Here is a 72,089-nt window from a genome sequence, read left to right as displayed (position 1 = left end):
TAAACATTATGAGCCTGTATTTCTACACTGATCTACATGCTTTATTTGTAAAAACAAATGGATTGTGACTCTCTCTCACTGCTGTCAAAGAATGCATGGCTATCCTACAGGTGGTCCAGAAATTAACTAAGACTGTGAGAAATCACTGAATCTTATCGGGGGAGTATTTTCTCAAGGTCGAGAAATAAGAGCAAATTCTGTGTTCTTATATCAACTATACAAGGATTATAATAAAGGCTGAGTTTATGGTTTATGGTCACAAGGAAGTATGTTCTGACTGAAGATGGAATGATGGCACCATAGTAGATTTTTCTCCCAGCCGTCTGCTTGTTTGAGCATCTGTTATATCTGATCTGAGCTATGGTGTAACAGAGTTTGCTGCAGTGTAACAGGGATGACAGCAGTGTAACAGAGACGGCTGTATTTATATGCATCCAACCCTGCAACAAAGGAAACTCCTGGATAGGGACAGCGAGGATGTTGGATAAACACACCACCCCAAACTGCAGGCCTCCAGTGTGCCGCAGTACAGAGACAGCTATTCTCTAGAACAATAGCACATGGGTAGATGGGGGATTAAGAGCCTCATTGTGTTCTTGGATCAACAACATATCCTTGACTGCTTCCTGTCCTTTCAGAGAGAGTTTTTGATGAATACAAAGGCAGAGCAGTGGATTATAAGTGGCTGTTGAGCAACCCAGAGCAACACGCTCCGCAGAGGAACTGCCAGTTGGACTTGTCCTCTGAATGTCATTAAAGATTCTGTACCACACACTCACATCACCACTATTACATGACCTCCGTCCATTTACTGTGTCCCAAACGGCACCCAATTTCTGGTAATAGTGCACTTAAATAGAGTGGGGGAGGGGGGGGGTAATCTTAGAGGTAAATTGAACCCTTAAAGATCTGCCTGCGGAGAAGTCTGAGCTCGAGACACACTGCCCTCCTGTGGACAGAGTGAAAAAAACTGAATGCCAGAAGATGCACTTTAGGACCTAACCTACTTAAAGATAAATTAACTAAGAAATGAACTAAGACACTTGACTTGGTTCACTCAGAAGTGAAGCAATGCAAGTGTGTGTGTGTGTGGTCGTGGGGGTGTAGTTTAAATATTGAACCCTAACCCAAAAAAAATATTTTCAGCCTAGTAAGTTTTAGTTTAACATTAGAACTAACATATATTAAACATGAAATGTTCACACAAAATCAGAAACACACCGAAATAAATTACCAAGCACCAATCAAGCTTTTAATGCATAGAGATTTCTAGAAACCTACAGAAGAAGTGTACATGCTAAATCACAGAGCTGTAATGAATCCCACTTCATGCAAACTGAACAACTAAACTTGCGTTTTGGATGTGACGTCCACACTAAAGGCTGAAACAGCGTCCGGGAAGAGATGACCACTGCTGTGGCTGCTGGTGTCCTCCCTTTCTCCTCCAACCCTCCGGTTCTCCTGCTCCTCCCTGCGTGGCACCGACCTGCCTCTCACTCACTCCCAGCAGGAAATGTTTTTTCCAACACATTTTTATGGTCCAGCTCTGCTGATGGGGACACTCAGGGGTCCAACTGCAGTGTGTCACCCTCCACGGCCCAGCTCACCTCAGTGTCTCAATAGCAACAGACACCACAGTATGTTGATAACAACAGACACCTCCGTGGGTCAATAACAGGAGGACCAGTGGTGTGTTGATAACAACAGACACCTCAGTGTGTCAAAACAGAATAACCAGTGGTGTGTTGATAAAAACAGACACCTCAGTGTGTCAAAACAGAATAACCAGTGGTGTGTTGATAAAAACAGACACCTCAGTGTGTCAAAACAGAATAACCGGTGGTGTGTTGATAAAAACAGACACCTCAGTGTGTCAAAACAGAATAACCGGTGGTGTGTTGAAAACAGACACCTCAGTGTGTCAATAACAGAAGACACCTCTGTGAGATCATAACAGACACAGACACACAAGTGTGTTATCAAAGTGACCATAACCTCAGCATAACTTCTGAACCTGACCCTTAACGCCTACATTCAACCCAAATTCCAAGGGTAATTCTAACCCTAAATCTAAATGTAACCCCAAATCTGATAAAATTGAGGATTTTCAAAGTGAGGATCAGTGAAATGTCATCACTTGCAATGAGTTTCCTTGTTTTACCTCACTAAGATAGTAAAACAGGATCACACACACACAGAAAACACATGGAAACCCCTGACTGGGCAGAAAATGTTGTGTTGTATTTGAAGGAAGAACTTTTATCAGGAAGAGACAGAGGGGGGTTACTCAGTGCAGGAAGAGACCTGTGTGTGTGTGTGTGTGGGGGGGGGGGGGGGTATGGGGGACTCCCAGGATTTTGGTTAGTGCTACATGTAGTCACCCTACTCAGTGCAAGAAGATATGTATGTGTTTGGGGGGGAAGGTAGGAGGTGGGAGGGGACTCCCAGGATGGTCAATATTACATGTTGACCTCTGTCCAGGTATAAGAGAACCAGTAAAACCAAGTTGAAATGTTGAACCACTAGTAGCCAGTTAACAGGTTTTAGTTTTATACTAGGAGTGGCTTAAGGGAAATTCCGGCATTATGGAAATGACATTTTCTCACAAAATGTAAAAAATAATTGCCTCAACAGAAATGAATTATCAAGCATGACTGAATATTTGAAAGTATTTATTTGTAGAACCCTACAGAAGAAGTGTGGACAAAATGACAAATTATTGGTAATCCAACTTTTTGTTAAAGGAAAAACAAACTTAGGGATGAGACAGAAATTGGCAGGCATTTTTGGGAGAGCACAAACATTGGCAAACCTCTATGAATGTTAAATTGTTTAGGTTAAATATTAATTGTCACTTTAAAAGAAATGCTTGGCTGTACAGAAATACAACAATTTGAAAATCAAGCATTACGGATGATATGTTATGCATGCGACTCTGTGCAAAAGTATGTGTTTCATATATGATAGATTTATTAACCAAATGTTCTTATAATACTTACATTGTCATTGGAAAATGCAGTTAACCTCAAAGAAAACATTGTCACAGATGCGTCAAATAAATGTAATTCATTGAAAAATTTAAATATCATGCTCAGTTTGATCTTACTACAGAATTCCCCTTAACCAGTGTTGTTTTAATAAAGTATTTCACTACAGGAAGCACTCACACATCTTGGAGGTCAGGGGTCAGAGAAAGATCCATCAGATTATTTGTGTTATTGTATTGGAGAAGTGATTCAGATTATCAGAACATGTTGCATTGTCTACTGCCCAGTCTTATCTCAGTCTAATCAGGCTGTGCTATAACAGTACAATCTGCTATAACAATAGAATCTGAAGCTACTCAGCAAAGCCTGGTCACAGGACGTGCTTTTTGATTATTAGGTGACCTACTAAAGGATACAACACACATCTGCTATGGGTACAGTACAGTATCATTTTTGTCAAAAGGGAAGCAACATCACACAGTGAAGCCAGAGGCATAGACCATCACACTAATCAGAAAGGATGAGATGAAACATCATCACACAGTGGAGAATTTAGGCTTGGAAAAGCACACTACTCAAGAAAGATGAGATGAAACATTATCACACAGTGGAGCTACAGGCTTGGAACATCACACTAATCACAAAGGATGAGATGAAACATCATCACATAGTGGAGCTACAGGCTTGGCCATTCACACTACTCAGGAAGGATGGGATGAATCATCATCACACAGTGGAGCTACAGGCTTGGAACATCACACTAATCACAAAGGATGAGATGAAACATCATCACATAGTGGAGCTACAGGCTTGGACCTTCACACTACTCAGGAAAGATGAGATGAAACATCATCACACAGTGGAGCCAGAGGCGTGGACCATCACACTACTCAGTAAGGATGAGATAAAATATCATCACACAGTGGAGCTACAGGCTTGGAACATCCCTCTTATCAGAAGGATGAGATGAAACATCATCACATAGTGGAGCTACAGGCTTGGACCTTCACACTACTCAGGAAGGATGAGATAAAACATCATCACACAGTGGAGCCAGAGGCGTGGACCATCACACTGCTCAGGATGGATTAGATAAAACATCATCACACAGTGGAGCTACAGGCTGGAGCTCACAACCCTGGCTTGGCAAGCACCATGCTCTTACCTAGAGCTCTACAGGGGAGTATGTTAAGTATTTTTGCCAGACCACACCTGGGTAAAAATGTCCATCAGATGAATTTACCACACATTGATCGAAGTGCATAGGATGCATCTGAGTTCAATTTGGATTATCGGGAATTCTTGTATGTGAAATATTTCTTACTAATTTTCAAAAAATGATGGGGTATTGTGTGTGGGATTTAATCAATTATGAATTAACTCCATAAATTCTGAAAAAGTGAAGGGTTCTGAATAGTCTATTGAGTGCCAGCCAGAAGGATTGGCACCCTACAACTGGTAAATGGGGAATAGAAAACAAAAATGGGGAAATATATATATTTTTTATCACCTTCCTATTACATCAAAAAAGAATATGAATGTAACTTCTAATTCAGTGATTCACCAAGAAGTAAATGTTTTATTGGAAGGCACTGTGTATATCGTTCCTATACATACTGTGTGTGTGGGGGATCTTTCATCCATAATGAGACTGTAGATCATCCAGAATAGTAAGTGATGACCCAGCATAAAGACAACCAATTTCCATAGTTCAGAGGATCAACTACAAGGACAGACGTCCCCTTTAAAGCGAATATTTTGTTACTTTGAAGTAGGAACTTAATCCACACATTAATATCAAAAATGTTTTTCTTTTTTTTAAAGGAACAATACATGGTTCACCCAATAGTTATTCCTTTATTAAAATTAATGTAATGTATTTACATTGACAATATGGAAAGTTTCGTCTACATAATATGATTTAAGAATGATTCAAGATATGTGAATACCTCTTAGAAAATATTTTTGCATTACTTTGGTTACCAGTGTTACATAGTTATAAGCTCAGACCAATGACAAATGAAATCAGAATTACGTGTATATATTTTACTAAAGTGGTAATTGATGACAATTCTGATTTCAGTTATTGGCTTGTGCATAGAACTATGCAGATACACAGTCTATCTACAAAGTTTTAAATTGCGTTACAAAGAGGGATTGAAATTGTGAGTATTTCTATCATACAAAATAGCTATGTACGCTCATGTCAGGACATACAATAATTGCACAGCCTCCTTTGGAAAGAGTGAAGGCTTAAGAGGCTCAGATGAACGTGTTCTTACCTTCAGCAAACCGGTTTACTGTTATTCCCAACTTTTTTACATCGTCTTTGGCCGTTGACATGATGTAGGATCAGATTTCCTTCAAGTTAACGGAACAACTTAAATTATTTTCTCTCCTAATGTTGATTTAGCGGTGTGGTGATAAAGTGCTCCGGTGTCCAACAGGTGTTGATGACCGCAACATTAACTGGCTAAATAGTTAACCTTAAATCACGAGGCACCTCCCCTCGAACCAATCATAATGCGTTTCTCCTTTTCCCCCGAAGAGAGGGCAACTGAAAAAGAGGCTGACACATTTCTTCACATTAATCCTCACTTCATTTTGATTCCCATTGACTGAATTTGTCGTCGATTTTGTTTTATTTTTGTTCGTACAGAAGAAAATGGGACTAAGTCGAGTGTACGTTTGTCAGCGCGCGGTAGTGTCCGTTTGTTAGCGCGTGGTGGTTGAGGTCTTCGAACGTGAACGATGCTGAACGCTGAATTGCTGTTCTTCATCTAATTAACTTCGACATCGCCTATGTTGTCAGCAGCCTGTTCATTCACTTTTGTCACTTTCTTATAAAAGCATGTAACGTGGACATGATTTCGCATTTTGCATCACCTGTGCATTTTGGTCATTTTACAGCTTTGGCCTTATCTGGTGTGGGACCTGGTTGACACTTGTCCGAGGTTTTAATGTAATACTGGATACTAACACTGTCAAGTGTAGTTTTTGAACCTTCATCTTGTATGTGTAGGCCATACCTCAGTTGAACCAGGCAGGATCCTTGTGCCACAGGGTTCCCTAACACAGTCCCCCTCTCAAACCAGGGTGTGCCACAGGAATCCCCCCACTGTACCAGCTGTGACTGGATGCCAAGCAGCTGTCTGCTCCAGATGGCACTACAGAGGAAGGCTCGATTTGGGGAGGGTGGCTGTCAAACACCTATCCCTGTCCAGCAGATTCTGGTCCAACCCGATCCTCTTTCACCCAGTGGTGTAGTCTATATTTTTGTAGTTAGTATACTGAGATTTCCCCTCCCAGCCTCATACTCGCCTGTCCCAGAGCAACACCCCATACACTAAGCACTGTGACGTTTATACAAACTAGTATACATGGACAACTGCTTCAGTATTTATGGCGTTTATTGAAAGCCCTGGAAAAACACTTAAAGTTGAGAACAGATGAGACATATTTAACTTTTTGAAAAATGCAACTGAACCTGAACACCACAGGACATCACACACTAAGAAAACCAGCCATGCTCTTCCCTTAGAGATTATCCATCCATAACAGGTTCAAGGTATCAACAGGCCACTCATTAACGAATATCTCAAGTTTAAGGCGAGTTAATATAACAGTTATATTTACTATTACGTAAGGACAATGTTGAATGCAGGACTTGTAACTGACAAGTAATTTGTAACTCTACAACACTGTTTTTTCTACTTTCACTGCAATACACGATCTTCCACCTCTGTAAATCACCAACAACAGTTGTGCATGAATACCTGCAGCTGTATACCTGCAACTGAATACCTGCAGCATGAATACCTGCAGCATGAATACCTGCAACTGAAAACATATAGCTCAGGTCAGCGTTTACTTTCACCCGCATCAGATGGCGGGCTGGCTGTGTACAGAAACATGTACAGTATCCCTCTGGTTAAAGGAGAAGTCTATACAGTAAGTTAATACATCCATACACTGCTGTGTACAATCTGTTATGGTGCCCTATTGCCCACAAATCATGTTATGTTTGGCTAGTGCCTGCATGTCTCTGGTCACAGGCAGTGCACTAGATAAAAGGGAATAGGGTGTAGTTTGGGACACAGTTATGTATTCCGTGTTGAAGTGAGCCCTTTCCGAAGTATTGCCCTCTACAACCTTGTCCCCTGACGTCAGCACCCAACTGTCTGGTGAATCTCACCCCTGTGCCAATTACCCACTCATCCACGCACACACACACAAATATACATACACACACATAAACACTCCCTAAACTCCAGATGGGGCTTGCTCCATTGGCTGCACTTAGCTGTTTGTAGTATTTTTAGGCTTGTTATTCCGGGGGTCTAGTCCTGGCAGCCTGATACAGAGTATATAAGCCCCTATAACGGGGGCAGCTCAGTCAGCTCGTCAGATAGAACGGCTCTGCTGCTCACACAGAGACTTAGTCTACATGAGGTAAGAAATCTGCTGCTAATTCACAAATACACTGGAAATGTCAGCTGTGTTCTGTGTTGTGGTTGTATTAGCTGGTCACATATCTAAGGTCTTGTGGACATAAATTGTTACAGATTTTACAGTAGAAATGTAAATGTGATTTTTGGAGTTGAGCCGACCGCTGAATGCTTGTTGTGCAGGTTGGGTATAGTCTGACATTAGGATGGTATCAAGTAGCTGTTGCCATGGTAACAAAGACAAAGTCACAAATCACTAATTACACTTTATTATGTCGGTGGACTGCTCCTTCCAGGGATTGATGCTATGCCTCCACAATAATGTCTGAAGTGGCCACCCAGAAGTTCTCTCTGGCCTTCTCTTGCACCTCCCCGCTAGTTCAACCAGTCACACCGCCCTGCAGCCACGAGGAGGGACAAGACCCTCCACCTCAGCCCCAAAATGAAAGACCAGTCCTCAGGATGAAGAATGTCATCACAGATCGGACTTGGGATCAAACCCAAGAGAAGCCCGAGCCGACAGCCAGGGGACCGCTTAAGCCTGCAGGGGAACATACCAATCCCCCGGGGGTGGACAAAGGCCCGGGGGCTGGGCTACCCAGAAAAGCGGTGTTTGAGAAGTTCTCTGTGAAGGAGAGGTCGGCAGTGACGATGTTGTCTGTGAAAGAGGAGGGAGAGGAGCAGCGTCCTGGCACCAAAAGACAGCTGTCCTCTGAGAGTGCTAACAGGACCGTGGCCATGGTGAAGAAGAGGGAAGTGCGGAGAGAACCAGACAAACCCAAGCCCTTGCTGGGACAGAGGGAAACCCCGCGCCCGGGCCAAGCTGTGTTCATCAAGAGGAAGCTTCGTAAAGACCTGTTTTCCAGCTCGGAGGTGTTCCGCAGGGTTGATACAGACGCCATCAAAGCAGGAAAGCAGGTGGGGCCAGAAACTACTCATACCTCACCACCTCACAGCCCCCCAGAACAAATACAACACAGGGAAGTGGCTATAAGAAAGTAAGACAAAATAACCGACATTAGCAATACAGAGTCAACAACAGTTTTAGCCATAACACTGCAGTCTGTGTGTTCTGGTGGAAAATTAGGGAGGACCAATAACATGCTGCTGAAACCATAAAACTCAGCCAGGCTACCCTTCCTGCTGTACACACTGACCTCAAGCCTCAACAGACATAAACATGTAACATATTGTTATACTTATTTTTTTTATTATTATTATCATAATTATTATTGCCACTGTTAATATTATTATGTTGAATGCAAAACCTTAACTCTAACTGACCTTGGGGTAGAAGGAAAAGATTCTGCTGAGTCAGTCCAGGATATCTCCTGAATACTGTCTGCGTGTTGCGCTTTAGGAAACAGACTCTGTTGGGAGGGTGTTTATTGCTCAGTGTGTGTTTAGCGTGCATGGTGTTCATATATTGGTGTCGTTTGTGTGTACGTGTGTGTTTCAGCTGAAGGAGAAATGTGTTTTTGACATCCAGACCATTGCTCAGAGAGTCACGCAGGGAGCCAAAACAGAGCTGGAGAGACTTAGAGCCATCTGGGTCTGGCTTTGTCACAACATCGGTCAGTCATTTTGGTTCACAAACACAAACCGTTAAACGCAACCATTACACAGCACAACCAATAAACACCACCAGTCTGTCAAAATGTACCTTCCAGTCACATGATGTTGAACATTTTAGTAGAACTGTAGTATTTCAAAACAATAATCATTACGTTTTACTGTGGAATTCCAATACAGTAATACTCCTTGGCCAGAGTAAGAAGCTGTGATGTCTGTCTGTGTCCTCTAGACTATGATGTAACTGGGTACCTGGGCCAGAGTAAGAAGCTGTGTTCTCCTGAAGAAGTGATTGCTGCTGGCAGAGGACTCTGCAGTGGGTACTCCAGTCTCTGTACTGAGATGTGCAGGTAGCAACACAGGAGCACCTCGGCTATAACCGCAGGTCCTACACCACCACCTCTACCATCCCTACCTGATATACAATGCTGCATTAACCCCTGTGTCTGCAGGTCGGTGGGCATCGAGTGCCTTGAGGTGCCCGGCCACAGTAAAGGCATCGGTCACTTGCGGGGCAGGAGTCTCCAGGGGGTGAAGTCGGACCACCTGTGGAACGCTGTCTGGCTTGGGAGGCAGTGGTACCTGCTGGATGCATGCTGGGGGGCAGGGAGGGTAGACATGGACACCAAGACCTTTATCAACAGGTGAGATCATTGAGGTGACTAAATTTCAGTAGTGGATGTCTGTTGAAGTAGGATTTGTATTGACTTTTTTTGTTACATATTTTTTATTAATTACAGGTGACTCCAAAAGTATTTGGACAGTGACACGTGTTTTTTGGCTCTATTCTAATTTGTTAAATTAGACAATGATGACGGGTTTAAGGAACCACTAGGCTACCCTGTCGGCCCATATGATTTTAACTATTTTTATCTATTACAGCACGTTTTGTACATAGTCCCCACATTTTAGGGTGACAAAATATGTATGCATATACATTATACACTGATGAGCCAAAACATTACGACCACTCACAGGTGAAGCTAATAACGTTGATCATCTCCTAACAAGGGCACATTGTCAAGGTCTGGGTACATCAGTTCTTGTAGTCAATGTGTTGGCTGCAGGAGAAATGGGGAGGATTAAAGACCTGAGCAACTTTGATAAGGGGCCAAATTGTTAAAGCCAGACGAATCTCTGAAACAGCAAGGCTTGTGGGGTGCTCCCGGTCAGCAGTGGTGAGTACCTACCAACAGTGGAGGAAGGACAAACAAGAAACCGGCGACAGGCGCCCAAGTCTCATCGATGCGCGAGGGAAACGAAGGCTATCAAGTCTGCTCCGAACGGACAGATGGTCTACTTGGGCACAGAAAATCTGAATGATGGTTACGGGAGGAATGTGTCACAACACACAGTGCATCGGACCCTGCTGCATATGGGGCTGCGTAGACACAAACCGATCAGAGGGCCCATGATGACCCCTGTCCAGCACCTACACGCAAGCATCCGAACTGGACCTTGGAGAAGTGAAAGAAAGTCGCCTGATAGGTCCCGTTTTCTTTGACATCACGTGAACGTTGTGTACGTGTGTGCTGTTCACCTGGGGAGGTGACGGCTCCAGGATGCACTGTGGGAAGACGACAAGCCAGTGGAGGGAGTGCAATACTCTGAAATATTCTGCTGGGAGGCCCTGGATCCGGGGATTCATGTGGATGTCAGTTTGATATGTGCCACCTACCTAAACATCGTTGCAGACCAGGTAGACCCCTTCATGGCAATGGTATTCCCTGATGGCAGGTGCCTCTTACAGCAGGATAATGTGCCCTGCAGGTCGGCACTGTTCTGGTGGCACACAGAGGACCAACAGCATATTAGGCGGGTGGTCATTATGTTTTGGCTCGTCAGTGTAAATGCAAGATTTACCCCTGTCTGTATAAGGCCCCAGACTTTCCATGAAGTCCAAGGAATTCTCATGCCGTGAATGTCACATGCTGTGAAAGATGTTAGAAAAGTAGATCCTTACATAATAGTGCGTTTGAAAGTAGCCCACTCCTGTCTGTAGGTTTGATGATTTCTACTTCCTGACGGAGCCAGAGGACTTCATTGACTCCCACTTTCCTGATCAGGAGGAATGGCAGCTCCTGGCCACACCCATCACTCTGGAGGAGTTTGAGAGGCGTGTCTTCAAGACTTCAGCCTTCTACACCCTTGGACTCACCCTGCTGCAACCCAAACACTGGAGCGTAGTCACAGGTGGGAGGGCTATCCCAAACACTGGAGCGTAGTCACAGGTGGGAGGGCTATCCCAAACACTGGAGCGTAGTCACAGGTGGGAGGGCTATCCCAAACACTGGAGCGTAGTCACAGGTGGGAGGGCTATCCCAAACACTGGAGCGTAGTCACAGGTGGGAGGGCTATCCCAAACACTGGAGCGTAGTCACAGGTGGGAGGGCTATCCCAAACACTGGAGCGTAGTCACAGGTGGGAGGACTAATCCAAAAACAGAATTTGAGATACATATCACTTAAGTTTGCATCAAGAATTAAATGTATTTATAGATATCTTAGTCCTCTGATTGATATATAGTCATGAGAATCACCCATTGATTCTGAATGATTTTTCCACAGAGGATGGAGAGGCTGTCGTGTCTCTGGGATTGTCCAGATCAGTGGCTTTCACCTACGAGATCACCAGACTAGGTGTCCCGCAGCCAGACCACCCCGGCGGAGCTCCAGACTCCTCTGGCTTGCTCACAGTCTCCCATCGGGGGATGAAGCTCAAGCTGATCCCTCCTGCCAGGGGCTCTTACGACATTAAGCTGTTCGCTCGGCCTGACAAGGCCACCACCCCATTTAGCTGGGTGTGTTCCTTCACCTTGGAGTGTCAAACCCCCAGGGCTTCAGAGGAGATGCCCCAGAACCCCTTCCTCTCCTGGGGCCTGCAGGCTGGGGCGCGGGGTCTGGGAGTGGTGGGGACCAGCCTGGGGAATGGGAGCCAGGTTATGGAGGTGGATGCTGGGATGTTGGAGCTGGTGCTGCAGACCTCCAGATCGCTGATGGTTCTGTGTGATCTGGTGCATCCTGGTCTAGACTCGGCTCTGTCCAAACGCTGCCTGGCCACTCAGATAGAAACTCACCGTCTCACTGTCCATGTCCTCTGTCCCCTCAGGGGATTCTACCGCCTCTCTGTGTTCGTACGGGACTATGAGACGCCAGCCGTCAAGTTCCAGAACGCCGGGAACTTCCTGCTCCACTGCAGAGAGCGTCCGGTCAGCCTTACCAATCTGTTTCCACCCGGCCTGGGGTCATCCTGTGGACCGGGTACACGCGCCGCGGATGCCGGTCTCTCCAAATTCAGCCACACAGGGGCGCTGGTCAGCACGACACAAGGCAAAGTCAACATCACTTTTCACACCCCACGGGACCTGGATCTGCATGTCACACTGTCTAGGGAGGAGACCAGTCCACATGCGACGCTGTCTGGACAGGAACCGGAGACACGCCAGGACAGCCAGCAATCCTCGGCGCCTTCACTCGCTCGCCATGTCTTCCTAACCTATACGGACAGCAAGGTGACAGTGAGCGCCAGCCTGCCTGACATGGGGGTCTACCGGCTGGGTCTGTACGGCAGGACCTCCCCTGGGGGGGACTTCAACCCGCTCTGTGACTACATCCTGAGGAACAGCTGTGAGCAGCGCCAGCCTCCCTTCCCCACCACCTACTCAGCCTGGACCCACAACAGGGGCAGTGTTCTGTTTGAGCCCCGGGCAGGCCTGCTGGGGGCTGAGTCCTGGGTCCGCTTCAGGGTGAGGGTTCCGGGGGCTCGCAGGGTGGTGGTGGTGGTTGGGGACACCAGGACGGAGCTGAAGACCAATAAGAGCCGGGTCTGGGAGGGGGAGGTGTTTAGCGGGACAGGGGCGGGGCATACACAGATCAAATTGGCCGCAGTCACAGGAGAGTCAGCTGACATGGCCGTCATGATGACCTATGACCTTCAGGGTCTGGACAAAGAAGAGTAAGAAAAGGGATGGGACTACATAGATCTTGGGCTGTACAGTAGAGACTGACTGGGTTATAGAGATATGATACTGAGTGGGTTATAGAGATATGATACTGAGTGGGTTATAGAAATATGATACTGACTGGGTTATAGAAATATGATACTGACTGGGTTCTAGACATTTGAAACTGACAGGGTTATGGAGATATGGGTCTGTGGGGATGAAGTGAGAGGAGAAACAAGGGAGGATGACTCAGTGATAGAAAACTGTTATTTTCTTAATGTCCATGTGAATGTGGTTTTAACATCAGAGGTAACAGTCTGCTAAATAATCAACTGAAAATGTCAAATGTAGAAATCCAATGTACTATAGATGTTTGTGTACTGTACAATGGATGAAGAGATTGAAATAAAGATATCTGCGGATTATGCACATTGTAGATGTAACCTGTAATAGCTAACCCTGGAGAGCTAACCCCGGGAAAACTAACCCTAGGAAACTAACCCCGGGGCAACTAACTCCAGGGAACTAACGCTAGGAAACTAACCCCGGGGCAACTAACTCCAGGGAACTAACGCTAGAAAACTAACCCTGGGGCAACTAACTCCAGGGAACTAACACTAGGAAACTAACCCTGGGGCAACTAACTCTAGGAAACTAACCCCTGACAAATAACCCTAGGAAACAAACCTGGGAAACTAACCCCAGGACAACTAACTCTAGGAAACTAACCCCGGGACAACTAACTCTAGGAAACTAACCCTGGGACAACTAACTCTAGGAAACTAACTACAGGACAACTAAGCCTGGGACATCTCTACCTCTATGAAAACTAATGCTGGGACAATAAACCCTAGAACAACCCGGGACGTTCAACCCCAGTAGCGTCTGGCTGAAGCCCAGTGGGCTGTGATGTTAGTTGTAAGGTCTGCGGGCCCATGTGGAGAGAGTGATAAGTGTATACATGTTGCTCGTAATAGCATCACTAAAATAGACTCCACTTCTGCTTCAGTAAAAATATAACAATAGCAGGCTGGGGATGGGGGTGAGAGACAGAACGTGTGTGTGTGATTGGTTTGGGGGGGGGGGGTAACAGGGCCTCTGAGTCACTAGGGAGGATCTGGCGACACTGAGGTGGCCCAGGAGAAAAGCAAGGAAGACTGATGTCAGAGGTTAAACATGTAGGGTATTGTATCAAGTTGGCACTGCAACAAAGATATACACACACAGAGACATGCACACACAGTCAGGAAAGGGAGGTCTACAGTGGCCTGGGCTGACTGGTGGTTCAACAGAACTAGATTCCTCTGATTCTTCTACATCTCTGAGGCTACTTTAGTGCTCCGGCATGGGCTCACCAAAACGCACTCTCCAGCTATTCCACCTTTCATTCTGCTGTGTGGTATGTTAGAACAGATACACTGTAGGTTCGGGGCTGTGTAGTATAGAATAGATACACTATAGGGTCAGTGATGTGTGGTTTAGAACAGATACACTGTAGAGTCAGTGATGTGTGGTTTAGAACAGATACACTGTAGAGTCAGTGATGTGTGGTTTAGAACAGATACACTGTAGGGTCAGTGCTGTGTGGTTTAGAACAGATACACTGTAGGGTCAGTGATGTGGGGTTTAGAACAGATACACTGTAGAGTCAGTGCTGATTATTATGTTAGAACAGATACACTATAAGGTCAGTGCTGTTTAGTATGTTATAACAGGCACTGTAGATTTGAAGCTGTATAGTATGTTAGAAAGGATACGCTGTAGGGTCAGTGCTGATTTATATGTTAGAACAGATACACTATAGGGTCAGTGCGGTACAGTATGTTAGAACAGATACACTGTAGGGGCAGTGCTGATTTATATGTTTGAACAGATACAGTGTGGGGTCAGTGTGGTACAGTATGTTGGAACAGATACACTGTAGACAGTGCTGATTTGTATGTTGGAACAGATACACTGTAGGGGCAGTGCTGATTTGTATGTTAGAACAGATACAGTGTAGGGTCTGTGCTGATTTGTATGTTAGAACAGATACAGTGTAGGGTCAGTGCTGATACAGGGCTTGGGAGCAACCAAGAAAATCCATGTCATCACACCATGTGACAAATCCAATGCAATGTTGAGCATCTATTTTGAATTGGCTGAATACTGTGGGACAGGCACAGTCACACTCGGCCACAGTACTGTGGTCTAGCGGCAGCTGTCACGGGAGTAGACGACAGTTAGTAAACCAACAATGTCTACAAACGTCCCTCAGCCTCTACAGACCTTAATACACATGGAGACTTCCGTTGATTAAGGTAATATCACACATGTATTAATGAAGGTGATATCATCCATTCATAAGTGAAGGTAATATCAACCATTTGTAAAGATCATATCAACCATTCATAAATGAAGGTAATATCCACCATTAGGTAATGAATGTAATATCAACCATTCATTAATGAAGGTAATAACAACCGGTAATGAAGGTAATATCAACCATTCATTAATGAAGGTAATAACAACTGGTAATGAAGATAATATCAACCATTCATTAATGAAGGTAATATCAACCCTTACTGGAAAACCGCTGCAGTCAGAAAGGATTAAGTGATTAACATCTATAGATAAGTTCCTTGACCTACTGCCAGTTCACAATAGGGGGCAGCTGATATTTGGTTCATACCTAAACTCAAAATCTAAACTCTTTAAGCCTCTCATTCTGGCACTAGAGATAGTAGATTCAAAATGGACTATGAAGAGGAAACATTCATGATCATATTTTGTTCAACTGTTTTTTGTGAGCCTTTACAATGACATGAGACATATTTTGTTTGCTAACGTCATTGATGCCAATTCCGAAGTGTTCTGGATACTGAACAGAGGTTTGAGACATTTCTCAGAAAAAACATTTTGCATGACAAGGTATAAATTTAACTCTTTTACAAATAGATAATTATACATTTAATTGTTGAATTCATCCTATTATTTTTCACATTTTTGTTTTGTGTATGTGATGTTGTTAAACAGTAAGGAACCTGTTGGGGTATGAGACAAATAAATATGTATCAATCAAACCATTTCTGATTTATATTAAACACAAGGAGAGACTAATCAACCATATAAATATATTTTAATGGGTTACTTGGTGCAATAAATACCACAATAATATTATAAAAGCATCAGTCACAGGAAAAAACAAAAGTTACAGTAGTTTTGTGCAAATGTGATTCAATTAACTTCACATACTTTCTGTGAACATCACCAGCAGAAAGAAAAGATCAAAATACAATATTTTGGCACTTTTCCAATTCACATCACCAAATTCCTTTTTCAGTATATCAGATTCCAGAAAAAATAATTTGCTTAATCAATATATTAATTATACTAATATAGTTAGAGATCATCCTTATAGATGAGCCTATGTTAATGTTATAACATGGGTATAGAGGTGAACAGATAAGCCCTTTGTTTTGATCTAGTTTGACCACATTCATGCCTCAACATGTCTGCTGAATATATCAACAAACAAACGTAGTTTTCTCATAGAATAGTATACCAATCGGGAAATTAGCCTGATTAGGGTTCCAGACCCCTAATCTATATTGAACTCTCAGCCTTGGTTATGTAAGCAACAAGGCATGAGGGGGTGTGGTATATGGCCATACCTGGATACAATCCGATATACCACAGCTTTCAGCCAATCAGCATTCAGGGATGGAACAACCCAGATTATGGGATATAGTCCACTGTTACAGGTGTAGTAACCTGACATATACGCTTCCTATACCTGAGTTATTACTCTCAATGAATCTGTTGTTTCCCTTTAACATCAAAAGGAGAGACCGGCAAGACAGTTGAGGTCTGGGTACTAGAGAATACCGGAGGCCTGAGAGATATTTGGTCTAGGAAAAATCACGTTGACTACAGGTGACATCATTTCTGTATTACAAAACATCAAAATAATTAAAATATCAGTTATCATCAAAAGTGCATTCAGACATTGGTTCTTTGGAACCTTGCAGCCAATCTTCAAAACCAAAACTAAACAAATGTGCTCCAATTCCTCCGATTTAAAACTGGTGAACACCAAAACTTTGTTTTTGTCCTATAACTTCAGCTACAAACTGCTAGACTTCACATAGACAATGAAGACAGCATAGCCAGAGGGTTGAGTAACAGCTCAAACAGAACCATCAGTTATGCCCTGAGGTACAAGAGAAGTCCTCTGGAGGGCTTCTGTTCAGAAGAGGAATAAGGTGGCCTTTCAAAACAATCTGAACAGTATCCTAGCTGGTACTAGAAAACCATTAGCTGACTAGTATCTTTAATGGAAAGGGTCAGCTACTCTATTAAAATCACTACCATTTTCTTTGTTTTGGACTTTGGCCTTTAACCAGAGTCACATTGGTATGTGGTTTCCATTCCCAATATATTTTGGTTTGTTAAATGCATTTCCTTGCTGAATGTGAGCCCTCAAGTGGCCTCTCCTGGGCTTACTGCCCCCTCTGGCTCAGTAACACATTGTTCAAAGAACAATATCACATGGATTAATTCCTTTCACCAACACTGTTAAAGGTAGCCCGGTAACAGCTGTTTTTACTATCATGTCGTGACAAAGAGTGACAGCACAGACTGGTACCAGGCTTTTTCAGGGCGGTTCCTTACACCAATAGCGTTTGAGGACGGTTCCTTTCACCAATTGCGCTTGAGGACGGTTGCCCAGCTCTACCCACCTCATGTACAATAGCAGTACTAGTGGAGAATCACAGGTGGGTGAGCCTTGAACAGCTCTTTCTTAGCCGTACATCAACGGACTAAGGCACGGCTAGACCAGAGAAACAACCAATCAGTTTCTCTGCTTTGATTTCTATATTACTAAACTCAATCTGTTACTTGATTAAATGGTACGAGAAAAACATTTCGTAATTTTTTGCATTTTCACCGTATAGTTCACAGCATTACAAAAATACTCTGGTGTGGTGTCTGAGGTAAATTCAATTCTCACCAGATATATAAAATAAATGTGATTATTTTCTCTTGGTTGTACCAGTTTGGTGAAAGACAATAGTATCAGAATATATCATATATAATAAAATGTAACCTAACACATGCAGATAGTGTTACCATATGTGCTACTAAGCATTGTTAATATCACAAACGTTCTATCAAATGAATAACCCTCTAAAACCCTTTAAGGACTACTAGCTGTAGACCGATAAGTGTGTCTGTTTCTAATTCCAATGTGGAGTAGACCAATCAGTGTGTCTGTTTCTAATTCCACTGTGGAGTAGACATATCAGTGTGTGTTTCTAATTCCACTGTGGAGTAGACCAATAAGTGTGCCTGTTTTTCGCTCCACTGTAAACCAATCAGTGGTTCAGTTGCCTAACATAGCTCCTGAAGGCCTCTATGGCATCTTTGTATCTCACTGTAGACTATCAATCAGCGTCAGCTCTGTGTTTGTGTGTGTCTGTCTGAACTAAGGTCTCTGTGGTATTGTCTAACTTCAGAAGTACAAACAACAGCAGGACTGCAATCATTTGAAGACAGACAAGCTGACAGACGGAGCTTAGGTTTCCCTACTGAGGCTTACGACAACCTAGTGATATATGGTATCTATGTGCCAGCCAATACTCAGACTGACAATGTCTTTATTTCATTAGCTTGTCCTTAAAGAGCTTTTTAAAGGCAGTTAGAATACATATTATAACAGAGTACAATTGCACTTGATAAATTTAAGGAAAGAGAAGGATTGTTGGAGGGACGTGTCTCTCCGGTAAGACCCCTCAATAAGCTGACTGACTGAAACATGTCTGGGTGGTAATACATGAGAAATACTGACTGGCTATTGATCTACAGTATTAAGACAGTAGCACGTCTTGCTGAGGACTAGTATTCTCAATCTAATATAAGGCATGGGAGGGACTGTATATGGCTTGTCTTGGTATAGATACTGTGTGAGTGGATAGACAGGCCAGTCAGACAGATATACAGGTTTATACTGCTTTAAGGACAGACTGGGCCAGCAGTGTCTCTGTGGGGTCTTGGAAGGATTGGGACGACTGCAACCTCAACATGGAATACTGTGAAAAACTGCCCACTAAACTGGAGCATCACTCAAGCATGTGAGAACCATGTGTAGTGTAACATTTCAAGGGAGGCAGTCTGCAGAAGGCAGAGGTCCTCCTGTCGCCTGGCAACTAATCTTATTAAACATTCAGATAATTACAGTATAAAACTATTACTTCATGTGCCCAATATGAAAACCAGTAGAGAAGTGGGAGCAGACAGCCTACAGTGAGTAGGAACAGACACAGGTTTTAAACGTCTGACTGTATTGGACCACATTCCCAGTTAGCTGGTCAACATTGACACTGCTGCCCCCGTTCCAATGAGACCTTCAAGGCTGTTATAGGAGAGGAGAAAACATGCTGATTTGGCCTTCAAGGCAGTTAAGTGGAGACACCAATGAGATGAGAGCCACTAGCAGTGGTAACTAGTATTGCATTCCTAATACTGGATTTGAAGCGTCTACGGCAGGCCAGGATTACACTGCACACAACACAGAGTCCTGGGGGAACATGTCAGCTACCCTCACACACACACAACACCCTTCCCTACGAGTAGGATGTTGTATGAGCATGACATACCTGGGGGGATATCCCTGGGTACTCAGTCCCATCTCCAGGATCACACAGCACATTAACCTGGTCCTGAGGGAACATGTAAACTACCTCCAAATATCCATGAGATGAAGTGGAAGCAGCTTAAGTCCCGCCTCCAGGAACCACATGTGGTCAACACCACTACGAAGATGTCTAACCCCAACCCTTGTCCCAACACGAACCCTCAAACCAACCCCCGCCCCCAACCCGGCCCAAACTTGTCCCACTCCAGACTGTTACATTTCAGACGATCCCCATCCCAAACCGGAACCCAACCACGCCCTGATTATAGGATCATATCACTGCTAAAGGGAGGAGTCAGAATGAGGTCACACCGCTTTACCTTTGACATTACTGAGGAACATCCACACCTAACCACGATGCCGACTACAGTGGAGTGACACTCTAGGATTTGCAGTGTGTAGTGGAAGAGACTGCTTCAGTGTCACTACTGGAGTGTGGAGCTAGTATTTCCATTAATCAGGCCAGTCATTCATAGCAGCAGGCGGTCTATTCAATGATTCCAGTACTGCCTCCACCTCCTCAGCAAGCCTGGCTGCTCATCAACTAACAGGTGGGCTTTGGATCAGATGACAGGAGTCAAGAGGAGTGTTTCTTGGGATACCCACAAGGGAACCCACTAGGAACCAGAGGAGCCCTGCCAACTGCTGGCCTACAAATAGAACCAATTATAGTGGCCCATTGGACACCTAGCTAGCCCCTATAGGTACTGACTGACACTGAAGGAAGCTGAGCTGGAGACAACAGACTGTTTAATCACTATAATTCAGATCAGTTAGGGACAACTTTATCCACACACACACAGTCTTATAACTGTGTATATAAGATATTATGCATTAGGTTTTTTATTGTTATTTCTACCTCAGTAGTCAAGGTGGTGGTCAGGTGAGGACATCTCGTCTGATCCCAAATCCCCCCCCCCCCCAGATGGTCCCAAACCCTGACCCTCAGATTCTCTATGGGTCAAACAGGTCCTGGTAGTTTTGTTGCTCCAGCTGATGATTGAAAAGATCAATCTGTCTGTTGCCCTCTTCAACGTACTCCTCTATGAACTGTTCCATGTCTATAGGTACAGGATGTAAGGACAGCAACAACCTTATTGACCTACCACACAACAGGAATAATATCCTTCATAACACCCCTTACGGACCTACCACACCACAGGAATAACATCCTTCATAACACCCATTACTGACCTACCACACAACAGGAATAACATCCTTCATAACACCCATTACTCACCAACCACACCACAGGAATAACATCCTTCATAACACCCATTACTGACCTACCACACAACAGGAATAACATCCTTCATAACACCCATTACTCACCAACCACACAACAGGAATAACATCCTTCATAACACCCATTACTGACCTACCACACAACAGGAAAACATCCTTCATAACACCCCTTACTGACCTACCACACAACAGGAATAACATCCTTCATAACACCCCTTACCGACCTACCACACCACAAGAATAACTTCCTTCATAACACCCCTTACTGACCTACCACAGGAATAACATCCTTCATAACATCCCTTACTGACCTGCCACATAACAGGAAAGCATCCTTCATAACACCCCTTACTGATCTACCACACAACAGGAATAACATCCTTCATAACACCCCTTACCGACCTACCACACAACAGGAATACCTTCCTTCATAACACCCCTTACTGACCTACCACACAACAAGAATAACTTCCTTCATAACATCCCCTTACTGACCTACCAACAGGAATAACATCCTTCATAATACCCCTTACTGGCCTACCACAGAACAGGAATAACACCTCTTACCGGCCTACCACACAACTGGAATAACACCCCTTACTGGCCTACCACACAACAGGAATAACACCTCTTACTGACCTACCACACAACAGGAATAACATCTCTTACTGAATAACATCTCTTACTGACCTACCACACAACAAGAATAACACCCCTTACTAACCTACCACACAACAGGAATAACATCTCTTACTGACCTACCACACAACAAGAATAACACCCCTTACTGACCTACCACACAACAGGAATAACAGCTCTTACTGACCTACCACACAACAGGAATAACACCCCTTACTGGCCTACAACAGAACTGGAATAACACCCCTTACTGAACTACCACACAACAGGAATTACACCTCTTACTAGCCTACCACACAACAGGAATAACACCACTTACTGACCTACCACACAATAGGAATAACACCCCTTACTGACCTACCACAATAACAAAACAAAAAAAGATTGAGGACAGACAACATAATCACAAGGATACGTGGATGGAAGTTCTTCTTCTCTCCAAAGAAGCTGACATACTGGTGTCCATTATAGAAGAAGCCTGGAGGCAGAGGGTCCAGATGTCTCTTCACCTGAACACACACACACACAGTGAGACAGACAGCGAAACCTGAAGGATCTGGAGAAGGTCTGTATGGAGGAGTGGGCCAAAATCCCTGCTGCAGTGTGTGCAAAACCTGGTCAAGAACTACAGGAAATGTATAATCTCTGTAATTGCAAACAAAGGTTTCTGTACCAAATATTAAGTTCTGCTTTTCTGATATATCAAATACTTATGTCATGCAGTAAAATGCAAATTAATTACTTAAAATCATACAAAAGTATGTGGACACCCCTACTAATTACTGAGTTCAGGTGTTTCCGTTGGCAACAGCCCAGCCACGAAGTGATAGACCACACACACTCACTGAGTGGAGCTGCCGAGTGTAAAAACTGCTTCTCTGTTGCATCACTCACCACAGAGTTCCAAACAGCCTCTGGAAACAACATCAGCACAAGAACTGTGCGTCGGTAGCTTCACAAAATGGGTTTCGATAGCCAAGCAGCTGTACACAAGCCTCACATCAGCACGCCGCCACTATACTCTGAGGCAGTGGAAATGTATTCTCTGGAGTGATGAATCACGCTTCACTATCTGGCAGTCTGATGGATGAATCTGTGTGTGGTGGATGCCAGGAGAACACTACCTACCGGAATGCATAGTGCCTACTGTAAGGTTTGGTGGAGAAGGGATAATGATCTGGGGTTGTGTTTCAGAGGTTAGGCTAGGTCCCATAGTTCCAGTGAAGGGTTATCTTAATGCTAGAGGATACAAAGACATATTAGATAAGTGGGGGCTTCCAACTTTGTGGTAACAGTTTGGGGAAGCCCTTTTCCTGTTCCAGCACGACTGTGCCCCTGTACACAAAGACATGGTTCGAAGAGGTTGGTGTGGAGGAACCTGAGTGGCCTGCAGAGATCACTGACCTCAAACCCATGGAATTCCTTGGGGTTGAATGGGCATACATTCACAAAGAGACACAGCAAGATCCTGTGAAAAGCCATCCCAGAAGATTGGCAGCTGTTATAGCTGCAAAGGGGGGAACACCTCCATATTAATGTCCATGGTTTTGGAATGGGATGTCCAACAACCTCATATAAGTGTGATGGTCGGATGTCCACATACTTTTGGCCATACAATGTATATTAAATAATATTATTGACATGGATGGTACAGAGAATATGATATATTCTATGATATTACTCACATAGATGGTAGAGAATATATTATATATTCTATAATATTATTGACATTCATGTTAGATAGGTCATTATTTATTATAGTGGATTAAATCCTGAATGCATTTTTACTGCTTTAATTATGTTGGTAATGGATTTATAAGAGCAATAAGGCATATAGGGTGTTTGTGATATATTGCCAATATACCACAGCTAAGAGCTGTGTCCAGGCACTCTGCAATGTGTTGTACTGAAAAACAGCTATAATAGTACTCTATAATATTACTCACATGGTTAATAGAGAGGTCATGATATAATCTATAATATTACTCACATGGTTAATAGAGAAGACATGCTATAATCTATAATATTACTCACATGGTTAATAGAGAGGACATGATATAATCTATAATATTACTCACATGGATGGTCCTGATCTCCTGAGGGGAGAGGCTCATGATGTGGTTCTTCTTCACATCCTTCTATAAAACAAGACAGTATAAGCCCAGTGTTGGTCACAGTGATGTCACAGGCAGTATGGGATGACATCACTCAGAACTGCACCTGTTTAATACACAGTCTGAGCCAGTCCTTCATGGCCTCCTGGGTCAGGGCCACACCATGGAACAGCAGGAAGCACCCAGATGCCTCCTGGTCTCCCTGGGGTGGGTCACCCTGTTGCTGGCTGACAGTCAGGTTGCCACTCACAGCGCTGTAGCTGACCTCCATCATCTTCTCAGAGTCTACAGCAGGAACATGGAGGATCTCAGTGACAGGTGTAATGTTCTAATGGCTGGTCTACTGGGGCAGCTACATACCAGGTGGCATGCTGACCTTCGTCCAACTAACCTTCATCCATCCATCCTTCCACCCATATTTCCACTAATCTAACCTTCATCCAATTATCCATCCATCTAACCCTCTTACATCTAACCTTCATCCATCTTTCCACCCCTCTTTCCATTCATATAACCTTCATCCATCCTTCCATCTATCTAACCTTCATCCATCCATCCTTCCAGTCATATTTTCATTTCCTCTGAATAAATTGTAGAATAACTTAAACATGGACCATTCAATGATAAACATGAATCAAATCAATAAACTATGCTACAAAATCAATGCTAGTAAAGAGTGTGATTACATGAACAGTAACTTAAAACCCACAGACAATATCAAGAACACACCAAGGACCACACCAGCTCCAGAATCATTCAACATCCAAAATCAACCATCTGCACTCTGAAATTACATGTTAACCATCTGCACTCTACTCATTCTGCACTCTACTCATTCTGCACTCTTGTCATTCTGCACTCTACTCATTCTGCACTCTACTCATTCTGCACTCTTCTCATTCTGCACTCTTCTCATTCTGCACTCTTCTCATTCTGCACTCTTCTCATTCTGCACTCTTCTCATTCTGCACTCTACTCATACCGCACTCTACTCATTCTGCACTCTCTCTTCATGCAACAGCGTCACAGAAACGTCTGTATGAAGAAAGTGAAGAGAAACTAATAAGAAATAAACTAATAAAATACTCAACTAATAAATTAACTAAAGGAGTGTGAACCAAACCAGTGGAGAGTGAAAGAGCTCAACTCTTAAAGGTGTTTCCTACCGTCAGCTGGTGATACCTGCCGTGATGGCAAACACTTCTCTAATAATTCCAACAACTAGGAACGCAAATACAGGTTAAATATTTACCAAGGAAGTTACATTAATTTAGCAGAACAGGAATACCTGTCAGATATACCTGTGTTGTATACTTAGGAGTACTACCATAGTTAACATGCTTAAACATCATCATACAGCATAATGCTATGTTCTTTACAATGAGAAACCCTACCAGAGAAGAGGACCCTGCCCCAGATATTGTAGATGTTCTCTGTGAAGGGGTGTGGTCTCAAAGCTGACTTGACGGCTGTGGGGAAGTGAGACAAAGGAGGTCAAAGTGCTTGAAAGCTTTTACTGTATTTATACTGTGTATGGTTTATTTTGTATTAATGTAGTGTATAATCTGTTTGTATTTATATAGTATACAGTGTGTTTTTATTTATATAGTGTATAGTGTTTTTATTCACATAATGTATAGTGTTTGAATTAATATAGTTTATCGTTTTTTTGTATTTATATAGTGAACGGTGTGTTTTTATTTATTAGTATTTGCTTTTATCTAGTTTGTATGTTGTTTGTTTTTATCCAGGGTATAGTTTGTATTCATACAGTGTGTGTGTGTGTGTATTTAGTTTAGTTTCAGTATTTAGTATTGTTTAAGGTACTGTATATGGTGTATTATATAGGGCAGCAGCCTTTTAGGTAAATGCGCTATGGCAACTGAAAACCATGACTTGGAAACAGTAGTGTGTAGGCTCCATATTAGGAGAGAAAAGCCCTTGACTGGTCACATGCCCATATTCGTCCAATTAGGGGGACTAGAGTCCTGGTTGGGTGTGCACTTGACAGCTAATGCAGCTTTTGCATGATCATGGGGCTTTGTTCATGGAATTCAGAACACATTCATCTACATTTGAACTGAAATATGTCTACCGTATCAACATTGTACCTGATGTACTTTTTGCTGAACTATATTCAAATGCCAGTAAGCACAGCTAAAGTGACTGCATACATGTGAGCATAACCATCTTTATTACTTTAGCCAAACAAACGATTAGCTAGCTAGCAGCATTAACTGGACATAAAAAAAAACATGTTTCTTTACACTAGTAAAATATATTGCTTGACAACCCTTCACTAACACTTTTTGTTCAGGTTGTTCAGATTGGTTGGACAACACTTGTAGACCACAATTTTAAACAGTGGCACAGAGGGGATTGAAATCAGGAATTGTAGGACATTTACATTTTTGTTGTGGAACCACTACAATAATGCTTCGGCCTTGTGCTTGTGATCAATGACCTTCTGAAAGATTTACTACCTCCCAAGCTAGTTTTTAGGAGACTGAAGCAGATCCTCATGCAGTATTTTACTATGTTTTGCTTCATTCTTCCTTCAATTTTGCTATGGGCAGTGTTAGGTTTGCGCCACACATACTATTTTGAATTTAGTCCAGAAAGCTCAATCTTTATTTATTTTTTATTTAAGATATTTAAGATGGTACTTTTGAGTAATGCCTCTCTGTGGCTTCTCTCTAGGGTCCTTATTGTTTGAGCGCTGAGGGACTGGCTTGTCTTTGAAGTGCCTGGTGGGTGTGATGCAGCTTTGAGAGAATTGGTCAGGGGTTTGAATACTTTTCTAAGGAAATGTATTTCCTCCAACTTTATAATAAAAAGCTGCACCCAACAGCCAAAATAGATTTTGTAGAGACTTAGTCAGAGGCTGAATGTGCTTTTAGTATCCTGATATCGTCCAGATATGGGAAAATTCCGAACATTATCACATCACAAGGCCACATCCAGAGCTTTTCACAAACACTGACAGATATTTGAATACAGCGCAGGAAAGGGAATCAGAACACAATGTGGGCACAGAATATATATTTCAGTTTAGGTGTAGAAGCATTTTGATTTTGGAACTCCATAGTCAGTGAACATTGAACAGAGAGAGGGGGGGGGGGGTTCAGGGAGTTTTACTGGACGATACCTTTACAGCGGGTCAGGAACAAAGCCCGCTCCAGGGGACGGCTGAACACCACACTCTGCTGGGTTAGAGAAATGGACCCAGAGCCAGTGCAGAACCTGCCTTGACACCTGACAGACAGACACAGACTTATCACACTGACGTTCCAGGACTGGGACAGAGAGCAACTGGCTGAGCTGGACTTCCACTTGGACAGGACAGGACACACACACTGCTGTTCTAGGTCAGAGAGCAGTCAGAGTGAGGGGAAACAGCATCACATGGACCAGGTCTGGCCTGGCCGCTGAGCGTCCCGCTTGGCCGCTCAGTCTGTGTGCACGGCCGAGAGCTTGTTAGAGCTGTCTGTTAGTGATGTAGTGCAGAAGGGAGCGGCAGCTGCTGGAACATAAGAAGCCCTGAGGGGCTTCACTTCACAGCCTTCAGACACTGATACTGCCACCAGACCAGCCACACAACTGGAATACCCACAGGCTAATTAAACTGCAGGAATTCAGGTGACGGTAGGGGAGCTAGCTACAGATCAACAACAACCATCTGTCCTTCATCAAAAAGGCAGCTTAGCCTGAGCTCTCAGGGCCTTGTATGGAGCGAACAGAGGAGACACCAATGAGCTACAGTAGAATCTGGATATGACATAAAACACAGGGGTTGCTAAGGGAGGGTATATTACTAAACGTTTCCAAGTAAACTATCAGAATTATGGTAACTTTCAAGCTGTGTTTCCTCATGAGATATAGCGGCATTACAGCGGAGTTGTCTTCAATATTATCTTCACAGCACTGTACAAGTACAGATTGACAGCCATTTTGATCTTCAACTACAAATTCCACCTAACCTTCCTGTTAATTGGGCAACTTCAGCATGTTTCATGTCTGAGGGAAATTCTGTAAATTAAGACTATGTAGTCTCTGTTTGACTATGGGAAATTCACATTAGCTAAATTCACAACAGCTAATCTTTCAGGGGTCTACATAAAACATCAAAAACATATTGATTATATTAATATAAATGTTTTTCTTTCCAAAATACTTATTTCTTTAAATACTTTAAATTCAAAATCTAATTTTGAGAAATGTGGAAGTTGGTGTCTCCTTTGGTGTTATCCAAGCATGCCAAACTTCTCTTGAGTCCGAATGACCACTTAATGTTTCCATATCATAACACTCATAAACAGTGTTAATGATTACATACCCTGAGTGGTTCCGACAGGCGAGTCTAGGTTTTTCTATTGTAATGACAGCGTGCAATGCACTCATGACATAACTCCAATATATGTGAAACAAATGACAACCCACATCTGAGAATGCCTTGTAAAGGTACTTTTAAGAGTTTAAACTTGAACACCATATTTTACTCTGTTGGCCACAGAGTAAACTTTTAAACTATTGACACCTTACCCAGACTGCAACATTGAGCATGGCATAGCAGGCTGGATTCCCCAATCAATGTACAAGCCTGTATCCAAAAAAGTTGGGATGACGAGTAAAATGCAAATGAAAACAAAATGCAATGATGTCCAAATCATTCATACCTATTTTTAATTGAAAATAGTACAAAGACAACATATCAAAGGTTGAAACCGAGAAATGTTATTGCACATGCCCATTTTGAATTTGATGACAGCAACACGTTTCAAAAAACTTGTGACAGGGGCATGTTTACCACTGTGTTGCATCACCTCTTTTTTAAACAATACTCTATAAGCATTTGGGAACCGAGGAGACCAATTGCTGGAGTTTTGAGAGTGAAATGAATTCCCATTCTTGTTTGATATAGGATTTCAGCTGCTCAACAGTTCAGGGTCTCCTTTGTCATTTCATAATGCGCCAAATGTTTTCTATGGTTACAGATCTGGACTGCAGGCAGGCCAGTTTAGCACCCGGACTCTTTTACTATGGAGCCATGCTGTTGTACTATGTGCAGGATGTGGTTTGGCACTGTCTTACTGAAATAGGCAGGGCATTCCCTGAAAAAGACATCTGGATGGCAGCATATGTTTCTCCAAAACCCTTAAATATTGTTCAGCATTAATGGTGCCTTCATAGGGTCGGTTCCTGGCTAGGGTGCTTCTAGGCATCTCCATGCGCCTGGGGGCCACAGTCAGGATCTGACTGCAGAGGTGCCTCTTCTCAATTAAAGACAGCTGGTTCTTATTGTCTCTAATTGGGGACCCAATTTCAGTTGTTCTGTTTGTCTTTCAGTTTGTTGGTCATTGTTTTGGGTTAGCTGTCTGTGTTGCTGCTCTTCAGTTCCGGTTTACACTCTCCTTTTGTTGTGTACTGTTCGTTGTGAGAGAGCTAATTATTAAATGGATGTACCTCAGTTCTGCGCCTTGTGCCTTGCCTCTGAACCGTGACACACAGACGTGCTAGTCACCCATGCCATGTGCACTAATGCACCCCTGTACCTTCATGGATGCTGGCTTTGGAACTATGCACTGATTACAAGCCAGATGGGCCCTCCTTTTTAGTCTGAAGGACACGCCGTCTATGATTCCCAAAAAGTATTCAACATTTTGTTTCGTCAGACCACAGGATAGTTTCCACTTTCCCTCAGGCTTTCTTAAATCCAGAGAAGGTGGCGGTGATACTGGATATTATTTATATTTTATTTATGGTTTCAGAAGTGTTCCTGAGTCCATGCAGTGATTTCCACAACAGAATTGTGTCTGTTTTTAATGTAGTGCCGTCTGAGGGCCCGAAGATCACGGCCATCCAATATTGGTTTTCAGCCTTGTCCCTTGTGTACAGAAATTTCTCCGGATGCTCTGAATCTTATAATAATCGTATGTATCGTAGATGATGAGATCCCCAAACTCCTTGCAATTTTATGCTGAGAAACGTTATTCTCATATTGTGGCACTATTTGCCTGCACAGTCTTTCAAAGACCCCTTCCCATCTTTACTTCTGAAAAACTCACCTTTCTGGGATGCTCTTGTTACACCCAATCATGTGAACTGTAGCCAATTAACCTAGTTGTGAGATGTTTCAACAGGTTTTTGTTTTGCATTACACAACTTTTCCTTTTGTTGGCACTGTCCAAGCTTTTTTGAAACCTGTTGCTGGCATTAAATTCAAAGTGGGCATAAAACATTTCTCATTTGATATGTTGTCTTTGTAGTATTTTCTATATTTGTAGTATTTTCTTGAATATAGGGTATAAATGATTTGAACATTGCATTCTGCATTTCTTTACATGTTACACAGCGTCCCAATGTTTTTGGAAACAGAGTTGTAAAACTGGCACATTGCTACAGGCTATACTTTTTGCCAGTATTGTAAAATTATTCATATAAGCCAATTCCAACTAATGTAGTGTTATACATATCTCCCTCTCGCTCTGCTATGTCCTTAACAATGACAGCCAGGAACCTAGTGAAAACAGAAGGGGAGATACAGTAGAAAGTGGGCCAGGAGAAAAGAGAGACTGAAACAGATGAAGAGAGAGAGATTTTCTTACCAGCCTGGGTAGAGCAGGTAGCGGGCTCTCAGCATCTGAGCCTCTGAGAAGCTGTTCTCTGACAAAATCATTGTCACATCCTCATTCCTATAGACAGGACAAGGAACCATAAAAAAAACTGACAGACTTAGATTCTGACAGAAAGCAGTTCAGACAGTTCGGGCTCTTCTACCTGGTAACAGCTCCTCTCTCTGCATGGACAAAGGCAGCGTTGGGATTGGCTGAGCGTATCAGCTGTTGTATGTTTTGGAAGACAGGGTTGTTCCGTTCTGCTGTGGGTCCGGTGAAGACAACAGTACTCACTATCCCCTGGCTGCACTGCTCCATCAGCTTAGGGAAGACCAATCTACAGAAGACAACAGACAGGGACACACTGGAATCACACACAAACAACACTTAACTAAATTTAAAGGGGACTGTTCAGGTCTTCACCTTCTTCCCCAGTCCTCACTGCTTCCAGTATGATGGAAGTTAGACATAGCTTCAAAAGCAAATGCTAACTAGTGTTAACACAATGACTGGCAGTCTACAAAAAACAAAGTAAAATAGGCAGACGTAAAGGCAGACGTAAACATTATATCCACAAATGAATTCATGTAGTCCTGAGCTATCCCTGGCCAGAACTGGTGATAGAAGCACATCTAGCAGGGCATAATATTTTCAGCATTTGATTCCCCAGTTGTCTTCCAAGATTTAATCCCCTTCTTTACTCTGTCAGTACAATTTACATTTCCACACCATAATGCAACTAACTATATGATAATGTAAGTAGTAACAATTAGTAATGTTTCCAATAACTGATAATAAACTATCCTAAACAAGAGATTTTTGTTTAACCTTGCTGGCTAGGGATTAGATGCAAAAACATTTTGGTTACTGATCAGATTTTTTTTTACGTCTAGGCTACCCTGTCACCCTTACAATGATCAAATCAAGTTTTTATTTCAATGTTTCATATTACCTAAGAGACCTAAAATAAACACAACAAACATAATTATTCTTCAGAGCATATAACATTTAGTGTTGGAATGTTTGCATCATTGGCTTTAAAAGAGGTTCATTAAGATGAAAGCTTCCAATTTTAAAACTGTGGAGAGGTGTGGCCAGCTAAAAGTGAATTTAACTAAGGGGAGATGTGCCCCATTAAAGAGGAATTTAACTGAGGGGAGATGTGTCCCATTAAAAAGGAATTTAACTGAGGGGAGATGTGTCCCATTAAAAAGGAATTTAACTGAGGGGAGACGTGTCCCATTAAAGGGACATTTTGCTGAGGGGAGATCTGTTCCATTAAAGGGGAATTTAACTGAGGGGAGATGTGTTCCATTAAAGGGAAATTTAGCTGAGGGGAGATGTGTCCCATTAAAGGGGAATTTAACTGATGGGAGATGTGTCCAATTAAAGGGGAATTTAACTGAGGGTAGATGTGTCTGACTAAAAGGGAATTTAACTGAGGGGAGATGTGTCCAGTTAAAGGGGTATTTAACTGAGGGGAGATGTGTCCCATTAAAGGGGAATTTAACTGATGGGAGATGTGTCCAATTAAAGTGGAATTTAACTGAGGGTAGATGTGTCCCATTAAAAGGGAATTTAACTGAGGAGAGATGTGTCCCAATAAAGGGGAATTTAACTCAAAGAAGAGGTGTGGCCATTTAAAAGAGTGTTAAACTCAAAGCAGAGGTGTGGGCAGTTAAAGGTGGGTTTACCGCTAAGCAGAGGGTGGCCAGTTAAAGGGAAGTGTAACTATGTTGAGGTATGCACAGTAAAGGCGGAGTTTAAATCTAATTAGAGGTGGGACCGGTTAAAATATATTTTAAGTGGAACCTACCTGTGTTCCATGTATGAGCTGAGGGGGTCAACACAGGCTGTGACCGCTCCAATGGTGAAACAGGACTGGACTACTTGGTCTGGATGAGAGAGAACCGCCTGCACAACATCTAACACATCTGTACATCTAAAGACACAGAGAGAAAAACAGAGACAGACAGATAGAGACGGGGAGACAAGAATGAGAGATGGAGATGGGAACAGAGATGAGTAAACAGGGATGAGAGATGGAGATGAGAATAGAGACAGGGAGACAGGGATGAGAGACAGAGATGGGAACAGAGACGGGCAGACAGGAATGAGAGATGGAGATGAGAACAGAGACGGGCAGACAGGGATGAGAGATGGATATGGGAATAGAGACAGGGATGAGAGACAGAGATGGGAACAGAGACGGGCAGACAGGGATGAGAGATGGAGATGGGAACAGAGACAGGGAGACAGGGATGAGAGACAGAGATGGGAACAGAGACAGGGAGACAGGGATGAGTGAGACAGAAATAGAGATGGGGAGACAGGTAATGGTACAGAGAGAATCAACACAATATTTGTTACTCTTTTTTCTTCATATGAGGTGCAAATGTAAGTTCATTAAAGACACAAAAAGACTACAGGTACCTAGTTGAAAAGCAGTTTGCAAATGAGCTAGCCGGTTTGATTTGATTATCTGGTCAACATTTAAAGTAATAACAAAAAACATATTAATAAATTGGCTGTACCCAGCTTCAACTTTCCAACAAAAAAATTCTCATTCAACTGACTCAACAGATATTCATATACCAGAATGCCTATGTCCATGCTGCCACACCTTCTAAAGCCTTTCCAACCACATGACAGAATACAGACGATGCCGGACTAGAGATCCAGCATGAACAAAGTAGGGCAAAATACACATGGATCTGTTGGAATCGAAGCGTCAAAGTTGGGGAGTCCCAAAGATCCTGTTAGTCTGTTTCAGTATGGGAGTCGTACCCAGGTGTGAGCAGAAGTAGGCGGGGCTTCCCTCCAGGTGATCTCTGTTTCTCCAGGAAGCAGGACAGGTAGCGCTGCAGGTGGGAGGCTGAGAACAAAGGGCTGCCGGGACCTGACTGGTACACCACCCACCTGGTAGAGCACGCACGCACACACATGCACGCACCCACACACACAGTGAAAAACATGCTGAAGATCACCTACAGCCTTTTTACTGCACATTCACAATCACATATTGCCCTTTTACTGCACTGTTATCATCACATCTGATTCCAACTCAACATGGGCCCGAATTTGTATATATTAACTATTTCTGTATTAAGCTCAATCATCCTAAATAATGGTACAAGCCCTTGTAGATCTGTTATACAGATCCGGACACAGGGTTTCTGTCTATTAAGGCCTTGACAGTCTGGAAACATCAGGATAGAGTTGAATGTTTGGCAGTGACACAGTGTATTGTAGTTGTATTGACTGGCTCACCTTCCTCCCTCTCTGTTGAGCTGAACCAGGAAGTCAGCCAGCCTGTCCCTGTGGCTGCCTGGCAGTCCAGAGAGGATGGTTATAACCACCTGTTCAGGATCAGAGTCACAGCCATCAGACTACAACATGTCAGCTTACACGCACAATCATCTCATTGACTGCAAGTGTACAACAGATTGACAGACATTCAGTCATCTACGTAATGGAGGCAGTGTTGGCGACCTTGTCTGTGGGTCCTGCCAGAGGGTTGCTTATGTCTGGTGTGGGGAACAGCGCCCCCAGGTGGTCGTTCCTGATCGGCTCCTGTCCAACACTGCTCAGAGCAAAGTGCTGCAAGAACCTGGTAGAACACACAACACAGCCATTACATAAAGTGTTCTAAGGAGTGTACACAAGGCAGTGTGTTCTAGGTAATGTACACTAGGGAGTGTGGTCTAGGTAATGTACACTAGGGAGTGTGTTCTAGGTAATGTACACTAGGGAGTGTGTTTTAAGTAGTGTCTAATTACATGTCCTGCTCAGGAAGCTGGGAGTATGAGGCCTTTAGGCTGCCTCTGCGTTTGGCCACTGGGGGGGCGTGGCAGTCATGCAGCTGCTGCAGTCTGGAGAGCCTGGAGGAACACAGACACCAACGTCAAGAGTAAGAGGAAGTAGACTGATCATGGTAGGAGTAATAGAGGGGAAGTAGACTGATCATGGTAGGAGTAATAGAGGGGAAGTATACTGATAGTGGTAGGAGTAATAGAGGGGAAGTATACTGATAGTGGTAGGAGTAATAGAGGGGAAGTATACTGATAGTGGTAGGAGTAATAGAGGGGAAGTAGACTGATAGTGGTAGGAGTAATAGAGGGGAAGTATACTGATAGTGGTAGGAGTAATAGAGGGGAAGTATACTGATAGTGGTAGGAGTAATAGAGGGGAAGTAGACTGATAGTGGTAGGAGTAATAGAGGGGAAGTATACTGATAGTGGTAGGAGTAATAGAGGGGAAGTAGACTGATCATGGTAGGAGTAATAGAGGGGAAGTAGACTGATCATGGTAGGAGTAATAGAGGGGAAGTATACTGATAGTGGTAGGAGTAATAGAGGGGAAGTATACTGATAGTGGTAGGAGTAATAGAGGGGAAGTATACTGATAGTGGTAGGAGTAATAGAGGGGAAGTAGACTGATAGTGGTAGGAGTAATAGAGGGGAAGTAGACTGATAGTGGTAGGAGTAATAGAGGGGAAGTATACTGATAGTGGTAGGAGTAATAGAGGGGAAGTAGACTGATAGTGGTAGGAGTAATAGAGGGGAAGTAGACTGATAGTGGTAGGAGTAATAGAGGGGAAGTAGATTGATAGTGGTAGGAGTAAAAGTGAGAGGAAGTAGTGCTAGGAGTAACAGTGAGAGGACGTAGTGCTAGGAGTAACAGTGAGAGGAAGTAGTGCTAGGAGTAATAGTGAGAGGAAGTAGTGCTAGGAGTAACAGTGAGAGGAAGTAGTGCTAGGAGTAATAGTGAGAGGAAGTAGTGCTATGAGTAACAGTGAGAGGAAGTAGTGCTATGAGTAATAGTGAGTGGAAGTAGTGCTAGGAGTAACAGTGAGAGGAAGTAGTGCTAGGAGTAACAGTTAGAGGAAGTAGTGCTAGGAGTAACAGTGAGAGGTAGTAGTGCTAGGAGTAACAGTGGGAGGAAGTAGTGCTATGAGTAATAGTGAGAGGAAGTAGTGCTAGGAGTAACAGTGAGAGGAAGTAGTGCTAGGAGTAACAGTAAGAGGTAGTAGTGCTAGGAGTAACATTAAGAGGAAGTAGTGCTATGAGTAATAGTGAGAGGTAGTAGTGCTATGAGTAATAGTGAGAGGAAGTAGTGCTAGGAGTAATAGTGAGAGGAAGTAGACCAAAGACAAAGATTGAGCATTGGTAGGTGTACTGCAGCAGCTAATAGAGTAATAAGTAATGTATTACATGTTCCTCTGATCCCAGGTCAACTGTTCTCTGTCCATCAGTTGCAGAGAGAGTCCAGAGTCTGAGCCCTGCCACACTGGCAACACCTGCAATATAACACAACACATGGATACTTACAAGAGAACTTCTTAAAAACCTCAACAAACCTACCAAACAATTGATGAGATTTGGTACAATTACATGCTCTGACATAAAAACATTGATCTAACCAATACCCTCCTGAAAATGGTGTCAAAACATTTTGAAAAGACACTTTAAGGGCAAAGACGTTCCTATAAGAGATAATCTGATGTCTTTGCTAGCAGTTGCAACATTGATAACCACCAGGCATGCGAACAAACACAATGCGAGTTGGATTCAAGAACACTGTAGGCCTAGTTAGTCTAACCAGTGAAGAGTAACTAAGCCATCATTTTACATGTGTTTTCTTAAACTGCTTGGGTACCCACCAATGAATGAGGAAAAATGTTTTGCTGCATTCATTGCATTTAGCTCAACCACTGGCGTAGCTATGGGGGGTGCGGTTGCGCTATGGGCCCGTGCTCTGCCTCTGTCATTAGTTATTGTTTGTATTTTCACTTTAGTAATGTGTTTCAGTGGGACGATCGCAATGCCAGGTCAGCTGTGCTGTTCATGAATGGGAGGATCGCCAGAACGTTAAGTCTAACAAAATGCAACAAAAACTGACACCACGACTGCTCAGATAAACCCAATCATAAAGCTACCTATCTAAATGAAGTGTATGAGTAAGTGTTAGTGTAAGAGTTAGGGAAAGGAGTAAGTTTAGGGTTAATGTTAGTACAACCCCGTTGGGATGCTGTGTAAAAAGCTAATAAAAACAGAATGACTGAGCTGTGAGGAGAAGGCTCTATGAGCTTGGCTGACTGACTAACTAAGCAGGGCTGGCTAACTGACCTATGAATAAAAGCCTCTGTGACTGTAGATGGCTAACTGACCTGTGAGTAGAAGGCTCTATGACCATGGATGGCTAACTGACCTGTGAGTAGAAGGCTCTGTGACCATGGATGGCTAACTGACCTGTGAGTAGAAGGCTCTGTGACCATGGATGGCTAACTGACCTGTGAGTAGAAGGCTCTGTGACCATGGATGGCTAACTGACCTGTGAGTAGAAGGCTCTATGACCATGGATGGCTAACTGACCTGTGAGTAGAAGGCTCTGTGACCATGGATGGTTAACTGACCTGTAAGTAGAAGGCTCTGTGAGAACTGTAGGCTAACTGACCTGTGAGTAGAAGGCTCTGTCACCATGGATGGCTAACTGACCTGTGAGTAGAAGGCTCTGTCACCATGGATGGCTAACTGACCTGTGAGTAGAAGGCTCTGTCACCATGGATGGCTAACTGACCTGTGACTAGAAGGCTCTGTCACCATGGATGGCTAACTGACCTGTGAGTAGAAGGCTCTGTCACCATGGATGGCTAACTGACCTGTGAGTAGAAGGCTCTGTCACCATGGATGGCTAACTGACCTGTGAGTAGAAGGCTCTGTCACCATGGATGGCTAACTGACCTGTGAGTAGAAGGCTCTGTCACCATGGATGGCTAACTGACCTGTGAGTAGAAGGCTCTGTCACCATGGATGGCTAACTGACCTGTGAGTAGAAGGCTCTGTCACCATGGATGGCTAACTGACCTGTGAGTAGAAGGCTCTGTGGCTCTCAGAGCCTGGCTGCAGGCTGAAGACTAGACATCGGTCGTCACTGTGTAGAGGGAAAGGCAGGTGGGGCAGCAGAGCAGCTTCATACTCTACAAACAGAGCTGCCACCAAGTTATTCGAGTCCTGGGAGAGAGAAAAATAGAGATATGAGGACACAATACTGGCCTATATAATAACCATATAGATAAATAAGAGGACACAGTCCTGTATAATAACCCTACAGAGAGATACAGGGACACAGTCCTGTATAATAACCCTACAGAGAGATACAGGGACACAGTCCTGTATAATAACCCTACAGAGAGATACAGGGACACAGTCCTGTATAATAACCCTACAGAGAGATACAGGGACACAGTCCTGTATAATAACCCTACAGAGAGATACAGGGACACAGTCCTGTATAATAACCCTACAGAGAGATACAGGGACACAGTCCTGTATAATAACCCTACAGAGAGATACAGGGACACAGTCCTGTATAATAACCCTACAGAGAGATACAGGGACACAGTCCTGTATAATAACCCTACAGAGAGATACAGGGACACAGTCCTGTATAATAACCCTACAGAGAGATACAGGGACACAGTCCTGTATAATAACCCTACAGAGAGATACAGGGACACAGTCCTGTATAATAACCCTACAGAGAGATACAGGGACACAGTCCTGTATAATAACCCTACAGAGAGATACAGGGACACAGTCCTGTATAATAACCCTACAGAGAGATACAGGGACACAGTCCTGTATATGAGACCCACACAGTGAACCACGTAGTGTCCCAAATGCCCCCCTACTCCGTGGGCTATGGTCAGAAGTAGTGCCTTATGTAGGACTAAAGTCAAAGTGTCAAATACTTTTTATTTGTCAGATAACAGTGTCATTCTGCATCAAGAAAAATATAAAGCAAAACTAATAGCAAAAAGGACTAAGGAGTAGGAAACCTACTTGGCTGTAGAACTTGATCTTGCTGATGAGGCTGGTGGGCAGAGTGATGCTGCCGTACTGAGGATGAAGAAACAGGATGCCCGCCGAGAAGAAACTCATCTTGCCTTGAAGATAGAGACACAGGGAGTCAAGAGTACTTTTTATTAACTGGTCCACTGCCTAATTGACTGACTGACTGACTAATTGACAGACTGAGAGGCTGGTGGATTGGCTGACTGACTCATTGCCTGTCTGATTGAATGGACTGAGAGGCTGGTGGATTGGCTGACTGACTCATTGCCTGTCTGATTGAATGGACTGAGAGGCTGACTGGCCAACAGAGAGAGTAGTGTCTCACCTTCCTCAGGAGTGGAGAGCTGGCTGTTAGAGTACACATGGGCAGCGTATGTTACAGTCAGAGAGCTGCCCAGACAGGTACTGACCTCCTCCTGGGGATTACATACTATATCAGTAAACATACCAGTTAGTAGGACATCATTTGGAAAAATGCATGAAAATATATTTGGGTTCACGGGCGAACCGTAAAGCTTGTACTGTATGGTTCTGAATATGTGTACCGTAATAGTCCTACTAAATACACATAAACAGACTGGACAGTATTTCCCAAATAGGTAAAATCTAGTAAACATGATGTAATCAAACCTTCAGCAGGAGCTGGGCCTTTTCAGAGTGCTTGACATCAGACTCCACCTAGAGACAACAGGACACATTTAACATTCTGTCCATAGCAGGCCACTATCAGTCCTGGAATAACAGAAAGGGAAAAGATTGAGAGGAGAGGAGGAAAGGGAAGAGAAAAGATAACGTACCAGCCAGCACACGTAACGAGGCAAGGCTGTAGTCAGGATGGTGTAGCAGCTGTTTGAAGAAACACTGCCATCTACAGGACAGAAACACAATCACAGTTACACAGGTGGAAGAACATGATGTGCAGTTTGCTATTTGTACTTAAATAAAACCCAAGGATGAGAGAAGAACGACGTGATGATACAAACTGAGTTCCACTAAATCCTATCATGTGTCAGTGCCGTCAGGGTTATGGATCTATACCTTTCTGTTGGATGTTGATGCTGGACTCCAGGAAGGATTCAGAGAAGACTACAGATCCCAGGTCTCCTTCCCCCCACAGAAGGTCTGGGATGTCATACACTGACATGGATGCCTGGAACACACAACAACACAACTACACATACCTCTGGCCCCTAATATGAACCCCTGGCCCCTAACCCAGACTCCTAACCCGGACTTGGTCAATCAGACACCGTAAAAACCTCAGGTTGAATGTGTTGACTTACAGTTTTCACCAAGAAGCGGCTCTCATCTTTACTTAGAGGAACAATTCTGAAAAGGAAAACAGAACAGTTAGCACAAGAACAAGTCAACTCAAAGCCCACTAATTATTAGACAGAGGGCATACAGATACCAACAATCAGGCACTCACCTGCCCTCATTATTCACGGCTTGGATGTTGAATACACTTTTAGATCTGAGAGAAGAAAACAGCAAGTGAAACTGTTCCTCCTGACTAAGCTTTTCCTACACAGAACATTAATCAGATGAATAGAGTACCTCCTTCCTTCTACTGTGAACGGTGTGGTGGTACCTGAGAGCAGTCTTGTACTGGGCCAGGTGGAAGGAGGCCAGAGTCAGCTGGAAGGTATGCTCCGCTACGTCCTTCGCCTGAAAACCCACAAGCGTTTCAGTCAGTAACAAAACACCCATCCTCATCTGATGCTCCAGTAGGACTTACAGAAATGTCTGGAACATCACCTTAGTAACACTGGAGGTGTTGGAGTAACACTTGATTCCTGCCAGCACTGACTGGATGGCTGCAGCATAAATCTGAGACAGGAGTCTGAAGAAAGATACAATGTCCAGCATAGATACATTCAGAAGGTTACATGGTATTAATGTCCAGTATAGATACAATCAGAAGGTTAAATGGTATTAATGTCTACTATAGATATCATCAGAAGGCTACATGATATTAACATGTAATATAGGTATAATCAGAAGGTTACATGATATTAACATGTACTATAGATATAATCAGAAAGTTACATGGTATTAAAGTCTAATATAGATACATTCAGAAGGTTAAATCGTATTATTGCCTAGTATAGATACATTCAGAAGGTTAAATGGTATTAATGTCTACTATAGATATCATCAGAAGGCTACATGATATTAACATGTAATATAGATATAATCAGAAGGTTACATGATATTAACATGTACTATAGATATAATCAGAAAGTTACATGGTATTAAAGTCTAATATAGATACATTCAGAAGGTTAAATCGTATTATTGCCTAGTATAGATACATTCAGAAGGTTAAATCGTATTATTGTCTAGTATAGATACATTCCGAAGGTTAAATCGTATTATTGTCTAGTATAGATACATTCAGAAGGTTAAATCGTATTATTGTCTAGTATAGATACATTCAGAAGGTTAAATCGTATTATTGTCTAGTATAGATACATTCAGAAAGTTACATGGTCTTAACGTCTAGTAGAGAAACATTCAGAAGGTCACATATTATGGTCTGGAAGACAGGGGTTCACTTTTAAAGCACTTATTGTTTTTGTGAACTTACAAGAGTTGTGTTTTCTCCTGTTGCATATTGTCACTGCCTGTGAGAGAAACAAAAGACATTAGCTCTACAAACATTTCAGCACAAAAATGTACGTATAACAGCTGAGAAACTATAATTTTACATACATGAAAGGTATGGTTACATTTAGATAAGTAGAAAATATGAGTATGTTTACCAAGGTAAGGGATGTGAGTGGTTCCAAAGAAGTAGGTCCTGGAACAGGCTAGAAATCCTTTAGGAGCCACACACTGGAGAACCTGAGACACAGGTACAGAGGACCAGAGTTAGACCAACACCAAACACTTAGATGTTAGAAACAAATGAGGAAAGTAATGACTTCAGGGGCTCAGTGGGTCAGCAACTCTCACCATGTGTTTGGCTGGGCCCCCCTGAGGGCCAGTGTTGCGGACCTGGTGTCCATCCGAAGGGAAGTTGAAGGAGTAGCTTTGTAGGTTCTCCATGGAGGAGTGGCTCCCAAACAACACCAAAGGCTGCCGGCTTTTACTGCTGTCAGCAATGTTGCTTGAGATCAAGCCATGAGAGAAATAAGTCCGGAACGCCTGGGGATTTTACACAGACATTTAAAGGCCTGGGGATTTGACACAGACATTTAAAGGCCTGGGGATTTGACACAGACATTTAAAGGCCTGGGGATTTGACACAGACATTTAAAGGCCTGGGGATTTGACACAGACATTTAAAGGCCCTGGGGATTTGACACAGACATTTAAAGGCCCTGGGGATTTGACACAGACATTTAAAGGCCTGGGGATTTGACACAGACATTTAAAGGCCTGGGGATTTGACACAGACATTTAAAGGCCTGGGGATTTTACACAAACATTTAAAGGCCTGGGGATTTGACACAGACATTTAAAAGCCTGGGGATTTGACACAAACATTTAAAGGACTGGGGATTTTACACAAACATTTAAAGGACTGGGGATAAGACAAAGACATTTAATGTAACAACTTATAGTGGATACATACTATATGTATATCTCTATATAACACAAATGTAGAAGGGTTGATTTGTTGAGAACATGGGTTTGTGTCAGGGCAGATAATGTAAAGAGGGGATGTGTCTCTGGTAGTGTAGGTAATGTAAGGAGAATGTGTACTACCTCCCCTGCCTGGGCCTCAGACAGCTCCAGGATGGACAGATGGCTCTCGATGTCAAAGCTGGAAAAGAAGCTGCTCCACTGCTTCTCAAACAACACCAGGTCCTGAAAGAGACAATACCAGAGTCATTAGGCAGGTTTTAGCTGACCCAGGTTTAATGTCTATAAAAGAAGCATTGTGGCATCTGTAATAGAAACGGCAGCTATAGGTGAATTATTTCTGTTTTGAACTTTCACCATCAAATAATTTCAGAGCAACAGGAATGCAAGTTTCACTATGATATGCTACATGACGAGCATGTTTCTTTTTTATCTAGCAATTAGTAAATTCTTGTCTCCCAAAAAAGCATTGGGTCCAACATATCATTTCTGCAAATCTGAAAAATCTCTGAAGCTGCTCATCTTCTCTGTAGTTTATTTTCATAGATGTCTATTTACAAGGAAATAGCATTGTTGGTGCAGTTATTTACATTTAATAGGAGGTACTAAACTGATGTCAAAACTGATGATCCATTGTGTATTACAGCTTCATTAACGATGGGTGGTTCAAATCATGAATGCACGCGGTTCATAAGAGACCTCATATGACAGGTGTTACAAAACATGGCCAATATTCCACAGCTAAAGGTTATATACAGGCACTCCACATTGCATTGTGCATAAGGACACCTTTAACCATAGTAAACTGGCCATATTTTACTTTTCCTAACTGCTTCATTGTATGACCATTGTTTTACCTCTGTGAGGAGAGTGTCCAGGGAAATGGGGTATTGCATTACCTGAGTGAGGAGGGTGTCCAGGTAGATATAATATTGTATTACCTCAGTGAGGAGGGTGTCCAGGGAGACAGAATATTGTATTACCTCAGTGAGGAGGGTGTCCAGGAAGATATAATATTGTACTACCTCAGTGAGGAGGGTGTCCAGGAATATATAATATTGTATTACCTCAGGAAGTACGGTGTCCAGGAGGATATAATATTGTACTACCTCAGTGAGGAGGGTGTCCAGGAATATATAATATTGTATTACCTCAGTGAGTAGGGTGTCCAGGGAGATATAATATTGTATTACCTCAGTGAGGAGGGTGTCCAGGGAGATATAATATTGTATTACCTCAGTGAGTAGGGTGTCCAGGGAGATATAATATTGTATTACCACAGTGAGGAGGGTATCCAGGAAGGTATAATATTACCTCAGTGAGGAGGGTGTCCAAGGAGATATAATATAGTATTACCACAGTGAGTAGAGTATCCAGGAAGGTATAATATTGTATTACCTCAGTGAGGAGGGTGTCCAAGGAGACCGGGTCCAGTCTGGTATAAATCTGCCACAGCTGTTCACTGATATCCATCAGCTGGAACACACAGCACATTATTATTTCCATTACAATTAACACAACACATTATTATACAATGTGGCAGGTACACGTCCTCTCTTGTATACCCCGGGGAGAACCACCTGGCCCGGTCAACAAAATGTGCCCCTTAAACACAGCCCAACTGCTAGCCTGGAACGCTGCTCGAGTGCCACCCCTTGACGAGGCTGCACTCCGGCCCGCAACACAGGCCTCGTCAGGGGGAGGATAAAAGGGCCCAAGAGAGCAGCTTTGGGTAGCAGTGGAAAAAGAGGAAAAAAGACACAGCAGCCTGCCCCATGCATTTAATCTGTATGTTCACATTCTGTTTCATTTTCCTCTTCTATTTGTTAATAAATGCACTCCAGGACCCTGAACACTGACACTGTGTCCACACCGTGTCTCTCCTGATTATAACACACATTATACACACTCAATACACTCAAATAACACCCCCTCCTGAATATGTATATACATATATATTGCTCAATAATTAACAAAGAAAAGTAAATCACCTTGTATTTCATAGTGAAGAAGCATCCTCTACCAATGCCGTCCAGAGCAAAGGCCTGAATTATGGGCCACTTCTCCATCATAAACATGTCAAACTTCTGGATGTGGCCTGAAACAACATAGTTTCCACTTCAAATCATCACTTGTAATTACACAATAACACGGAAAGCGTTTGAAGTACATGATGATAGGGCGCAGTTGATGTGGAATGTTTAGCAGGGCAGTTCTAGATTAAAGTCACTGTGAAACCGGGGACCAGTGCAGTGCAGTTTTACCCTGGGAGCTGTATGGAACTCCGATACTGCTGCAGTCCTGAACCATGTTCACAAAGCTGGAGATTTTAAACTCCTCTGCCACCTCCTCATCTTCATACTGTGTCAAGTCAAGGTGAAGGGCGACAGAGCGGGGCAGACAGAGGATAAAGGTTAGGAGGTGATGGGGAGGACCGAGGGAAGTGCATCTCTGCAAGCTGGCAAGTGAATCATTGAAACCATTGAAGAATACATGCGAAAATGTAATGCTATTTGCATTTAAACAAATTGGTTTACTGTAATTGAGGGAAAGGATATCTACAAAAGTAAATCTTTATTAGCAAACATAGCAAACAAATAACTAGAGATATGCTGGCTACAGTTGATGGTCTGCAGAAATATAACCTTTCCCCAGGCTAGTGCTAACAAGCACATATGAGGCTGGAAAAACCTTTCACTCAAAGCAGAACATTAGGGAGGGACCATTCTATTATCATCTTTTAATTTAAGCAGAATTTCTGATGTTCGCTCATGTAAATGATCAATTACATTGCATCCAGTCAAGCCTTTCAATACTAGATTATAGCTTACAACACCTTTTAGTATAGTTAATTTTAATGGAATCTTAATGGAGTCTTAATGGAAGCCAGAACTGTCTTGTTATGCCGCAAGTCAACGCTAGCAAGAAAGCTCAACAGCGCTTTATGCTCACACGGCTATCCCAAACTGTGACAAAGCATTTGGTGCTTGGGAGCACAAAACATGCAGGGTAATTAATGGTGAGAGATGATTGGATAGTAGACTAAACCAATTAATGCCTATTACTAGGCTATTTTCATCAATCAATCAAATTCATTTTATAAAGCCCTTTTTACATCATCAGTTGTCACAAAGTGCTTTTACAAACACCAAGCCTTAAACCCCAAAGAGAAAGCAACAACAGGATTTATGCACACTGGCTAGGAAAAACTCTCATGGCTTTCTTATTGGCTAATGAAGGCCACATTGGTCGAAGTGTTTCACCAAACCTTACAGGAATTCGGGCATTTATGTCGAGACAACAAGCATTCATCTTGGCTGAATGTTGAGATACATGTTAGCATTCATCCTGGTTGATTGTTGAGACACATGCTAGCATTCATTTGATTATTGTAGTGATATGACCTCGGTTTGGGTCCAACAGTAGATGTGATTACTATAGTGAGATAAACCTCTGTTTGGGTCAGACAGTGGATGTGATTACTGTAGTGAGATAAACCTCTGTTTGGGTCAGACAGTGGATGTGATTACTGTAGTGAGATAAACCTCTGTTTGGGTCAGACAGTGGATGTGATTACTATAGTGAGATAAACCTCTGTTTGGGTCAGACAGTGGATGTGATTACTGTAGTGAGATAAACCTCTGTTTGGGTCAGACAGTGGATGTGATTACTGTAGTGAGATAAACCTCTGTTTGGGTCAGACAGTGGATGTGATTACTTTAGTGAGATAAACCTCTGTTTGGGTCAGACAGTGGATGTGATTACTGTAGTGAGATAAACCTCTGTTTGGGTCAGACAGTGGATGTGATTACTGTAGTGAGATAAACCTCTGTTTGGGTCAGACAGTGGATGGTAAGATTCCTCCACTGGGCAATGTAGGGCAGCAGGTATCTATAGTTGATCGGGTTACAGTACAGATGGACACTCTCCGCCTTGATCAGCACAATCACATCTGGAAATGAGGAGGAGGAATGTCAATGTTGAGGAGTCGAATCAACAAACTCAGAAAAAGATAAAACAGGACTATAGTACCTTGGATAGTCTAGTCCTGTCATTTACCAACTATCTATAGTACCCGATGGTTGGATTTTGTCAAACCTAACGCTGATACAGCTAAAATCAAGGAATGCAGCAAAACATTTGCCTACATGTATGGTTGCCTGTTGTTGTCATTTGTTATCATTACTGACAATGTGCTAGCACTTACACACATATTTTAACACTCTGGTAAAAGGGTTGCAAGTTAATTCTTAATGATTGTTATATGTTTAATGTTGGTAATACCTCATTTCCAGCATGTGGGATAACTGGAACGCCAATATCATAATAATACCCAACCCTGACCCAAGCCAAACCCCTACTACTCACCATCCAGCACCTCCTCTGGGAAATCATCAAGGATGTGTTCCAGGTTCAGCTGGTTCTTCCTGTACAGTCCATAAAACAGGTAGTTGGCCAGCTCACTGCAGCCCTCATTATACCTGCTGTCAATCCCTTTAAATACAAAGAATTGTATATAGTACAATCATGTGCAAATCATATAAATGAGGGGAAAAACATATGAATAAATATCACAATATCAATATCTATATAAATAAGGAGGAATTTTTAACACAGTTCAAGCACTAGTGTCAAATGCAACTAGTGATAGGACAATAAACGCCTTTTCCTCAGAGTTTGAATGTTAACTACAGTGGTATGTAAGTGCTAAACTAACCCAGAGAGCAAAGGATCGCATCGGGTCTAGACTCTCCATTCCACAGCAGAGACTGGATACGGCGCAGACGGGAGCAGCTGAATGAGACACAATATGACAAGATGGTGGTGCCATTGATGCCAGTTAGTCAAAATACAAAAAAAAACACAATCATATCATTAACGTTATATTTGATTGTTGAGAATACAGCATTAATGACACGTGAATAAAAATTCAGACAGTCGAGAGTGGAAGTTTGATGAAATCCGGGCAGTGCTGTAGCTTGTTACTAGCTAAAATTACTATAACTGTTGTACGCTTATCCAATATTACAATATAGCCAGCTAGATAACCTAGCTAAATTAGATACGAGTAACGCTTACTTAGCTAGCTAGCTAACTAGTACTTCAACGTTAGCTTGCTACGCTTAGTAGCCGTCCTGGAGCGTGAAGAAGCTCAATATTTTATAATATAAATATAATATGAGGCTCAATATTTTGATAGGTGGCTACAGTAACGTTATAGATAAGCTACAGTAGCTTTATAGCGTCCTGTTTCAGTAAAAAAAATATCATAAATCAATATTACCAGACAGCTGGACTCATACACTGGAATTGTCCGTTCACCCTCTGTATTCCAGACATTTTAACAACCGTTGATAAGACGTTTTGAAAATAACGTTTTGGAATCCACCGATATTTGGATATTTTTCAAGGCGCGAGCATCGGTCCCATGATTTTTTTTCGTTAGAGTTGATACGAGCTTGAGGAAACTACACAAGAAAGCATAGCAACCGCATAAACCATTATATTTTAAAGGGAGTGGCTTTTTAAACAATCATATTTAGACATTAAAGCCACATGCAATTCCGTTAGCTATGCCTTGTATTATACACAGCTATCAAAGATCGTAAATATAGTTTTTCTTCTGAATATGTTTTGTTTCATTATGGAAAAATAAGTAACCTATTAATTGGCATCTACCCCTTGGTAATGTGTCCATAAAACATGGGATGAGCCCGATGTTGGCTCTTGCAACCTGGAGCAAGAATGCAGTGATCTGTACTGACTGAAAAACGTTAATATAAATAAAATGGTTAAAAATCGTTACAGTAATTATATAAGTTAGAAAATCATTTACATTGTTAAAAGTAGCACGTACAAAATGTATGAAGTACTTCAAATCAGTGCATGTAAGGAAAGAAAAATGTACATTGGTCTCTTTATATATATATATATTTTTAAATGCACCTGTATATATTTATAAATATATACTGGTGCATTTAAAAAAACAATATGGTGGAAATGTTCATATTTTTTCCGTAATTCTAATCAAAAAGTGACACCTTCATATATTATAGATTCATTACACATGAAGTGAAACATTTCATTACTTTTTTATTTCAATCTTGATGATTACGGCTTCCAGCTCATGGAAATCAAAAACCCAGTATCTCAAAATATTAGCATAAAACATTTACAATACAGAAGGCAGGATTTACTGCAAATGTCTATTGCTCATGTATGCTTGTTTTACGGTCATTGTACAGTAAAAATCGTACATATTGTCCCTTTAAGGCAATTGGCAAACATCCCATTGGTAAGACAAGCACACAGGGGCAGTTGTAATTGCCGCACCACTCCACTAGATGGCAATGCAGTTATACAGACCAGCAATGTAAACAGCCATTCCCAGAGACTTGCGTTCGATAGGGAATTCTCATTGTAGGAAGGAACGGGACCACTATCAGAGCAAGCGTTGTGTTATGTTACGAGCACAATACAGCCTTAGTTTTGAAATAGGGAAAACGTGCATGTGAAACAAAAACTAGAACAGGTACATACTTTAAAGAATATTACATAATGTCCTTCAATGTCCTCTTTTCATATTTGCAAGCAGAACATTTTGAATATGTGTATGTAGTTGTAAAAAAAATGGCAAAACAGAAGCTACTTACATATCAATCAATCAATCAAATTTATTTTATTGTCTTATTTCCTAAAAGAGCAGGCATCTAAGACAGTCTTTTTCTAATGAAAACTATGGTTAAGGCCCCCAAAATGTAATTAGTTTCATTGTATGAAATCTGTCCAAACCTGAATATCCTAAGTTCTGTAATAAACTTAATATGAAACTGTTGAATTTTAAATAATTTTAGGGTTCTTTCCACTCATCTTTAAGGTGTGTTCTGTGGTATACTTCCTGTCCCTGGAAAAATGCTTAGTCAAAAACATGAAGTCTTTGGTTTTGCAAATCTGCTGAAGTGTGTAAAATGTACAGTCATCTCATATGCTTTTTGGTTCACAGACTCCTTTTATCAAAGAATTTGCTTTTTTTCTGATCTGCTGGCAGACTTGTAGTACACCTACAGCTTTCAGTTATGTTATTGCATTAGTGTTACTATAACCCACTATAGCCCAAACATCTGTATTATTTATTAATCATTCTGAATTATATTTCTAATAATTTTCTATTTACCATTGTGAATTATATTGCTAATAATGAAGGAGTGCTGTGGATCACATCTCAAGTCGGCCATTTCGCTGCACTAAAAAGGTTTCTGTCATTAAATATCAGTTTGTCTGTTAAACAGTAACCATTTCTCAGTATCAGTTTGTTTGTTAATCCAGTATCAGCCTGTTAAACAGTATGAGTCTGTTAATAATCCAGTATCAGTCTATCTGTTATACAGTATCAGCCTGTTAAACAGTATGAGTCTGTTAATCCAGTATTAGTCTATCTGTTATACAGTATCAGCCTGTTAAACAGTATGAGTCTGTTAATCCAGTATCAGTCTATCTGTTATACAGTATCAGTCTGTTTGTTAATCCAGTATTAGGCTGTTAAACAGTATGAGTCTGTTAATAATCCAGTATCAGTCTATCTGTTATACAGTATCAGTCTGTTATACAGTGTATGTATCAATCAGTCAGTCTGTTATACAGTGTATGTGTCAATATGTCTGTTATACAGTGTATGTATCAATCAGTCAGTCTGTTATACAGTGTATGTGTCAATATGTCTGTTATACAGTGTATGTATCAATCAGTCAGTCTGTTATACAGTGTATGTGTCAATATGTCTGTTATACAGTGTATGTATCAATCAGTCAGTCTGTTATACAGTGTATGTGTCAATCAGTCTGTTATACAGTGTATGTGTCAATAAGTCTGTTATACAGTGCATGTATCAATCAGTCTGTTATACAGTGTATGTATCAATCAGTCTTATACAGTGTATGTATCAATCAGTCTGTTATACAGTGTATGTATCAATCAGTCTTATACAGTGTATGTATCAATCAGTCTGTTGTACAGTGTATGTATCAATCTGTCTGTTATACAGTGTATGTATCAATTGTTTTTTTACAGTGTATGTATCAGTCTGTCTGTTAAAACAGTATAACATTATACTGAGAGGAAGACAGACAAGCGAAGAAAGGCTTTGAGGAAAAGAATGAAGATGGATACATTTCATTCAATATAATGAATTAATACAAAGGAGAAATTAGTTGAATTAATCTGTCAGACTGAAAGGCATGTTTGAACACATTCCCTGGTTTTCCAAATATCCTTATTGGAAGATCCAGAACCGGGAGTTAAGCAGGAAATCAGCAATCCTTCAACATGTCAAGAGAGTCCTATAATTCTGCAAACATGGCTGTTTTTCAAGCACTGGGCCTTCCTCTCAATGTGAACTATAGTGTTATGGCTGTACAGTTTGTTTCACATCACAAGCTGAATTCCAGAGTTCACCTCATGGCTGCTTTTTACATAATTGGTTTACTCCTCTCTTTTGATACTTGTGAAATACCACTTGTACCCTCCTCTGCATGATGTCCATAACAATATCTGCTCATGGAAGCTATGTGATTGCAACACTGGAAGATAAATACTGTAGAAGAACATCGACACAATTCTGTCACAGTGAACATATAACATTTATGAATAATACTGTGTTTGGACATATTTATCAACCAAATATATATATACATATATATATATATATATATATATATATATATATATATATATATATAAAGCCTTTCTCACATCAGCATTTGTAACAAAGTGCTGCTTATATAGTTACCCCAATTCCCCAAAGAGAAAGCAATAAGATGTTGAAGCACAGTGGGTAGGAAAAACTCCCTGGAAAGAAATCAAGCACGCATTTGACACACCTTTTAGATAAGAACGTATCTGCATACCTTTCTGTCAACCATCTATCCCTTTCAAATAATCCAATGTTTTGTCTTCATAAAATACCATCTATCCAAATCAAATAATCCCATGCCTTGTTTTCATAATACACCATCTATCCAAATCCATTAATCCCTTGTTTTGTCTTCAGCTTGGATCTAATGTTGCTTCTAGTTGGTCCTGTTTTATGGACTATTGATGCAGGGTTTCTAACATGCATCAAGACACACATCATGAAAACCTCCCTGTTATTTTCTTGGACAAAGCCCCCCCCCCCCCCCCCCCCCCCCCCCCCCCCCCCCCCCCCCCCCCCCCAAAATGATAAAATGCTACCACTGAGGACTGAAAAGATATAAAAAGTTGCCATACTTTCTTACTTTCTCCTTACGAAGTCACTGGAATGGTAGGAGAAGCCCCGAAAATCATTGGTTAGATGAAGCCCCAAAACTAACAGAGCCAAACTACAATTACGTTAATCAATTCATGGAAATAGTTTATTGGTGTGATTTTTACAGTGATCATTATCTTATAAGTAGCTGCTATATAGTGTGTCTTGTTTTACTGTGTTAGTCTGCGCTGGTCTAAAGAAGTGCACTTTGTAGGGAATAGGCTTCTATGGTTTATGGTGTAAATTAGTGTACTATATAGGGAATACAATGTTGTTCAGGAAGCAGGCATCTACTGGGCCATGATCTGGTCGATCCACTCGGTGTAGTGGGAGATGATGGTGTATAAGCCAGGCTTCCTGCTGGAGCCACACTTCTTTCCTCCGTTTGAGGTGATCCCCACGACCACGTCCTGATAGAGCAGGGGACCTCCAGAATCTCCCTACAGGACCCCCCCACACCCCACCACACACACACAGACACACAGACACACAGACACACACTCAGATCAACATACTCCAGTAATATGAGGGTTCTCATAAATAAAGGTTACCTTCAACATTCCATACCTTGTTATTTAACTACCTGTATATTATATAATATTATATATATATAATATAAACAACCTATTATATTACGTACATACGTAGATGATGGATTTGGGAGGTGTGGTCAACTTACGTCACAGGTGTCGGTGCGAGGTCTGGCAGCACACAGCATGTTGTCGGTGAACCTCCAGCCGTAGTAATCACTCCGACCACAGCGCACCCTGTCCATCACGGCGATGACAACTTCCTGCAACGTGTCAGGTCGCGACCCCAGGTTGTTCAGTGACCCCCACCCAGCAGTGTTGACTTCCTTGTCCTTGTCAGGGTCACTTGTGCCATCACGCTGGAACTTCACGGTCTTCACAGAATCACTGGCCACCACTTTCCGATCCAGCTGCCAATCACAGAGCGGATCTTTAGCTCGGTGGCAAGAGAACAGGTCAAATCCCTTGCAGTTATCTCTACTAGCACCGAGTGTGATGATGAATGTCCGACTGTGATCTACAGTAGCTACCTTCTGGGGAATACACTGGCGGAAAGTCTCTCTGGATGAGGAGACAGACAGGACAGAGTACAGTGGCACAGGTTTTATGGTATATCTTACTTACCTTGACCAAAGCAATGTCATTGTTATAGTTAGAGATGCTGAAATCAGGGTGGCTGTACGCTTGGAGGATGCTGAACGTTTGTTTAGAATCCTCTGCGTTGCTCAGAGAATGAGCACCAAGGACGACCTTCATCCCTGTCGACCTGTCAATCATATCCAAACGAGTAACGTCAACTGCAAGGTGATGATGACGATAGTGAGAAAGAACGCCTTGGAAAGAAAATCATTAAAAGAAATGCAATGGCAGCTAAAATGTCATGAAACGTATTTTATTTGTAAAACAACGTAACCGAGCTCTGGAGTTTTGATGGCGTTTGAGTTGTTTCTAAGCAATTTGTAAATGCGTTATACAGTAGCACATCTTAAATTTGATATTGAAGGTAAAAGTAACTATTCATAGTATATCAATGGAGCATTCAAGTAAATGTACGCCAGAGCTCCTATTTATGTTTCTTAATAGATACATCATTACAACTGCAAGTAAGGAATGTATATGTTGTGGTTATAATCATTAACCTATTTTATACCTGTTACAGATGTTATAGATGAGAATTCTAGGAGTCCTGTTTTTTTAAACACTTCCTATCTTGCCAGCTCTGTTTAATAAAATATTCCAGATAATGCTCAGGCTTTTTGATAATTTTACAGCATTCATAAAATAGTGATCTTATTTTACATTAGAGGACTGAAAACGCTAATCATGTACTGAAAGCTTTAATGAGAGAGAAAAACACCCAAAAAACAAGGCATCTGGATCTGCAATAAACCGAGCTCAAAACACCACAGTAGTGTTGTCAACCTGTTCCGGTAGTGCTCCCAGTCACTGACAAGGTGAACGCACAACATTTAATAAAGGGTTGTTACGACACAACTTGTAATGTTTCAAAACAGGTTTCCGTTCCACGGATCAGTTAAAAGGTGCAGTCCAGTCACAACATAACCGTGAAATTGCCTCACTCCTCCAAAACCAAACTATTTTTTAAAAGTGACCTCACCTTTTCTAAAAGTGACCTCACCTTTTCTAAAAGTGACCTCACCCTTTCTCAGACAAGTCGCCGCCAATAACGATTTCTAAGAAAAATATGTGCAGGTCTGGAGCAGGTCGTTGGGGGGGAGGGGGGGCGCACTTGGTTTTAACTGACTGGAATGGGTTGTTTGTCTTCTTTCGTCGATTGTCAAGGGGGGGGGGGGGACTTTTCAGCTGGAGATTTCCAATGGATCATCATGTCACTGGAGGGGCTCGTTTGTGTTGGTGGCTGCACCGTTGGCATTCGTTTAGGTGTTTTCAAATCAATTTCTTTTGACAATGAAGTCGTGCCTCAGTTTGACTGGACATTTTTAGTACATGCATGCACAATACTCCATGTTACCAGTAAGCCTGAACATGTTACTATGACACCAGTTGCCTAGAGACATGATAGCCAGTAGACAGACTCACCCGGAGACAAAGCAGTGTGCAGCGCTCATGACCCACTGGTCAGCAACTAGAAACCCCCCACACTCATGCTTCAGTTTGCCATCTCTAGAAACCTGCAGTGAAGCCATGTAGGGACGAGAATGGGCCACCGCTTCCTTCCCGCCAGTGATGCTGTCAGCTGGGGAGAGACATCAGGCAGAAGAAGGACAGAGTTGAACGCCCACTGTATCTGTTGAATGACAGTGTGTATTCATCTGAAACTAGTTCAGAAAATGTTGAATGTCAAAACATAGGCTACATACTGTAGACATCAAAATGAATTTGAATTATGTCTTTTTGTTGAAAACTAAACATAAAACAAACACATTAGAGCAGGTGACGGGCAAGTGTATATGTCAAAGGTCACATTATGTAATATATATTTTTTCAAAATTGTATAACGCAACTTACCAGTTAAAACAAGCGCCAACAACGCAACAGCCACGAACAATCCTTTCTCACAGTCCATGGTGTCTGGATAAAGTGTGTTTCAGATCAGCAAACAACTGTTTTATCCTGATCTCTGACAAGCAGGAAATAATAAATCAGACAAGTTGGAGCAGAGAGGGACAAGGGGAGGACATGTCTTCAACATTCCTGAACCTCCAACAACATGAGGTACATCTTTCTCTTTTAGAACCAGGAGGCTAAATGTTTACTTGGTCCTCGTTAAGTTTCAACACATTTTCTTGTTCAGTGGTAAAACTAAGACAGTAAAATCTGGGCTTGGAAGCTGACACAGCAGATCAAAGTGATACTGTGTACATCTCAATGTATACGAACAGTGACATTTGATTTTGTAGTGCCCAGATGTATCCATGGGGATAATGTTGATAATGTGCTTCCTGTTTCTATCTATTTTCCAGATAGAAATTGTGGCCTGAAACGTAGCGTTCAGGTATATTTTGAAATACATCTTGAGTTAAAAAAATGGTAAGGGAATGAATATATAGAGCCTATTGTCAAAGTTTTCATTCATGTTGATCCGGGCCTCAGATAAACCCAGACATTTGTGTTCTCTCTGAATCATTGTTAAGAATCTGAGAAATAAAACACAGAGAAGATAGGAGGGTAATCAGGGCGGACATGATCTTTACAAAATGTGTTCTTCTCTTTGTTCAAGTCTGTCTCCATTCCAATGCAATTTAAAATGATGGCTTTTAGTCTGTAGTGAGGAAATAGCTGTAGTTACATGTTGGTATGGTGGGTAATGTATTATCTGCCTTTTGCAGTTACTGACTTGCAAGCATCTCTTGCCACTTAAGTGGTGATAATCCATTAGAATTTGTATTGGGGAAAACAGAACTTATTCTGTATACTTAGTGTTTTTTTGCGCTGATTTAAATTTGACCCAGGTGATTAACAACATTTTTGCACATCTGGACATGGCAATGTTTTTTTTGTAATTTTTTGTCATTGTCATTTTTCTTAGCAAAATTGCTCAAGCTCACCCAAGTTGGGTGGGGACTTTGGCCAAGTGCAATTTTCAACTCTTTCCATGTATTCTAAATTGGATCGCGGTCAGGGCTTCTACAGGGCACATCATGGTGCAGTCACAGACTTGAAGTCACTAAAGCGTTGTCTTGGCTGTGCATGAAGATGAATCTTTACCCCAGTCTGAGCTCCTGTAAACACTGGATCGGGTTTGCTTTGAGGACCTCTCTGGATTTTCCTCATTCACCCACCTCTCTATCCTGACCAGTGTTCCAGTCCGCTCAGCGGATCTCATCGGACCATAGAATCATCTTCCGCATCTTCCAAAATTCTTCCACATTCTTCCACATCCCAAATTCTTGCTGAGGTTTTTCAACAATGGCTTTCTTTTTCCAACTCTCCCATGAAGGACACATTTGTGAGGCACACAGGCTATTGCTGCAGTCCGCACAGTGTCTCCCAGTTCAGCCGTGGAAGACTGTAACTCCTTTAGATTTGCCATAGGCCTCTTGTTGGCCTCCCTGACTAATGCCCTTCTCACCAGAATACTCTGTTTGTGCGGATGGCATGTTATAGACAGATTCATATTTGTGCCATATTCTCTAAATGTTTAATAAATCCACTGGGCTCTGGCAGATTTTTATTGCTTTGGAAATGTTCTTATATCCTACCCCTGATTGGTCCTTTGAGGAACTTTATTCCGGATTTCCTTTGAATGTTCCTTTGGTTTCATGATGTAGTTTTTGTTAGGAAATGAACTAACTAACGGTGGAACCTCGTAAAGTCAGCAGTATTTAACCTGAAATCATATGAAACACCTTGATTGCACACGGGTGCACTATCTAATAACCTACTTCTAACGACAATTGGTGGCACCACAGCTCATTCAGGTGCAATCTCATTTCTGTTATATATTTGTGAACAATTTGCAGATTAAAAAAAAAATTTACTGGCGAAAACTCTTCATTAATTTGATTAATTTGATTTAATCTTGTAACACAATCTTGTAACACAAAAGTTCAAAGTTCAATGGGGGTTGTTTCTTTTGAGAGCCATTGCATGCTGACAGTGGCGGGATTTCTGTGGATAGTAGTGTCTAATCCGGAGTGTTAGTTCATACATTTTAAGAAGCTAAATGGCACAACCACAAAACTATGTTGTATGAACAATTAATTAGCTACCAGCAAAAGTCAGCGCTGGAAAGACATAGCAACCATTAGCAGCTGGTTACACAATTGGGGTGCAAGCATGGAGGATAGTTTAGCCTGGGCAGATTGGGCACAGCCTTCCCATGGAGGAGGGACGGCCAACATCTTAAAAGCGGCAGAAGAAAGGTGGGTAGAGATGTAGGTCTATATTATTGTCTGAAGTTTGCTGCTCTGTAAGCATTACGACTTTGCAGACCCAAGTGTCTTGGTATATAAAGACAACAGCAGAGAACAGAGCCCTGAGGAACGCCAGTGAAATGTGGCCACTAGGCAGACATCAACCCTCTCCTGGTCTGCAGTGCGTTGCGAAGCAGTAAACAACAGTTTCATCCTGACCTCTGACAGGCAGGGAATATAAAATCAGACAAGTTGAAACATGGAGGTTTGAGTGGAGGACATTTAACATTCCTTTTCTTTATCGTGTTTATCAGTCCTGTACCTCCAACGTGATGAACAGGAAAGTATGTTCCCACTATCATACTTTCTCTTTTAGATACAGGAGCAGACATGTTTTCATGTTCATTATTAAGGTTCAGCTTATTCTCATTCAGTGGTAAAACTAAGACTGAAATGTGGGCTCAGAGTGATAGTGTATACATCTCAGTTTATTGACATTTAATGTTACTGCACTTGTTACATCTTTACAAAGCAATCAACCTCTATATCTCCATTTCTAGGCAATTTGAATTCATGGCTTAAAGTCTGCTGTTAGAGAAGAACCCTCCAGTAACCTGTTGACCACCTGCATCCTACGACACACAGTAAGAAAGAAGAGCGGCTCAGTCTTGTCGAGGCTAATCTCTCTGTTGAGGTGGACGGCCTTCCAAACAGAGGTGTCGGTCAGGCATTATGAGATGCATGCAGCCACCTGGGTGTCATTTGGGGAGAAGCAGAACTCGAGTTGAGTGTCACCTGCGTCGTACCGATAGGAGGGACAATGAAAGGACGTGACAGGGAAAAGCCACCAGGTGTTTAGACAAATAAGTAGGGGGCATGGAACCGAGCCCTGGGGAATACCAGTGGTGACTGCACTGATCCTCTCCCCGTCACCTGGTAGGAGCGCCCAGTGAAACAGGAATTATGTGAGCCAGTGGCTCCCAGATCAGAGATTGCGAAGAACGGGAGGGATCTGTGGTTCCCAGTGTTGAAGGCAGTGGGTAGATGTAGGGGAATGACAAGAGAGGAAAGTTAGCTTGAGCACTGCGAAGAGCTTCCGTTTAATGGAAGAGAGCAGTCTCTGTCAATTGGCTGGTGCCTTTCTAAATGTATTAGAAAGGAAAGACAAGAAGGATACGTCCCGTAGTTTCTTACATCAGTAGTTTTTTTTAATCTATCCTTTTCTCCAGGATATTTAGCAAAGTGACTGTGGACATATTTTATCTATACCAGAACCACAAGTCCTCTGTCACACCACTTCCCCTGCAACGTTGCCTTCACAAAAAGAGAAATGAAATCCAACCCACAGTTCATTGCTCATCATTCAGAGGTTACACACAACAGATAAGCTGCATGGGTCAAAGCTAGAATAATTCAGATTTGGACTGGCATCTGAGGAATCTATGTGCAACACAGGTTAGGAAAAACGAAATTGTTAAATGTAAAAACATTGTCTTCTATAGGTAAACCGGTTAAATCCTTGAAGAATGGTACTTAATGTAGGTAGTGAAGGCCAAAGCAGGCTTCATTAGCATTATTTTAGCAGCAGGATATTATGCTGACAGCACTCACAATAAAAGCCATCATTGAACTTTATAAGGCAATATAGTTAACAGTCTATTCTGTAAAAAAGAACAGACAAGAACAGTATTGGAAAGGACATTAAACTGAAAATGTACAGAGTCGATTTTTTATTATATTGCCTTATATACAGTGGGGAGAACAAGTATTTGATACACTGCCGATTTTGCTGGTTTTCCCACTTACAAAGCATGTAGAAGTCTATAATTTTGATCATAGGTACTCTTCAACTGTGAGTGATGGAATTTAAAACAAATATCCAGAAAATCACATTGTATGATTTTTAAGTAATTAATTTGCATTTTATTGCATGACATAAGTATTTGATACATCAGAAAAGCAGAACTTAATATTTGGTACAGAAACCTTTGTTTGCAATTACAGAGATCATACGTTTCCTGTAGTTCTTCACCAGGTTTGCACACACTGCAGCAGGGATTTTGGCACACTCCTCCATACAGACCATCCTTTAGGTTTTGGGGCTGTCACTGGGCAATATGGACTTTCAGCTCCCTCCAAAGATTTCCTATTGGGTTCAAGTCTGGAGACTAGCTAGGCCACTCCAGGACCTTAAGATGCTTCTTACAGAGCCACTCCTTAGTTGCCCTGGCTGTGTGTTACGGGTCGTTGTCATGCTGGAAGCCACGACCCATCTTCAATGCTATTACTGAGGGAAGGAGGTTGTTGGCCAAGATCTCGCAATACATGACCCCATCCATCCTCCCCTCAATACAGTGCAGTTGTCCTGTCCCCTTTGCAGAAAAACATCCCCAAAAAATGAGGTTTCCACCTCCATACTTCACGGTTGGGATGGTGTTCTTGGGGTTCTACTCATCCTTCTTCTTCCTCCAAACAAGACGAGTGGAGTTTAGACCAAAAAGCTCTATTTTTGTCTCATCAGACCACATTACCTTCTCCCATTCCTCCTCTGGATCATCCAGATGGTCATTGGCAAACTTCAGACGGGCCTGGACATGCGCTGGCTTGAGCAGGGGAACTTGCGTGCGCTGCAGAATTTTAATCCATGATGGCGTAGTCTGTTACTAATGGTTTTCTTTGAGACTGTTGTCCCAGCTCTCTTCAGGTCATTGACCAGGTCCTGCCGTGTAGTTCTGGGCTGATCCCTCACCTTCCTCATGATCATTGATGCCCCACGAGGTGAGATCTTGCATGGAGCCAACAGTTGTTGCCGCATATACTTATGTCATGCAATAAAATGCAATAATTATTTTTAGAAATCATACAATGTGATTTTCTGGATTTTTGTTTTAGATTCCGTCTCTCACAGTTGAAGTGCACCTATGATAAAAATGACAGACCTCTACATGCTTTGTAATTAGGAAAACCTGCAAAACCGTTTTTCAATGATGGCTTTTATTTAGAAAAATAAAATCTGAGTTAGCGCTGCTAACATAATCTGAGTTAGCGCTGCTAACATAATAACGGTAATGAAGAAGAACTTGATAATGACCTGATCATTTGAATCTGGTGTGACTGAGCAGGCAGAGATCTAAAACATGCAGGGTAGGTGGGCACCTGGGAGCAGGGTTGAGAAACACTGACCTAAACAATTGAAACCAAGTTGGTTTGATCCATGTAGTTTAAATAGGTCAACATATGTCAAGAGAGTGTTTTAGGCTTAATTAATATAAATTATTCTAACTACACAATTTAATATAGTTCACCTGAGTCTGACGGATGTCAATGTGAGTCTGATTGATGTTCACCTGAGTCTGATGGATGTTCACCTGAGTCTGGTGGATGTCAAGGTGAGTCTGATGGATGTCAAGGTGAGTCTGATGGATGTTCACCTGAGTCTGGTGGATGTCAAGGTGAGTCTGATGGATGTTCACCTGAGTCTGACGGATGTAAATTTGGTTCTGATGGATGTTCACCTGAGTCTGACGGATGTCAATTTGGGTCTGATGGATGTTCACCTGGGTCAGATGGATTTCAAGGTGAGTCTGATGAAAGTCAAGGTGAGGCTGATTGAAGTTCTGTTATAGTCAGAGCCTGGCATTGTCCTAAAATGGACACTTTACAGGAGTGCAAAACTATGTAACACTATTTTGAGAGTCCCATAAGTGTTTCTATACAATAGATGCTCTACATATTGTTATACAGCAGCTGCTTATCAGCAAATAGCTTGCTGAAAGTGTGTTGGTAGTATTACTATGTAGAGAAAATCTAGAGGTGGGAATTGTGACTCTTAAAATATAGTGTAACCCAGCACCATAACTGCAACCACACTGGTTGTAATGATATTGCCAGGGTTTTGGATGATAAGATGTTTTGTATTTCCCTGTTTATAGACCTGTTAAAGGCCTTTGAAACAGTTGATCGTTCCCTTTTAATTAGCAAGTTGATGTCATAAGGCTCACATTCTGATGTCCGCCTCTGGTTTAAGGACTATCTTTGTGAGGGAATTTAGGTTTCTGTGACTGAGGGTGTCAGATCTGAGGTACGTAAAGTTGTACCCCAAGACTTTATTATGGGTCTGCTGTGGTTCAGGCTGTCATATGTAAATGACCCTGGAGACTGATGATACTGTTGTGCTGCACCTACAAACCAAGCCCATGTCTGTTTATAGTCCGACTTCCAAGCATTACAGAAATCACTCATAGATCTTGAATTAGTGCTAAATGCAAAACATATATTTTTAATAAATACAACCCTTGACGGAAAGTTCCCAATCACAAATATTTGCATTTGACTTGATGACAAGTTTCTTTTTACTGATTTAATAAATGAAAACTTAAAAAGTACAATATAGGCAAACAAAACTATACAATCTATACAAAAACCTTTACATGCTGACATTCCAATGTTAAGATAAGACTGTGTTTGTTTATGTCAAAGTGACTTCAAAATGTGTATACATGAGCTGTAAGACTCTTTTCAAACACTAACCCTAACCCTTTTCCTAATCTCACCCAAATGCTCCTAATCTGTCACTTCTGAAATCAGCTACATCACATGTTGTCAAATCCCCCCTTGACCAAACGACAGACTTATCCTCAGAGAAAGACATCAAGATTTCAAACCACCCCGAAGTTGGTCTCTTGGTCTGTACTGCCCCCTACAGGTTATGCATCATTATAACAGGCTCTAATAAAACCTGCCCCTCAATAATCAGTATAATTTAACATGGATTAAAAAAATATATACTGTGTAGATATTATTACATATGTATCTAAATTCATACAGTTTTTTGAGTGTTCAGCAAACAAAATAAACAGAAATAAAATCAAGAGTGTCAGTGGGCATCAAAGGATTTATGAACTAAGAGCAGAAGACCTTTCTTTGCACATTTGAACAATGAGAAATAATACATTTTCGGCATGGGTCTCCAGACCTAATTATAGACCAAATCTGTTCCCCAGGGTAAGATATCTCTGACAGCCCTGTTCTAATATATACATGCATACCATCTGACTAGGTGACTCGGAATGATAATGAGCTGATAGAATGTCACCAGTGTAATATTTTGTGTGTGACACACGCCACTGATTGACAGTGCTCCCTGGTTGTCATGGTGAAGAGGTGTGGGTGTCCGTCTCTGACAGCACCTGTACCCTGAAGCGGCGTTCGTAGGGAAACACCCTCGCTGGATCTCACAGAGCCAAGCCCACCCAGGAACAACCACAGGTGTGTGTGTGTGTGTGTGTGTGCGCTCATCCATGTGTGTGGTCTGGCACTGAAACAGTTATCTGAGGTGATCTGCAAACAATATTTTTTGTGTTAACATTTATCTTCATATACTCTCACCATCGGTCTCTCTCCCTCTATCTCTCACTCCCTTCGTCTTCTCTCCCTCTCTCTTCGTCTCTCGTTATCTCGTTCGTCTCTCCTCTCAGTCCTCACGCTCTTGCCTCTACCTCCGTCATTCTCTCCACTCTCTCCTTCTTTCACGCTCCCCCCTTTCTCTCCAGTTCTTTTGTTTCGTGTCTCTCTCTCGCCTTCCCCTATCCCGCTTCTGCCACCTCCTCTCTAACCTCCCCTGACCCCTCTTCCATCTCCCCTCTCCCATTTTTTGCTCCTCTTTCCCCTCTCGTCTTCCTCTCCCCCCTCCCCTCCCCTCGATCAATCCCTCTCTCCCGTCCTCTCTGCCCCTCCCATGTCCCCTCTTCCAACTCCCATCTCCCCACCCTCTCTCCAGTGGTGGAGGTCTTGTGTTCTGTGCTGGAGTGGATCCAATGAGGGATTACTGTTAAACTCTCTAATCTCTTCTGTTTCCTCATTCTCTTCAGGTCTTTCTGATCAGAGGGTTAGTGTTAGGGTGGGATAGCTGTTTACAACGGACCTGCTGTGTGTGTGTGTATGTGTGTGTGTGTGAGTGTGTGTGTTAGGTGTTTCGAACTGGGTTGGAGGAGATCCTCTCTGTGTAGTCTCCGCAGGGTTCTATAGCCCACCATATCCCACCAAGCAGCCAACAGTTACTGCAGGGTTCCTCACAACCCAACGTGCCTGAAGACAAAATCAATTTGTCCTCCGCTCTGTCATTCGCTTGATGCTTCAATTTGGGACCCACATCACCCTGACGTCCGTGGTGACGCCAAAATGAGGCTTGTTGTACAAAACAAACGCACTGTAATTGTCCTCCAGCCAATCAGAGATCTAAACCAGTGACAAATTGTCTAAATGCTGCTTTAACAATGTACTGTATGTTCTGGCTGTTTAACCATGTTTGTTATGGCTTTTGAACCATGAATGTTCTGGATCTTTAACCTTGCATGTTCTGGCTCATTGGAGACATATGTCCACCGTTCTATCCCATCCCATTGATTTCACAACAGCTTGATCCTTTTAAAATAAAATAAATTTGATAAAGCATAGCGATTGGAAAAAGCAAGGAGATTGAGTGGCCAGGCGACAGTGTAACATCTCTCCAGAAGGGTCACACCTCCGTAGTTATCCAACACCCAAGTTTAGACAGAATCAGAATGTAGGTTAACTTAGACCCTTGATTTGAATCACAGTGAAAAGTCTGGTTAATGGACAATGCTTTTAAATTCTTGAAAGTTGCAGGAGTATGTACGTGTGTATGCGTGTGTGTTTGTATTTGCGTGTGTGTGTGTGTTTCCAGTGAATCCTATGAATCTGGGCGTTACCCTGGTGGTGGTCTGAGGGGGATTCCAGCATTCCCACATCGTTCCCACATCGTTCTGAGATCCCCCTGCTTCCCCTCTCCTGTACGATAAGCCTGGCTTTTGTCCTGGTTGTTACTGGCATCCCACTCCTCTGTTTCTGCCTGCTGGGACTTCAGTCTGTTTCCCAGAGAGGACTGGCCTCTGTCTCAACCTGCTGTGGAAAACACGCTTCACACATTGGACTTCACTCTGACTTAAAGACCTGTAGGCGTGGATTCATCCTACTGGGGTCAGGGATGATACAGAGACGAAATGGAAAAAGAGATGCTGGAGAATGTCAAGATTAGTTACTAGAGAGATAGTATGACTCTCAGGGATGGAGGGAGCAGGTTAAAACATTATAATAACCCAAAATGGAGGCAGCATAGCAGGTTTTAACTATGTAATGACACTACATTGGGCAGCATAGCAGGTTATAACATTAAAACAACGCTATGTAGAGGCATCTTAGCAGGTCATAGCTTTATAATAAAAGTATAGTAGGTTACAACATTAGAATAACCCTCTATCTACAACAAGCAAGTTATAACATTATAGTAACCCTAAATAGAGGGAGCACAAATGTGTATACAATTATTATAAAAACTTTCAATCTACATAGAAGGTCAAAAGCAGGTTATGACAGTATAACCCTCTACATAGAGGGAACCCAACAGCTCATAAAAGTATAACCCTATATTAACATATAGGGAACCCTGCAGGTTATGACGGTATAACCATCTGCCTACATACAGGAAACCTTGCAGGATATAACAGTATAACCCTCTGTCTACAGAGAGGAAACTCAGCAGGTTATAACATTGTAACCCTCTGTCTACACAGAGAGAATCTGACAGGTTATAATGATATAACACACTGTCTACATAGAGAGAAACCAGCAGGTTATAGAAGTATAACGCTCTGTCTACATAGAGGGAACCCAGCAGGTTATAATGATATAACACACTGTCTACATAGAGAGAAACCAGCAGGTTATAAAAGTATAACGCTCTGTCTACATAGAGGGAACCCAGCAGGTTATAATGATATAACACACTGTCTACATAGAGAGAAACCAGCAGGTTATAAAAGTATAACGCTCTGTCTACATAGAGGGAACCCAGCAGATTATAATGATATAACACACAGTCTACATAGAGAGAAACCAGCAGGTAATAAAAGTATAACGCTCTGTCTACATAGAGGGAACCCAGTAGTTTATAACATTACAACACACTGTCTACATAGAGGGAACCCTGCAGGTTATAACAGTATTACCCTCTATCTATATAGAGAACCCTGCATGTTCTAACAGCAAAACCCTCTATCTACATAGAGGGAACCCTGCATGTTATAACAGCATAACCCTCTATCTACATAGGGAGAACCCTACAGGTAACAACAGCATAACCCTCAATCTACATTAGCATGTTTAAGTTTATAAAAGTAACCTTCTGCAGAGATTGCCATATTGAGATATTATATATTAAACACGCGAGGATTACCCTATCCAGTACACATAGGAAAACATAAACATGTAGAGGGGGGACATGCTAACTGACAGCACGTGAGTGTTGTCATTGAACTTCTACCTCATATGATCCAGACTCCTCAACACAGGACTCTGAAAGAACATGAGGGAGGGGGCCATGATGGAGGAAATGATGAAAATGCCTGCGTTAAGGCCATTTTATGTGTCTGTATTCCACTCTTTGTTGAGGTAAGAATAAGACAATGATGCTTGATTAAATGTCAACCCCAGTTGTCTACATTTTCATGTTTCATCTGTTACTGTTAGAACACAAGATAACAACATAACAAGATAATGGACCATAAACCAAATACTCACCTGCAGGTTCCCTCACAACAATTCAGCAACAATACAACAGTCTTTATAGAGTATTTTTTACACCGGTATCAGGTAGGAGGTTTAAGTGGGGATGTTATATAGTGAAGTAGAATTAGTAACACCACCTGAGCAATAATAAATAGTGAAAAGGAGTCGGGTAACACATGGGTGGATGGTGATGTCCTTGGAGGTCAGGAGCTTCCCATACCAGGCTATGAAGTAGCCTCTCCAGATGATCCTCTCCATGGTCAAGTGGTGGTTGATTGTAGAATTCCCAGGGTGGCATGTTCATGTCATGTCCCTGTTAAGGCTGAAAAAAAAGTTGACTACCACCAATGAGCTCTGTATGCTGACTATACAACCAGCATGTATGAATAGAAGGAAGCCTTTAGGCTTTAGCAGAAGCTTTTAGCACTCTGACTTGAGTAACATTGTAGGTTGGTTAAAATAAATACGTCATAACAGATTTGACAGTTGAGTAACAGCGTACTTCTTCTATCCCCATAGTGGGCATTCCATTGACCTCTTGACCTAATCCATCACAGGGCTTTGAAGTAAGGTTGAAGAGATTGTTTAAGGGGGTGTTTGAGGGGCTGAAGGGGGTAACCCCCTTTGATAGTGGGATGACTTAAAATGGTTGGTTCCGCGGACTGAAGAGAGCGCTGAGGCACTCCATTCACAGCCAGTGATCCGCGTCGCCATTTTCACGCTACAGCAATGAACTCTCACCAGAGAGGAGTGGACGGGCGTGGTCTCAGGACACCTGAGACACAACTTGAGACATGGCCAAACCAATGGGGACTTTGATCCTCACACCAAAACACATACCCTAACACACATCTACGCCCCCTGGTCACATTTGAAGCAGTACAGAGTACTGCGTATTATGGTGTGCTTTAATGTAATTTTGTGTTTACTTTAATGTAATTTTGTGTTTACTTTAATGTCATTTAATGTTTACTTTAATGTAATTTAATGTTTACTTTAATGTCATTTTGTTTTTTTCTTTAATGTCATTTTGTGTTTACTTTAATGTCTTTGACGTACCAAGGGGCTTACCTTTGAGGAAACATACTAGAAAAACAACAAAAAAGCCATAGTAAATAGTCTGCATGACTTTGAGTTAAAAGTTTTACTACAACATTCTATAGTAAATAATGCACATTGACAAGAGGTACTACTTAGTACAATGTTCTCCAGCTTACGTCAGGTCCAAGACAGGATCCATAGGGAACACAGTTTCTTTACAGTGAACTTGTGTCTGAGAAACACCTTATTGCCCTTCCAAGCCATTCTTAACCCATTCATAACCCATCCATAGCCATTTATGGCCATTCATAATACATTCATAACTCATTCATAACCCACTCATAGCCATTCACAGGCATTCACAGCCATTCACAAACTATTCGCAATCTTTGCTAAAATAACAAACAGTGAAATATTTAGGATTTTGGCTGTCAGTCAGAGAAGAGTGTTTCTGTCATTTCAGTCAGTCTGAACGCCTGGAGCTCTCTCTGGGTAATTTGTTTAACATAGTAACTGTTGTCAGGGCAAAGCCGACTGGTTTGATGCATCTCTTGTGAGATGTTTACATTGGATGTGTGTAATTCCTGTCCCTGTGGCGTTCTGATGTTATTATGGCTAGATGAGGTTAGACTGACAGGACAGGAGAGCCTTGTTAATAACTTTCACCAGGAGAAGTGTAAAGGGATGGCAGCCATCTGCCCTTACCTGCACAGGAATTAACAATGCACCGGCATCCTAAATAGCACCCTATTCCCTGTTTAGTGCTCCATTTTAGAACAGAGCATATAGCACCAGAGTCCTGTTGTCTGTTTCTAGATCTCATGTAACTAACAGCTTACTATAACCACATAGAATATGGTGCATACAATACCAAGGTTGTTGGTTTAATTCCTACTGGAGACCGATAAGAAAAATGTATGGACTACAAGTGGCTCTGCATAAGAGTGTGGGCTAAATGACAGAACATGTAGTCTGGTTTTATGGACAACTTTTTCAAACTTCCGGACTGGCAGCTGCCTGACGGACATCTCTGGATGGCACTGTGGAACTTTAACACCTTGTTCTAGAACACACAAGACCACACAAAGAACCCAGAGTTTTAAATGCATTCATATTATCACATCCTCCTAAGACTACAGTGGCTCCATTGCGGGGCAATTAAAGAATCAGGCAGGGGTTAGCCGGGTCTCTGTTGATACTGGAGGAATATCCATTAGAGGTTAGGCTTTAAGAATTCTTTGGGAGTGGCTTAATGGAGTAATGTATTATTATTTTTGTCTTATAGCAAATTAAAATACTGTGAGATCTGGATCAACATTTCTGACGTTTGATAACATAAACAACATAACGATTATTGATTGGTTTCACAAGACATATGGGGAATGTGTTCTGGAAGATGATTGGATTGACCCATTAAAGGGCTATAACTGCAATTAACAGATTTGGGCTGTCATATACTTAAGGCCCATTTCCACTGCATAGTACTGGCTCATAGTACTGGCTCTACTCGTCTCTACCCGCTTTGGGAGCTTTTCCACCGCTATGTACCAGCTTGACTTGACTCTACTCACCTCGCCTTTTCTGCTTTTCCAATGGGCAAAAGTTGGGATAGAAACTGGTACTAGATACTTTTTTAGTACCTGCTCCGCCAAGGTTCCAAGCGAGCTGAGGCGATACCAAAAGGTGACATGAAAACACAGAACACTTCTGATTGGACAAGAGTGACTCAAAGCATGCAGCAAAGCAAAACAAGCTGTTCTGCTGTTAGCCGTCCAGTGTCAGAGAATGGTTTCATGAGACGAGAACGGCTAGTCTTTGCCAGTCTGTCCCAGGGGTCCTTGCATTGAAATTGGTTAATTTCAGTGCCAGTGCATAGGACCAGAGTCTTAATTTAAGCGATTGTATTTTCCCCACAGGCGTTGAAATCAACTCGTTATCCCTGTGAGAGACCCACAAAGACAAGCTGTTTTTGTAGCCTATTCACTTGGACAAAAATACCTCTTCTTTTTCCTCCTCTGTGTTTTTCTGTAGGTTAACTAGCATACATTGTACTGGTCAGGGTTGGGTAGGTTACTATTTAAATGTAATCTGTTACAGTTAAAAGTTACATGTCCACATTTGTAATCAGTAACATAACTTTTTGTTTACTCAAACTCAGTAACATAACTTTTTGTTTACTCAAACTCAGTAACATAATCTGATTACTTTGAATTACTTTTAGATTACTTTCATATTAAGAAGCATTAGAAAACGCGTTTGCAATTGTGAGCACCCGCACACAAATATAATAATAGATGTCCGGTTATTTTACTATAATACCAGACAACCTGTTATAAGGCCATAACACCACACTACCTGTTATTGTGCTATAACACCCGACTACCTGTTATTGTGCTATAAAACCTGACTACCTGTTATTGTGCTATATCACCAGACTACCTGTTATTGTACTATAACACCAGACTACCTGTTATTGTACTATTACACCAGACTACCTGTTACTGTGCTATAACACCAGACTACCTGTTACTGTGATATAACACCAGACTACCTGTTACTGTGCTATAACACCAGACTACCTGTTACTGTACTATAACACCAGACTACCAGTCATAGTGCTACACTAAAATACTCCATTTAAATAAATACCACAAAGAAGCCTCCAGGCCCAGAGCCCTCCCTACATCAGGCTGAGGAAGCCGTCTGGTGATTAGTGTAATGCCACGGCCTAGTACCACTAATTGCATCAAAGGATACCACAGAGACTTATACATGTATATGCTAATTACAAAACCCGAATGTGATTACCATAGCATTCACCATGGGAAACTCACTGTAAACACATGACATCACGCGGTGTGGATTACCTTAGCCTTTTAATTTACCAGAGTAATGTTATGCATGGAGATATGGTATGTGGACTTCATAACACTCAAACATAATCCAATAAAATAAAGTAGAAGATTGCAATACAATCACGTTTATTATAACTGTTTGGTGTAACTGTTACATGTCTGTCTGTCTGTCAGTCTGTTTGTGCCTGAATTAATCAGTGGGCTCCTAGTTTCAGAGTTTCTTGCACCTGAAGAGTTTGTCTGCTTATTCTGAAGTGTCTCATTTGGGCCTGTCAACAGTCACAGGAAGCCTCTTCTCTTACACCATCCACCCAGCTTCAAGTCCCCTTCCGCCTCCCATGCACATCCCCCTCCAAACACAGTTGATCTGTGCCTGTAGCCCGTGTCTGGTCAGACTGATGGTGGTAGCCCTTAGCATTAGCATTAGGATTTAAGGTCTGACGAAGCAAAGGTGTTTAGTTTTTATAACGACACTATGCACAACACCCAAGTTGGAGTGGAAACAGATTCCTAAAGAATCCTTCAGTTGAATCCCCTGGTGCAAATTTGATATGTTTTCTAGTTTACAAACAGCTGTTTGAAATGGCTGAACTTTAGGCACATTTTCCATTGTTTTGATGTGATTCATCTTTGAGTGATGTGACACTCTAGGCTGTAGAGTACCTGATTGAAGACACTGAAGTGGGTCGTCTATCAGCGCTGCTGCGTCTTTCTCTGAGATTCGCGCTGGACCCTTTGATCTCAGCCTCATGTTGTTCTGGAACCGCAGGATTCCACAGTGTATCACTTCCCTCCGAGACAGAGAGACAGACAGATAGAGACAGACAGACTTACAGAGACAGACAGACTTATAGAGACAGACAGACAGACAGGCAGACAAACAGACAGACAGGTAGACAAACAGACAGGCAGACCGACTGGCAGGCAGACAGAGAGACAGACAGACAGACAGACATGCAGACAGGCAGACAGACAGAGATGTCACTCATGTTGGCTGTCCCAAATGGACCCCGGTTTCCTGCTGTGGTGCATTGCATTTGATCCCTTTGTTCAGCCTCTGGTCAAATTTAGAACGAGACACACGGAAAAGGGTGCTCTTTGGATCCCCCAGAAACAGTCATCTTCCCCACATGTGACAAGTGGAAACATACCTGTTACAGACAACAACAGCATCTACTCTGTTGTGTAACCATTAAGGATCTATCATGAAATTTACTCTGTTGTGTAACCATTAAGGATCTATCATGAAATCTACTCTGTTGTGTAACCCTTAAGGATCATGATATCTACTCTGTTGTGTAACCCATAAGGATCTATCATGAAATCTACTCAGTTGTGTAAACCTTAAGGATCTATCATGAAATCTACTCTGTTGTGTATCCCTTAAGGATCTATCATGAAATCTACTCAGTTGTGTAAACCTTAAGGATCTATCATGAAATCTACTCTGTTGTGTAAAACTTAAGGATCGACCATGAAATATACTCTGTTGTGTAACCCTTAAGGATCTATCATGAAATCTACTCTGTTGTGCAACCCTTAAGGATCTATCATGAAATCTACTCAGTTGTGTAAACCTTAAGGATCTATCATGAAATCTACTCTGTTGTGTAACTCATAAGGATCAATCATGAAATCTACTCTGTTGTGTAACCCTTAAGGATCATGATATCTACTCTGTTGTGTTTCCCATAAGGGTCTACCATGAAATCTACTCTGTTGTGTATCCCTTAAGGATCTATCATGAAATCTACTCTGTTGTGTAACCATTAAGGATCTATCATGAAATCTACTCTGTTGTGTAACCCTTAAGGATCTATCATGAAATCTACTCTGTTGTGTAACCCTTAAGGATCTATCATGAAATCTACTCTGTTGTGTAACCTATGACAATTTATAGTAACTTCTACTGTACTCTGTTGTTTCACTTACAGCAGCATCTAGAGTTTTATACAATGTTGTTCCACATAAAACAATCTATGATCACATCTTCTCGAAACATGACCAATTCCATTCAGAACCAAACATGATTTATTCCATCGACACATTAAGATCTGTATGGAAAAATTGCCAAATATGCAATTACTTAAATTCATATTGGGACAAGATAATTAACTTGACAGAGGTCTGGCTGGAAAGTGCCACACGGCCCAGCAGGCAGTTGTTGTTGTGTTAGTGAAACTCCTCCGTAAAACACCCTGCTGGCACATCTCTGACCACAGCATCACACCAGGCAGCGTTGCCATTAATTAAGGATGTTATTTAATAACGCTGTGGTCAGGTAAGCTGTCTGTGGAATCTGTAGCCCTAGAAGGCAAACATGTGTTTAGACATGGTTTATTAATGACAGACTATTTCCAGTCTCTATAACACAACAGTGTCACTCTATTGGTGTTGGCTATTTTCTATTAGAGTCCTGTCTTTTTTAGGGTTTGTGATGTTTTCAATTATAATCCTGTTTGGCTGTTTGTTAGTACTGTAGAGACTGTTTTATATTAGGGTTATCTTTGTTTTCTAATAAAGCCAGTTATTTTCTGTGAGAGTTAGAAGTATTGTCCTGAGTGTTTCCTATTATTGTCTGTATTAGTATTGTCCTGAGTGTTTCCTATTATTGTCTGTATTAGTATTGTCCTGAGTGTTTCCTATTATTGTCTGTATTAGTATTGTCCTGAGTGTTTCCTATTATTGTCTGTATTAGTATTGTCTTGAGTGTTTCCTATTATTGTCTGTATTAGTATTGTCCTGAGTGTTTCCTATTATTGTCTGTATTAGTATTGTCCTGAGTGTTTCCTATTATTGTCTGTATTAGTATTGTCCTGAGTGTTTCCTATTATTGTCTGTATTAGTATTGTCCTGAGTGTTTCCTATTATTGTCTGTATTAGTATTGTCCTGAGTGTTTCCTATTATTGTCTGTATTAGTATTGTCCTGAGTGTTTCCTATTATTGTCTGTATTAGTATTGTCCTGAGTGTTTCCTATTATTGTCTGTATTAATATTGTCCTGAGTGTTTCCTATTAATGTCTGCATTTTATTTTAATCCAGTCTCTGCATTTTTCTATTAGGGCCCTGACAGTTTCCAATAAGAGCCTTGTTTAATTCTTATTTTTGTAGAGCCCTCTCCATCTTCTATGGGAGTCCTGTCTCTTTTTGTATTAGTCCTGTCTTTTTTCTGTTATAGTACTGCCTATTTTCCATTAGAGTCCTCTCTTTACTATTAGAGTCATGTCTTTACTATTAGAGTCCTTTCTTTACTATTAGAGTCCTTTCTTT

General features: G+C 41.9%; 3 protein-coding genes across 7 annotated transcripts; 1 reads left to right on the top strand and 2 right to left on the bottom strand.

Moving 5' to 3' along the window:
• Positions 1 to 7,233: 7,233 nt before the first annotated feature.
• On the top strand, positions 7,234 to 13,384 carry ky (kyphoscoliosis peptidase). Its single transcript, XM_010879321.5, has 7 exons — positions 7,234 to 7,439; positions 7,732 to 8,353; positions 8,895 to 9,009; positions 9,240 to 9,357; positions 9,460 to 9,651; positions 11,010 to 11,200; positions 11,575 to 13,384. Exons 2-7 carry the CDS (start codon positions 7,757 to 7,759, stop codon positions 12,963 to 12,965), a joined length of 2,604 nt encoding a protein of 867 aa, XP_010877623.2. The 5' UTR covers positions 7,234 to 7,439; positions 7,732 to 7,756; the 3' UTR covers positions 12,966 to 13,384.
• Positions 13,385 to 16,051: 2,667 nt separating this feature from the next.
• On the bottom strand, positions 16,052 to 47,293 carry c15h20orf194 (chromosome 15 C20orf194 homolog). 5 transcript variants are annotated; one of them, XM_029125480.2, is made up of 35 exons: positions 46,970 to 47,291; positions 46,403 to 46,479; positions 46,054 to 46,179; positions 45,513 to 45,637; positions 43,950 to 44,046; positions 43,677 to 43,783; positions 43,084 to 43,161; positions 41,809 to 41,910; positions 41,053 to 41,244; positions 40,860 to 40,941; positions 40,685 to 40,721; positions 39,853 to 39,937; positions 39,686 to 39,762; positions 39,524 to 39,568; positions 39,378 to 39,423; positions 39,133 to 39,244; positions 38,892 to 38,962; positions 38,725 to 38,772; positions 38,420 to 38,510; positions 38,083 to 38,186; positions 37,105 to 37,251; positions 35,452 to 35,537; positions 34,018 to 34,119; positions 33,731 to 33,848; positions 33,509 to 33,597; positions 33,026 to 33,157; positions 32,055 to 32,180; positions 30,402 to 30,575; positions 30,230 to 30,316; positions 26,773 to 26,879; positions 25,019 to 25,093; positions 23,731 to 23,909; positions 23,589 to 23,645; positions 21,926 to 22,019; positions 16,052 to 20,687 (listed from the first exon to the last, which is right to left on the bottom strand). In XM_029125480.2, exons 1-35 carry the CDS (start codon positions 47,023 to 47,025, stop codon positions 20,581 to 20,583), a joined length of 3,438 nt encoding a protein of 1,145 aa, XP_028981313.2. In that variant the 5' UTR covers positions 47,026 to 47,291; the 3' UTR covers positions 16,052 to 20,580. The 5 variants fall into 5 exon arrangements, with proteins under 5 accessions (XP_028981313.2, XP_028981312.2, XP_028981316.2 ...); XM_029125479.2 differs by having other exon boundaries at positions 23,589 to 23,648; positions 46,970 to 47,290; XM_029125482.2 differs by lacking the exons at positions 16,052 to 20,687; positions 21,926 to 22,019 and adding an exon at positions 22,298 to 23,017 and having other exon boundaries at positions 46,970 to 47,293.
• Positions 47,294 to 51,047: 3,754 nt separating this feature from the next.
• On the bottom strand, positions 51,048 to 54,096 carry cfd (complement factor D (adipsin)). The gene is made up of 5 exons (XM_010879323.4): positions 53,989 to 54,096; positions 53,560 to 53,716; positions 52,123 to 52,264; positions 51,648 to 51,908; positions 51,048 to 51,408 (listed from the first exon to the last, which is right to left on the bottom strand). The coding sequence occupies exons 1-5, from the start codon at positions 54,044 to 54,046 to the stop codon at positions 51,259 to 51,261; spliced, it is 768 nt and encodes a 255-aa protein (XP_010877625.1). The 5' UTR covers positions 54,047 to 54,096; the 3' UTR covers positions 51,048 to 51,258.
• Between the last annotated feature and the right edge of the window lie 17,993 nt (positions 54,097 to 72,089).

Source organism: Esox lucius, chromosome 15, assembly GCF_011004845.1.
Source record: "Esox lucius isolate fEsoLuc1 chromosome 15, fEsoLuc1.pri, whole genome shotgun sequence".
Taxonomy (NCBI): domain Eukaryota; kingdom Metazoa; phylum Chordata; class Actinopteri; order Esociformes; family Esocidae; genus Esox; species Esox lucius.
Note: the sequence above shows the minus strand (reverse complement) of the source record. Positions and strands in the feature narration are given on the sequence as shown.

Coding starts and splice junctions, on each gene's coding strand:
- cfd (XM_010879323.4), bottom strand. CDS start 54,046: ATGGACTGTGAGAAAGGATTGTTCGTGGCTGTTGCGTTGTTGGCGCTT. Junction 52,265..53,559: donor GCACACTGCTTTGTCTCCGG/GTGAGTCTGTCT, acceptor TATGATTGACAG/GTCGACAGGGATGAAGGTCG. Junction 51,409..51,647: donor CTCGCACCGACACCTGTGAC/GTAAGTTGACCA, acceptor GGGGTCCTGTAG/GGAGATTCTGGAGGTCCCCT.
- c15h20orf194 (XM_029125479.2), bottom strand. CDS start 47,025: ATGTCTGGAATACAGAGGGTGAACGGACAATTCCAGTGTATGAGTCCA. Junction 38,963..39,132: donor CATCAACATCCAACAGAAAG/GTATAGATCCAT, acceptor TCTGTCCTGTAG/ATGGCAGTGTTTCTTCAAAC. Junction 37,252..38,082: donor AGATCAAGTTCTACAGCCAA/GTAGGTTTCCTA, acceptor TCTCTCTCCCAG/GACTCGAATAACTTGGTGGC.
- ky (XM_010879321.5), top strand. CDS start 7,757: ATGTCTGAAGTGGCCACCCAGAAGTTCTCTCTGGCCTTCTCTTGCACC. Junction 9,010..9,239: donor CTGGCTTTGTCACAACATCG/GTCAGTCATTTT, acceptor TGTGTCCTCTAG/ACTATGATGTAACTGGGTAC. Junction 9,358..9,459: donor CTCTGTACTGAGATGTGCAG/GTAGCAACACAG, acceptor CTGTGTCTGCAG/GTCGGTGGGCATCGAGTGCC.